The sequence below is a fragment of the Podarcis tiliguerta genome (assembly GCF_965153285.1).
Source record: "Podarcis tiliguerta genome assembly, chromosome: 16".
Taxonomy (NCBI): Eukaryota; Metazoa; Chordata; class Lepidosauria; order Squamata; family Lacertidae; genus Podarcis; species Podarcis tiliguerta.
Window position 1 is genome coordinate 14,022,516 of NC_139549.1, and position 70,235 is coordinate 14,092,750.

The 70,235-nt window shown below is 48.4% G+C and overlaps 2 protein-coding genes across 4 annotated transcripts; both read left to right on the forward strand.

The window, feature by feature from the left end:
* The first annotated feature begins 4,053 nt into the window (after positions 1–4,053).
* Positions 4,054–32,897, forward strand: TAGLN2 (transgelin 2). Of its 3 annotated transcripts, none has more exons than XM_083418829.1 (5): positions 4,054–4,200; positions 26,512–26,751; positions 27,775–27,949; positions 29,598–29,700; positions 31,483–32,897. In XM_083418829.1, exons 2-5 carry the CDS (start codon positions 26,572–26,574, stop codon positions 31,622–31,624), a joined length of 600 nt encoding a protein of 199 aa, XP_083274955.1. In that variant the 5' UTR covers positions 4,054–4,200; positions 26,512–26,571; the 3' UTR covers positions 31,625–32,897. The 3 variants fall into 3 exon arrangements, with proteins under 3 accessions (XP_083274955.1, XP_083274956.1, XP_083274957.1); XM_083418830.1 differs by lacking the exon at positions 4,054–4,200 and adding an exon at positions 8,177–8,286; XM_083418831.1 differs by lacking the exon at positions 4,054–4,200 and adding an exon at positions 9,264–9,435.
* Positions 32,898–43,844: 10,947 nt separating this feature from the next.
* Positions 43,845–59,586, forward strand: CFAP45 (cilia and flagella associated protein 45). Its single transcript, XM_083418791.1, has 12 exons — positions 43,845–43,935; positions 45,243–45,374; positions 46,646–46,779; positions 47,863–48,007; positions 49,026–49,196; positions 50,637–50,815; positions 51,896–52,025; positions 53,304–53,450; positions 53,729–53,842; positions 55,315–55,508; positions 57,169–57,393; positions 59,403–59,586. The coding sequence occupies exons 1-12, from the start codon at positions 43,933–43,935 to the stop codon at positions 59,470–59,472; spliced, it is 1,644 nt and encodes a 547-aa protein (XP_083274917.1). The 5' UTR covers positions 43,845–43,932; the 3' UTR covers positions 59,473–59,586.
* Positions 59,587–70,235: the final 10,649 nt, after the last annotated feature.

Sequence of the window (70,235 nt, forward strand, 5' to 3'; positions counted from 1 at the left end):
ATCAGTTTGCAAATTCTTTTTAAGTCCCCATGAAAATTTGACAGCATTGTGAGAATCTCTAAAATGCACATTTTGAGTGCCGTATACACATTTTAGCAAGCTATCCTTGTGCACTCATTGTGTTTCTGTGCACATTTCAACCAGTACATGCATTTTTGCACCCATTACTTGGTTGGAAAACAGCACTGCAAAATTCAGAGAAGTGTGACTTTCGAAGGACAACCGTGTTTCAGTTTGCATGTTGTTTCAGGAAGTGGATAGTAGGTAGATTTGCCTTTAAACTCAAACAGAATCAAATCTCTCTCCTGTCCCAACTTCTAGACAGCCTGCTTTGGGGGGGCATTCAGCCTGATTTGCTTGTGGGGAGGTCAGACAACAGCTGCATTAAGTCATCGCCACCCCTCACTTTGTCACTTTCCTGATTGCAAAAAGTCTGATTTCAAGAGGGAACATGGTTTGTTGTGCAAGAGCGCAAAGGGATTTTTAATTGTGCAACCTGAATTTGCTGGTATGGTTGAATTTCATGTGAAAATGGTGACAGCCTAGAAAGCCTCTAGCATTAGTGTTGCTGCCCAGTAAGGGAAACCTTAAGTTGATGAATCATATTGCAATTGATTGCTCAGATCTGCATTAGTTAGCATCACCTTAGGTGATGTGGCACCCTGCGGATGTTATTAGACTCCAACTCCCATCAGTGCCATGCAAGACAGCCAATCTTTTTATTATAAATTATAATATATATTTTTTAAATAATATATTTTTATTGATTTTTACATAAAGTTTCCAAAAAGCATACAACATATTTTCTTATCTTATACAATGTTTTGGACTTCCATCAACCACATCTGAAGATTTTTCAGTCTTTATCACTTAATCTGCATTTCATTAGTTTCACTATTACTTTTAATAGTCCTTCACTAATAATTCTCTTCATACTTTTCTCTGCAGTTTCGCATAGTCCTCCTTACAAAACTTATTGCAATCCTACTAGCGTAATCTGCTGATTACCATTGCTTTTCAAATAATTCACATACTCCAGTCCTCTGAGAATCTCTGATCCCGCAGGTTTCGAATCCTTCCTGTCATCTTATCTAATTCTGCATAGTCCATTAATTTCGTCTGCCATTCTTCTGTTGTCAGTAGTTCTTGTTTCCATTTCTGTGCCAATACATTCAGGACAGCCAATCAATTTGTTTTGTTTCCAGTCAGTTCACAGAATATTGCAGCCCTGTTGAACACCATTTATTTGTTTGTTTGTTGCATTTATATCCCAACACTTTCTCCAAGGAGCTGAAGATAGTGTACATCCTCGTTTAATCCCTGCAACAACCCCATGAGGTTGATTAAGCTGAGAGAGAAGTTCACCCAGTGAGTTTCACAGCCCAATGGGGATTTGAACCCTGGTCTCCCGGGTCCTAGCCTGACACTCTAACCACTACACCACACTGGCTCTGTTCCTCAACTGTTCTATTAACTGTTCTTTCATACTGTAATAACCAGCAGTTTAGCTGGGCCAGATGCAAACATCAAGGCGACTCTGTCCAGGCTCTGAGAGGTTCCCCAAATTATTTCAATCAAGGTCGGATTTAAAAAACACCACGAACACAGAAAGGAGCATAGCTCAGTGGCAGAATATCTGCTTTAGATGCAGAAGGTCCTAGGTTAATCCCTGGCATCTCCAGGTAGGACTGGGAAGGCGCTGCTGCCAGTCAGTGTGCATAATGGACCAATGCTCTGACTCCAGAATACGGCTCCTTTGTTCACCTTCTGTTGGAGTTTAGGCTCTAGCACAGGGATAGGGAACCTGCGGCCCTCCCGATGTTGGATTTGAACTCCCATCATCCCTCCCCACTCGCCGTGCTGGCTGAGGCTGATGGGCATTGGAGTCCAGCAACCTCTGGAGGGCATCAGGTTCCATGTGGTGGCAAGCCAACAAACCTGGGAGTCCTCAGTTCAACAGCCACAGGCAAGTCGCTTTCTTCTAGCTTCCCATTGCCATCTGTTGTATGGGCAGGGAGAGCTTGCGGGTGCATTTAACCTTTCTAATGCCCCCCCCCCTTTCATGCAAGCACCACCTTCCAGTTAAAAGCAACAACAGACTGCTTTCCCTTGAGTACAAGAACAGCTTTTGTTTTCCAGCGTGGGAATGCACAGCCCAAGATTCAGAAATTCCCTTACTGAGAAATGCTGGGTTCTAGAGCTGGCTGACCACCTATAGATATTTTGAACCTGCCTTATGCTCAGTCACATTGCTGGTCCATAAAGCCCAGACTGGTAACACCTCTCAGGAGGCCTCAGGCAGGGAAAGCGTTTTCCCAGCACCTACTAGCTACCTGATCCTTCTAACCAGGCTGGGACATTCTGCATGCCAAGCACCTGCTTTGCCACAGAGCCACGACATGCCCATTTTTGGAGGGCAAGGGAGGGGCTGTAGCCCAGTATAAGAACCCAGGGTTTTTAATTGTTTTAAATAGGTTTTTCATAGAATTGTAGTTACCCCAAGGGTCATCTAGTCCAACCCTCTTGCAATGCAGGAAATCTTTTGTCCAATGTGGGACTTGAACCCACAACCCCGAGATTAAGAGTCTCATGTTCTACCGACTAAGCTGCTATCCCGTACATCTGCTTTGGATGCCGAAAGCCCCAGGTTCACACCCCAAGGGCATCTTGAGTTATAACAGGGAAAAGAACCCTGCCTGAAACTCGGAGAGGTGCTGCCAGTCAGTGTTGGCAAAGCTCAGTTAGATGGACCAAGGGTTGGAGTCTGCATAAGGCCGCTTCCCATATTTCTACAAATATGTCCCCACTTTCCCCCTGATGTCTGAGACCTCTTGCAACCAAAGGGGGGGGGGAATAATGCCCCGAATAGACCAAGAAGCCATTCCTTCTCAGCACCCCAACCATCTCTTTGGAGACTTGCAAAGGGGGGGGTGCCTGTCTGTGCAGCCTTGAGGACTAGCAACGTGATGTTTTGTTTAAATGAGCTAGCGTGTGCATTTCAGGATGCCAAATTCTGCAAGTGCCAGGAAGGGATGGGGGGACAAGCATGTCCCTGCCCATAGCAGCAACTACACACACACAGTTTTCTCTCTCTCCTTCATCCAGCCAAGCAGTATTAAGAGTTCAAGGATCCATTCCCAGATAGGCTATTGCACAAGGTGTGAAACAAGGGCCAGTGAGGGACGCGGTCAGGGGGGAGTTCCCAGGGCCAGCTGGGGAGGCCTGGGGGGCACCCCACTTTATAAGACAGATAAAAAACCCAATCTAGCCTCGTTATCTAATTCGGGGCCCTAGTAGCTTTCACCCAAAAGTAAGTACCGACTGAGCGCAGTAGGGTTCGCTAAGTGCGCCACTGAAATTAAACTATATATAGGAGCTAGTCCTCATGGAACTGATTCTGGTTAAGTTCCAGTAGCCTGAACTTGCGCAGCCGGGAAAAGGTCCCGCTTCATGGCGTTTGCTCAGGAGTAAGCGTGCATGGGATCGCAGCCGTCCAGAGACCGGGCTGGCTGCCTCTGCAAATTTTCCTTGGATCGGAAGCAGCTCCATTGAACGCACCCGAGAACTTGTCTAGGATCGAGCCCTGCCGCTGCAAAACCCCACCCGCATTCACCGCAGCCTACGCGCGAGCAAGCACGCGTGTGCGAGGTGCAGATCTCAGGAAGTCCACGGGGTATGTATTGAGTGTGTGATTCCGTGCGTGGTGCACGTTTACTCAGGAATAAGCCCCGTTTGGACTTCTGGTTGTTATTTTCACTCCGGACTTAAGACGGGCTTGCAACGGGGAGCGGAGCACGTTGCAAGCAGAACACCACTTACTCGCGAATAAACCGGCAGCCTCCCCGGGACTGTCCCACCGCGAGCGAATTACTTGCAAGCAAGTCCTCCCAAACTGAAATCAAGTAGCGCTTCCCTCCCCAAAGCGGGGGTCCTTAGGGCGCCAGTGGATCCCCCTCGGGGCTTGCTCCCGAGTAAACCCTTTGCCCGGCTCCCAATGGCCGCCCTGCGCCTTTAAGACCTCTCCCCGTCTTCCCCCCTCCGCTTTCCCTCCGCCGGGGGTGGCACCGCCTCCCCGCCCCTCATTAGCGCTGACATCAGCCTTAAAAGTCCCAGCTTTGGGCGTGGAGGCGCAACGCAAGACGCGGCTTGATCGACCCGGTGTCTCGCTCGCAACAGCGCCTGCGACACCCCGGTGGGAAGGTAAGGAGACGCTGCAGCAGAGAGGGGCCCGGGCTCAGCCTTAATGAGCTGCGCTCGCTCCGTCGGGGAGCTGTGGTCCAAGCCGCCGCGCTCTGCACATGTGCTGGTGAACTCTTTTCTCTCTCTCAGCGTGGTCTGTTCCGTGCCTGAGTTTCCAAGAGAGGCCTCGGTCCTGATTTCAGAGGGCAGAGCCCGAGGACTGGAGGGGGATATATGCTATGTCGTGCAGATAATTGTGGTTCATAAGCCGCGAAACCCAAATGTTTCCCACCCCGGTTCAAGGAGTGGGACGGGACAGGGGTGGAAAAGAGGGACTTGGAGCCCCCTTTTTGTGTGGGGAGAAAGAGGGTTGATGTCGAGCTATTTTCCCTAATTATGTGTGGTCTTTTCAAATCGATCGCCACCCTTTCTGCTACAGGGGAGGTCTGGTCTGAAAGTAGAGAGTCCGGGTGGGTTTTCCGAAGTTTTAGGGTAAACGGCGCCCCGGTTTAAGGGGATCCTGTGTAAACGATGTATTTCCCCCCCTCCCCGCCCAGTCGCCCTGTTCTGTTTGGGGAACGGCCAAAGCTCAGTGGCGGATTATTTGCTTTGCTTTCAGAAGGTTCTGTTTCCCCCATAGGAGTGACTCCTGTCTCTAGTACTAGAGAGCTGCTGCCAGTCAGTGTAGACAATACTGGGCTAGGTGCAAGCATCTAAGGCATCTTTCAAGGCCCTTTGATTTGCCTTGCCCCGCATCTAAACGCCGGCCTGTGCGAACATGTGCGTTGCGGGATGATGTCACCTCCGCTACGCTCCTTTGATTCATCAACCGGATTATAGGTATTCACTGCCATAACACCAGAAACTAGATGGCTGTGACCCTTAGTCTACTTGCTTGAAAGTGATGTCATAGAATTGTAGAGTTGGAAGGAACCCCAGGGGTCATCTAGTCCAGCCCCCCTGCAATGCAAATATTTTGCCCAAAGCAGTACTCGAACCCAGAACCCTGAGATTGAGAGCCTCATGCTCTACTGACTGAGCTATTGCAGCTGTACGCATCTTTCGCTTACTCCTACACACGTGTTTGTGTGTGCGTGTGTGTGTACACTTGACAAAATTTAATCCAAAGGAAATATGTTTAGGACAAGCGCGTTCATCCAGACTAAGCTACACTTAAATCCTAGGCACACTTAAACTGCAGCCTTAACTCTTCTTGCCTGGGAGCAAGCCCATTTGAATTCAGTGGGACTTAACTTGTGAGTAGGCATGGCTGGGATCGGTGCCCAAACTTGGGAGCCAGCCCCACTGAAAGCAACAGGGCTTGCTACTGACTGTATGTAGGACTGCCGTGTACAATTTTATTTTGGAGTTTTTAACTGGTTGGATAAAGTTTCTCCTGAGCGTACTTTCACCCCTCTTTGGCGCTTCTTTGCAACTCCCCCCCCCCCCCCCGCCAGCCCAATTTCCTACATCTCCCTTCCAATTTTGGGTATGCTCTGGACTGGAATCTCTACTGGGTTTTTCAGTGGGGCCTGCCTCACCCGCGCCAAAATCTGTTATCAATGGGATAGAGCAGGCGGAGGGGGGATGTGGTTTCCTAACTCTGTGCAACTGCTTTTGAGTAATGAGGTCTGAATGAGTAATTGTCTCTATTTATGCAGGGGGGGAAGGGAGGAGGGGGGAGAGAGAGGAATTTGAACCGCATCACTGAGCAGACCCTCTCCTGGAAATGAGACAATTTGGCAATGTCTCCTTGCAGACTGTCTTTTGCTTCCTTCTTTCAACTGAGGCACGTCCTCGACTGATCTCTGACGGAGGTCGGAATGTAGGGATGACGAAACTGGGGGGGGGGGGGCGGCAGTGAAGTTTTCTTCGGAGCCCGCTTCCAGTCTACGCAAGAAAGGGACTGAGTTGCCCTGATGATGACTCCTTAGGGAAGGATTTCAGCCGCCCCAGGGCTGTGGTCACAAAACGGAAGAAGTCTAGTTACTTCTCTAGTAGGAGATAACAAGGTGGGCAGAAAGGCATGTGTGGGTTCCGTTGTTACCTTGTGGAACTCCTTGCCACAGGAGGGAGCGGCGGCGGTGGCTGCTCAGTTATGGCATTGGTATAATAATAATAATAATAATAATAATAATAATAATAATAATATTTTATTTATATCCCACCCTCCCCAGCCAAAGCCGGGCTCAGTATAGCACTGTGGCTGAGGATGAGCTTGAGATCAGGGGACCTTGCCTTTTCAAAACTCTCTCTCTCTTTGTCTCATGCTCACTAGGTGGTTTTAGGTGTGCCTCATGTCCACATACTGAGATGATATTTGCCTAGGTCACAAGGCACTTGTAAGGGTTTCAGTTTTATACAGGAGAGTGAAGTATCTTTCGTACGATTTAAGCCCAGCCTTGTCCATGAATATTGTTTTCATGGGTTTTGACCCATGATAGAGCCTCCATAGCAAGGCCCAGTGTATCCTGGATTTCTAGATACTGGCATAGGCCCTAACTCATGAGCTTCTCATATCATGGGGAGGCTGTGCCCCTCTGGAAGTTGTTTAATTCCAACTCTCATCAGCTCCAGCTAGCAGGACCAATGGTCAGGGCTAAGAGGAACCACAGAGTCCAGTAACGGTTACATGTTGGCTACTGTCATGGATGCTTTAGGTGAGATTCCTGCATTGCAGGGGGTTGGACTAGATGACCCTAGGGGTCCCTCCCAACTCTGTGACCCTCCCAAATACAGGGTAAGCAGGATGGGGGTTTAGCCCCAAAGTGGCTCTCCTGTTTTGCATACGGATGACCCCAGTTTTGAATTCTGACATGTCCTTTTCACAGATCAGCAGCAGATAATAAGGGAGAAGTCGTTTAACCCTGTGGCCCTGGAGAGTGACTGCTGTGTAGCCAGCAGTGAGTTAGGTGGAACCTTGATCTGATTAACAACATTTCAAAAAGTGTTCAGGGCTTGCCTCTGCCTTAAAAACTTGCAAGGCCCTTGGCACACTTTCAGATGTTGAAAGGCAAAAGTAATGTGTGGATGCAGCAGACCCGTGTAGAACTCCCCTAGTATGTTTTCAGCTCTGTGTCTCACCTGGGAAGCAAACCTGGTTTTGTGTCTGTAATGTGGATACTGCTGACAACCTGATAAGACAGGTCAGAATTGCTTTGGGTGCTGCAAGAGAGTTATAAAACTCCAGATGCATATTGAATGTTCTAGGCGCCCTGGCTTTTGTAGTCTTTGATATGCTGACATTGAGGCTGAAGTGGGCTCCTTGTTTTGTGCAGCCTGAATAAGGAACTGGAGTTGGCACACCCCTGCACCCCAAAATAAGCTCTGGGCTAAGTTATACCATAAACCTCCATGACCTGAAAGCTGCCTCCTTTCAGCCACAGCCCCATTGTCTCCCAAAGCTATGCAAGCAATTGGCACACATATGGAGCTGGTAATTGATGCTGCATTGTTTGAAATGGGTGTGGAACACCCTGATAATAAGGGATAGGACCCGTTTTAATTTTAAGCAAAAGGAAACCGCCCTATTTCTTGCCTGCCTTCTCTCCTCCAGTACACACACAGCTTCCTTTGTTAGACTTGGGTCAATTCTGCAATGGGAGCCTTGGGCCCAGGAAGTCATAAACCAGGGGTGGGGAGCCTTGGGCCAAGGGGCCAATGGTGGCCCTCAAAGCCTCTCTATCCAGCCCTTGGCATTCTCCCCAGGCCATGCCCCTCACAAGGCCCTGAATATTTTTGCTGGCTGGAATGTGCCTGATAATGCTTCTTGCTTCAAGGCTGGGTTGCGGCTTTCCTTCAGGTTCTGGAGCCTGAGCTTCATCTAAAATCACTTGTAGTCATGCAGATCAAGGCTGGCTTTGGGTCTGAAGAGGCCTTTGGCAGAGCGTCTCGGGTGGGCAGAGGGCTATTCCCTAGGTGGGCTTCCCTGTCAAGGGTCTAGGTGGTTGGCAATGAGCTTGGATACCCACAATGCCCTGCTAGGTAGTAGTGCTATTCCCAGGGCATTGTGGGGAATCTTGAAATGGCAGGTGGCACTCAGACCCAGCTGTCCAGTGATCCATACAGGTGACCATGAGGATAGAAACGGATGATTGACACAGCTGGGTACGTGTGTGATTTATTAACTCGCCTTTTAACATGGGTGCGTATGTCTGTGTCTTGCACATTGGCCTATGTTGCTGTGGTTAGCAGTTGCCTGGTTGAGGTGTGTGTTTGGGGGGGAGGTGTTGAACACAGCCTAAATAAGCACAGCCCTTGACAGGGTAAGTTGCTGCTGTTGTTGACGGCATAAATCAAGCGGTAAATCTCAGCCTGGGCTGTACCACCTGCAGTTGCATTGCAGCCTTCACAGATGGTGGCAGCACTTCCTGTGTGGTGGAGAGGCTGTGAGGCCGAACTTTATCTCTGGTGTTAGATTTCTACATAGCAGGCAACTCCCCGTTTACATGGGGGCTGATTTCTGAGGAGCTGCATGTTTTAAATGTAATTGCATATATTGGGAACACCATTGGAAAAGCCTGCAAACACCCTCTTAACCTCTGGAAACCCTCAAAAAACCATTTAAAAACAAAAAATCCACCAAACCCCAACATGGTCGCTCCCTCCAAGCCCCCTTCCTCAAACTCCCAACTCTCCACAGGACTCAAAGGTTGGTGCAAAGGCTTCTGGGATTGCGAGGTACAATTTTTGCCATTTCATGCTATTCTTAAGGCCGTTTTTGCCCCCTTTTGTGCCGTTTCTTGGTTGCAGTGATATGTGCATGGGCTTGTCTGTACAGAGACTACTTCTCCCTAACACCATCACCTGCTCAATGATGGGGCAGTGAAGCATTTAATACTACCGCCATACTGCCTGGTATACCATAGCCAGCAAATGTGGGGAGGGGGGGCGGACATGGATGTGGTGGGTGGGCAACAGGTGTGAGCTTTACTTTGCCTGCATTCCAGGGGCACGAAAATTGGAGGCTTGAGGTTTCCTTGCCTCTGCCTTGGAATGTACAACCTGAGCCTCTGCTTATCGCTTCTGGAGAGTGAGGAAGGGAATTAGCTAACTTGATTGCTACTTCCTGGAATTGGTGGAGCGGCTGAGTCCACCTCCAGAAATGGAGACGGGAGGGGTGGCTGAGAGCAGGCCTTGTGAGGCCTTGTTGTGAAATGGCAGAGGCCTGAATTCAGGAATCCCATGTTTATTAGGCACCTCTCCTTATTACCTTCAATGCAAATGGGGAAGCTCCCTTTCCCATGTCACTAGCAGGTCAGCATTTTTTTTTTTTAATTCTACTAAATTAAAATATGACTAGAGCTTGATTAAAATAATTAAAGTTGGCTGCAGCAGAGGAAGCCAGGAGCCGCAAGCTCTGCGTGTGTTATCTGTCCTCTTTCCAGGATCAGCGGTTTGGTTTGGTTTGTTTTGGAAAAAGGTGTGGCTCAGACACAAATCCTGGCTTTCTGTTCTTAAATAAACGTTTAACTGACTTTGCTGCCTTGGAGGGTGTGTAGGTCCTAGAGAATCTCAATTCCACCCCCCACCCCAGTCCACACTCTGTTATTGTTGCCAAGGTGGGGTTTTAATCTGGTGCCTTTTAGATTCTAACAGCGACCAAGCAGGTGGAAATGACCTCTGCAGAGCCCTTACTCAAGGTGTTGGCAAGTGGAACAAATTCCTTGCCTCCTAGGCACATGTGTGTGCGAAGTATGGGCAAAGTAAACTTTTCTAAACCCAGGCAGTGCTCCTGAGCATGTGCAAAGAATTGGGTTGCTTCCAGGGGGCCTGTTTGCTGAGCATTCCTTCTGATTTGTTTGTGCAAATTTTGTGGGGAGGTTAGTAAATATTGGCTATATATTAAGCATTCACTATGGTTTGTTCTCGGTGAGCTTTGACGTTGTGTCAATTTGCTCGTTCGTGTCCCATTTTCCAGTGCGTTTCCCTGTCTCCTTTATTGAAAAAAAGTCTGTTGTTTTTAAAAGTTGGGTTAAGCAGTTTTGTTGTGCCAAATCAATTACTTGCACAACCTGAATTTGCTGGTGTGTGATTTGAACCCCGCCTGAAAATAGAGACAGTCTGGAAGCACCCTGGATCTCTAGTGTGAAGAACATGCTTGCACATCTACCCAGCACATGCTCCGGACGATTTTGTGCATACTGAACTTGGGGGGCTTGCAACGACTCAAGACAGACCTGCAGATGGCTGTGCTGCTATGGGGTTTGAATTTTGAGTTACTGCTAAGAGGCGTCTGTCACAAAATAGTTGGCGATGGTGGCGGGGAGGGGGAGCATGAAATAGCGCAGATTAAAAGAGGGAGCTGATTCCGACAGCCTTGTGCTTTTACCATAGGGTGCCAGCTGTGTCCTTCTGGTCCTGACTGTGGAGATCTCACAGTATTGATTTTACAGACATGCACACACAACAGCCAGCATCCTCGTTACCAGGAAAAACATATACAAGATACCGTATTTTTTGCTCTATAGGACACACTTTTTCCCCTCCAAAAATTAAGGGGAAATGTGTGTGCGTCTTATGGAGCGAATGCTTGGTTTCAGGGAAAGCAACATGAAGCCTCCGAAGCACAGAGGGAGCGCTCCCTCCACGCTCTGGAGGCTTCGCGTTGCTTTCGCTGAAGCCTGGAGAGCGAGAGGGGTCGGTGCGCACCAGCCCCTCTCACTCTCTAGGCTTCAGGGATAGCCGCCTGAAGCCTTCGGAGTGCAGCACGAGTTCCCACTGCGCTCCGCAGGCTTCGGGTTCCTTTTGCTGAAGCCGGGAGAGCAAGACTCTCCTGCCTTCAGCAGAGAGGGAGAGCTGCGCAGCGCCCCCCTCAGCCAAACGGGAGGAGAAATGGAAGGGGCTCCGTTTCTCCTGCCGCTTTGCTGAAGGGGCGCTGAGCAGAGAGGGGGAGAATATATTTTTTCTTGTTCTCCCCTCTAAAACAAGCTGCGTCCTATAGAGCGAAAAATACGGTACTTGTACCACTCTCTCTCATTTCAGAAACCGCTTGGAAAGTACCTGAACATTTTACCCCATGACTTCCTTTCTAGGAGGGTTAAGGACTGTTTGTAAAAAAACCGAAAGCTTGAAATCTACAGCACCAGTGGAAGTCTTCCCTGTGTGGCAGATCCCCGATCAAGGGGATCGCAAGGCTGGATTTGCATGATGGATCAAACTAAGGAGCATTCTTGGTAGCTGATCTCATCAGTAGCTAATCTGTGTCCTCTCTGGATAGATGTTCCTCTGCTACAGCTCCCAGCAACCCATTTAGCAATTAGCTTACCTATCTGAATTTCTGACACTGCAACCCTGACTGCTGTCCATGACGACTAGAATTGGAGTTCAACATCTGGGGGGTGGAGGCAGGTTAAGATGCCCCTGATTAGACCTGTCGGCAGCTGAGCCTCTGTATTCAGGAGCAGTCTACCCCTGTATGCCAGGGAGCAGCTGCAGGGGAAGGCCACTGCTTTCTTGCTGCCCTGCTTGTGAACTTCCCATAGACACCTGGCTGGTTGCCTGAGGCCTGGCAGGGGTCGTTGGGGGGGGGGTGGCACGAAGATGCTGGCGGAACAGGCCTGTATGAGTCTGGCTGAGCCTGTCTGTGGCCTCTTCCACCCAAATTAGGCCTTATGGGACCAAGAGTGCAAGGAAAAGTTTGTATAAATATGAGGAAAGTGTTTGGTTTTTTTCACACACACACCCGGGACCCCATAAGCTGCAGCTCCGGCCTTTGGCCATCTTCCACTGCCCTCCCTGCTTTTGCAGAGAGAAAAAATGTGCCTTTTTTTGGCAAGGGCTACTGTGGCTTCAGAAAAAAGCTGTACTGGAAGAGGAGGCAAGAGATGGGGTGAGCCGGGGTGTTGGCTGCGGTGCTTAATCACGCTTTTGAGAACTGCCACTTCTCTGCCTCTTGCACATAAAAGGGAAAAGTAGCTGTTACTTGGAATGCGGGCGAAAAGAGATCTTCTTACTCCTCCGGCATCTGGGGCTAGGCCAGGTTCATGAAGGGGGAAAAGAAAGAGGAGGAAACACAGGCTAAAAAAATGTTCAAATACCCCTGACTCCCAAAGCTATCTCCTCTCTTCATCCTTTGGGAAGCTTGCGCTGTTAAGCGGCAGTGGAGGAATGAAGCACAATCCTGCACCTTAATAATTGCAGAATTTTATTTATCATTCTTATATGTGCTGGAAGCTGCCCAGAGTGGCTGGGGTGTAAAAATAATAATTAATGCATTTACACCCTGCCTTTTTCTACAAGGACCTCAAGGTGGCATGCATCATTCTTCCCCTTCCTCAGTGAAATTGGTCCAAGGTCACCCAGTGAGTTTCATGGCAGCTTGGGAATTCGAACCCTGGTCTCCCAGGTCCTAGCCTGGCGCTCTAACCACTACACCACCCTGGCTCTGTGATTCTCCAATGTGCCTGACGATTCCCCATGGGTTTTCTCCACCCTGCATTCCTTAGAATGCCTAGGCGCCATTTATTTTGTTCCAGTGAGATTTGCTATTATTTTAATTCTTCGTTTCATTTCAATACTGCTTTATATGTTAAAGAAATAAAATCACAAAAGTGGAGATGGAGACGTCGGTCACCAGCCTGGTATCCCGAGATCTCTACATGGTCGCAGATTAGACCTGTACCAGTAGCAAAATGCTAATTTCTGACACTGCTTCCGAGGGCCACATGACAGTCGTGAGCAGGGCCAGAGGCCAAAGCGGGTGGGATGCTGAATGCAGATTTTACATTTCCTCAGTAGGCCTGTTCTGAGCCTTTCACACACGTTTGTCTCTTTTTCCTCTGGCATTGTCAGAGTTCAGGGACAGATTTCCAACCAGGCCCAAACCTTTGAGGAATGTACGAAGGTGGGGCAGGGAGGGGTCTGCACTGGGGAAATGACATGTGAGCTGGGGAGAGCCTCAGGGGCCAGATGGAGAAGCATGGAGGGCCACATATGGCCCTCAGGCCTGAGGCTCCCCACCCCTGCCTTAGCCTCTCAGGTGGCGTAACCAGGGGCAACCATGGCCTCTACATCCTTTTAAGGGCCCGTGAAATGGGTTTTGTGTCAGTGGACCTTGCAGAATGTTTGAGAGCCTTTGAGTACATAATGAGGCGTGGGCGAGGCTGGAAGAAGAAGCTCTCTTCCTACCTCGGCGAGAAAAACCCAAACTGGCAGAGTCGGGAACGCGAGACAGTGTGCCAGGAGACATTTGTGGATGGAAAAGGAATGCTAGTGTGCAGATTAAAATTAAGGCCGTCCTTCTCAGAAGCCTGTCTGCTGCCTTGGTGTGATAAATTGTGCTGGCTTTAGGAACATGGGGATCTGCCTGGCACTGAGTCAGGCCAAGGACTGACATTGCCCACACGGACTGGCAGCGTCTCTTCAGCTCTACAGGAAGTCTTTCCCAACCCAAATTGGAGATGCCAAGGATTGAACCCAAGGCCTTCTGCAAGCAAAGGCAGATGTTCCGACGCTGAATCCTTCCTCCTGCGTAACCCAGAGGATGGGTAAAATAACTTTTTCCACTCTCTACTCTAAACGCACGCCAAAGCCAAGCTTCTTCTGGTTTTATAAGATATTTTAATTCAGAGAAAGTCTCTCCCATCAGATGTTTAACTGTCCTGGCTGGGAAGTATCCATGTTGAAAAGGAAAAGTTATGATAAGACTTCCGTCAAATCCTCTTTTTCTTTCAGAAGCCTGTTATTCAGTGTTAAAGTGCTGCTGGGACGTTTGTTTTGAAAGCACATCATGACAGGATTGGTCGGCATCACCTGCCTTAGTTAGAGTTCCTTTGCGGTGTCTCTGCTCTGTCAATTAAACTGGCCCCGGTTTTTCACCCATTTCACAGCTGAGAAAGCAGAGGCTGGCAAATGCCTTGTCAAAGGGTTCACACCTTTTGGGTACAGGCACACTCAGAAGTCAACAGTTGCCTAATAGATGGATCTGTAAGCTGGACCTGACCAGAGCACAACAGCAAATCTCCACCTTGCTGTTCACAGGCCTGTGTTTACCTTAAAAATAAGCTGCTTTTCAGTGTAACTTGAAGCTCTTAGGGTGGCTATATATTAACCAAAGGTGGTTTTTTTTTAACCCCTTGCCAGTTCATTGGTTAAAAACCTGGACTAGTGCCACCACAAAGAATCCTGCCACAGTTCTGAGTCTCAATCGGAGCCTTAAAAGACTCCTGCACTCATTTCCCTGTTGCCACAATCTCCCTTACCTGGCACATCCTCCCACAAAACCCAGCTCCTTTCCCTTCAGAGCTGGCGCTGCCAGATAATAAGCAACAATCTGAGACTAGGAGGCCCCTGGCATCATCCAGATTTAGCATGTCCAGGCTTGCTTGGTGTCTGTCGGGCTGACGGGTAAAGGACGGCTTAGTGTGGTCAGCAAATTCCAAGCAAGGCTGAAGGCCCGTAGCTTGGTGTTGCTAGCCTGTGCTTGGTGCTCAGAAGGTTCCAGGTTCAAGTCCCGGAGTCTTGGGAGTGGGCTGAGAAAGACCCCGTCCTTATTATTCAAATGGATGAATGGAATAAACAGCTGGGGCGCAGACTGGCTGTTAGCTTCAAAACCTGAAATGGAGAGGTGGTTTGCCAGGGTGTTTTCAGTGGGCTCTTTCACCTATAAGAGGCACTGCCTGCATGATGCATCCATCCCTGCCTCGCTCATGCGTCACCGTATCAGGGCATGGAAAGCTGGGGTTGCAATATTATACTGCGGTTGCAGGGGAGCAGCTTGTGGCTGCTGCAGGACACCCCATCTGGAGCCAGAGCAGGGACAAACCTTTCCTTCCTCAGCTGCTTCTGGGGCCAATATATATATTGGACTGTGCCTCTGAAATATATATCTTGGACTGTGCCTCTGAAATGCAGCAGGCTTGAACCAAACTGTAGCTTTACTGGCTTGGAACATCTATTTGAAAAGGAAGGAAGGCCTTGCAGCAACCTATTTACGAGCCATAATGACAGGCAGAGATCGGAGGCTGGGAGAGTTTTATAGGCAGCCGCAATTGAGACTGAATGGTGGATCTACATAAGTGTAACTGCCCAATAAAATGTCAGCAGCTGCAGCCTTTGTGCTTCATCCAGATGCCCCAAAGGATTTGGGGAGGAGGTTTTCTCTCTCTCTCTCGTAATAGACTCTTCTTGGCTGACTTACCCTGGATTAGACTTTTTAACATCTAAATCCATGCATTTGAACATGAACCTGGCAGGGGGTTCTGATAGCTTGCTTTATTCTACTTATATTCCATGTTTCCTCCAAGGAGCTCAAGTCGGTCCAGCACACCGTTCTCCCCTCACAACAACCCTGCGAGGCAGCTTAGGCTGAGAGACAGTGAGGGGCACAAAGTCACCCAGTGAGTTTCAGGGTTGTGTGGGGATTTGAAACCTAGACCTGCCTGGTCCTTGTCTGGCGCTCTAAGCACTAGACTGGCTCTTTAACTCTTACCAGCATACAGGTAACCCCCTGTATTTCAGAAAATGAGAGGTGTGTACCAAATGAGCCAGTGCAGGACAGTGTGGCCTGGCAGTAGAGTGGGGGGGGGGGGTAAAGAGGGGGGTAGTTGGAGAAAGTCCCAAGGGTCAGAGAGAGAGAGAGATACCTGGGGGGCTGCATTTGGCCCCTAGAATCAAGATCACCCGCCCTCTGCTCTAGAGCAAAACTCTTCCCCTTGGCTCACTGTTGTTGGTATCCATCTGTCTCAAGAGACAATGGAGTGTGCCTCTAGGGGTGAAGTCAAACCGCTGGAGAATCGCGGCGCCTGCTGTGGCTGCAGAGACTGGTAACTTGTAACGGCTGCCTCCTCCATTGTTTCTGCTGCCTTGGCAGCACCAAAGTGTCCTCTCCGGGCACAAGCCTGGGCAGTGTGTATGGAGATCGTGGGCTGGCATCTACAGAGGGGTGGAAGGCAGGAGGGAGACCAAGGACAGGAGAAGCCAGAGTCAATGACAGACAGAGGCAGCTCTTGATTGTTTGTAAGAAAGAGGGCAGACCTGTTGGTGGGTCAGCACACAGTTTGCCCTTGTGGACCAGCCTCCATGGGGCAGCTGCCTTCATGGCTTGCAGGCTGCCTGCAGAAGCAAACAGTAGCTTTATAGCAGGTTTGTGGATGAGTCCCTAAAAGTACTGGCACATGCAACATAGCTGTCAACATTTTCCTTTTTTAAGGGAAATTCCCTTATTCCGAATAGGATTCCTCACAAGAAAAGGGAAAAGTTGACAGCTATGCATGCAAATTCTTGTCTACCTTGCATAGCCTGGCTGGTCACTCAAGTGGTCCAGATATCTACAGCATTTCTCTAGCACCATCATCTCATTAACAAAGAACAGGAATAAACTAAAACCAGTGCTTTTTTTCTCTAAAAAAAATGTTTAGAGGTACTCTCATTTTGGCTGAAGAAAATCACCACTTTGTAGTTCAAACTGGGAAAAATAAATACAGTAAATGGACAAAAGGCTGTCATCAGGGGTATGCGTACCCCTGTGTCCCCTCAGAAAAAAGTACTAAAACCTTTAAAGTACTGTATAGTGATGTTAAGCCAGCAATAGAAAGTGGTAGCAATTTTTTATTTTAAGCCTGGGCAGCTAAAACATTTTCACCTTTTGCAAAAGTGCTGGAGCACAGGCCGTGAAATGTGGCCTTCCAAGGGCCAGACAGAGTGGCCTGGGGGGCTGCAATGGACCCCTGGCCTGAGTTTCCCCACCTCTGAATTAGACACGTAGGCTTTTTAAATAAAAAATCTTTACCAGTTGCGTGAGGAACCTCTGGCCCTACACATGTTGCTGAACTACAATTCCCATTGGCCATGCTCGCTAGGGCTGATGGGAGTTATAGTACAGCAGCATTTGGGAGCCACAGGTTCTGCACTCCTGAGCTATGAGCAATATAATGGCTAGAGCAGCACAGCCTGCTTGGCATACAGACCTGTCCCCAGGTGACACCCCCCCCCCTTTTCCTCCTTTCCCCTTCTTAATGGATGGGATGGGGAAAGGGTTTCCTGTTTCTTTCCTAAACCTTGTTCTTGTTCGCACACTTGATCTGCCTCCAGAGTGGTCTCTGCTGTAGGTTAACTGCAGGAAAAGCCTTGAGAGTCCCCTCTCCCTCCCCGCAAAGCCTTGCCGGTTCTAGGAATTGTCCCTATCTGAAACCTCCTTTGCTTCCTGATTGCTAACTTGGCCCGGTGCCTGCCTCTTCTAGGGTGGCTTCCGCTCTGAAATCCGGTGGGGCCTCTCTGCGCTCTCTAGATGATTGAGTCTGATCTTTGAGCATTCTGGCGCTCTTTTTCCTCCATTGCATGACCCCGCATTGCCCTCTGCTTGGCAAATGGTTGCTGCAAAAGGGCAGGCAAACCTGGCACTTAGTAAGGTAAAAGGACCCCTGACCATTAGGTCCAGTCGTGCCCGACTCTGGGGTTGCGGCGCTCATCTCGCTTTGTTGGCTGAGCGAGCCAGCATACAACTTCTGGGTCATGTGGCCAGCATGACGAAGCCGCTTCTGGCGTACCAGAGCAGCGCACGGAAACGCCGTTTACCTTCCTGCCGGAGTGGTACCTATTTATCTACTTGCACTTTGATGTGCTTTCGAACTGCTAGGTTGGCAGGAGGAGGGACCGAGCAACGGGAGCTCACCCCATCGCGGGGATTCGAACCGCCAACATTCTGATTGGCAAGTCCTAGGCTCTGTGGTTTAACCCACAGCACCACTTTTTTCCTGATTGCTTGGGGTGAAGGGAAATTGCCTGCAGGTGATTATCAGATGGGGAGCTCTCTCTCTCTCTCTCTTTTGCCCAGCTTTGTTTCCCTTGCCTTCTAGGCTGGGGCTGGGAACTTGTTCAGTGGAAAGCCTCCATGGGCTGCCTTAATAGAGGCACCAAACAGACACACATCACATGCCCTGAACACAGATGCGCACCAAGGACTGAGATGAGCTTTAGACAATGTATGCCAGGGGTAATGTAAGTTGAGCTGGGCCGCAGCGTACATGGAATTTGTCTATGAAGAGGGCCTTTGACCAATGTGCATTTCTTAGCCACCTCTTGCACACTCTCCAACCATTATGCATCTACACTTTTTGGCAATGCAAATTGCAGGCGTAGGGGGCGGTACAGGGCTGCAGTGGAGGGCAAAGGGTTAAGTCCCCTTCTAATGGGTTCGCAGGGTCCAATTGCCTATTGAAACCCCTTTAAGTAGGCAGCAAGCAGCATTTAACCTAGTGAATTTTGGTTAGAGGGTAGACTTGTTGCAACCATGCACAGAGATGCTGTTGTGTGTGGTAGGATCTGCATTAGTTGGATAGAAAAAAGGTTTCTAGTACTAGTCTGGAGAAGAACAGGGCAGCCATGCTTGTTCTCTCATAGTTAAAGATAACCTCTAATTTTGAGGTCCAGGATAGAAGTGGGAGGAGGAGGAGGTTATAAAAAAAGAAAGAAAAAAGGATGCAACCTGAGAGTATCAGTCTAAACCACGACAGATCAGCTGAAGTTAAAGATACGGGGACAGCCTGGGGGTCCTTAACTCTGTCTAACACCATGCAAAGCCCTCTTTGGCAAGCTGAGTTGCACCCCTCTATCCTCTCCATTCCAAGGACTGCATGGTGAAGGGTGGGCAACAAATCGAATAATAATCCAGACTCCGTCCACAACACCTGCAATTTGCTGCTTTCTCCCTCCCTCTTGGCTTCGACTTATAGAACTTTAAGTGTCTAAGGACCACCTCTTTCCATATGTGCCTCTTCTGAAGGATGTTCAAAGGGTGGCAACACGAGAATGGGCCTTTTCGGTGGTGGCTCCCCATTTGTGGAATGCTCTCCCCAGGGAAACTTCCCTGGCACCTTCACTACATATCCTTTAGGCACCAGGCAAAAACGTTTCTATATAACCTTTGGCTGCTGAACAGTCTATGGCAGGGGTGCCCAAACTTTTTTCAAAAAGGGCCAGATTTGATGACGTGAACAGGTGTGAGGGCCAACCAAAGTTGTTGTTGAGCTTTTTCACAATTTTACCCCAAGGTGTGGTTGAGCTTTTTTTAGGATTGAAGTTGCTGAACTTTTTTTAGTTCCACGGAGGCTGGATTAAATCGACCAGCAGGCCAAATTAGGTCCACGAAACGGACTTTGGACATGCCTGTTCTATGGCCTTTAAAATGTTGGAAAGGGGTTTATTGGTTTGTTCTTGTTTTTATTTTATTATGTGTTTTGTGTTCTCATTTTAGAATTGCCCTGTGATCTTCGGGTGAAGGGTGGTGTCTTATGACGACACACTTTGTGGGCCCAGTCACCTAATGTGGTGTTGGGCGAAATTAATTTGAACACCTGAATTCAGATTTGGTCTGAACAAAGCAGTGTGTACTTATTTAATTGGTTTGAACAGACTTCAAGGGGTTGTTGATGAGGCCCCAGTGTGCCTGCTTGTAGCACTAGTGAAAAGGCTCAAAGAATAAACGGAGAGGTTTTTTCTCTATCCCAGACACTTTTAAGTGCAGTCCACCAACACACACATCTAATAAGGGATGACAAGAATACCGGCCTACCTTTGCAAGGGTGTTGTACCTGTCCCACTTTGATCCTTCACATCATACCTAACTCTCAGTGCATTTATCCGTGGTGCAAAACCCTGATGGATTATGGGCAAATTCTAGCAGAGTTTTAATTCCAGGAATGGGGGAGCCTCAGCCTGGGGGCCAAAGGTGGCCTATGTAGCTGACCCTCAGGACTCCTCCCAAACTTCACACCTCACCAACCCTGCTTTGCACCTCTTTTGAGTGTTTTTGCCTGGCTGAAATATGTCTTTGCAAGCTGATAATGCCTCTTCCTTGTTGGAAGAAAGGATAGAGAGGACGGTGTGAATGTATGCAGAATCTGCCCTGTCGTGCAAAGGCAAATTATATATTTTTCTCTGCCCTTTACTTTTGCCTCTGAGAAAATGAGAGAATCCAGTGATTTAAGATATTGCACAGAACTTTCGTTGTGATACTACTCAACCTCTCCCTGTTTTCTTTTCCTTTTTTTACAAAAAACAACCCTCCTGTTTATATAACTGTTTTTAAAAATAGAAATCAGTTCAGGTCTCAGACATGCCCAACAAGTGTTCAAAAGTGGCGGAGTGAGGTGGGGGAGAGTTGTTTTATTTCCTAGAAGACTTGGGGGGCCATTAGAAGGTGCCAGGGAGAGAGATTCACATCAGTATGGAAAGCCTGGCTTCAGTCTTGAGTGTGTGAAGAGGAGGAATCTGTGACCTTTCGGTTTAATCCTGTTTCATAACTCCCCCCCCCCCCTTTCTGAATTGATGGGTCCCTGAACGCTGCCTCCTGGTGGAGTTTGGGGGCTCGAGGCGAATTTGCTTAGAACTTCCTTAATATTATTGTGCTTCTGGAAGCAAGTCTGGCTGAGTGTGTTGAGGCTTCCTCCTACGTATAGTACGCATAGAATTGCAGCCTGCTCTGTGTTTTTCTCGTCGTGGAACCGCAGTGTTGGAAGGGCACCCTAAAGGTCCTCTAGTCCAACCCCCTGCAGGGCAGGAGTCGCAACTAAAGAATCCCTGACAGACAGGCACCCGACCTCTATTTAAAACTCTCCACTGTCTCTTAACTCAGGCCTTAACACTTCAGGCCTTCTGTGAAATGGGTTTGGGGGAACCGTATTTCGTTGCAGTAGCCCATAGCCATTGGCTTCACCTGGCTTCACCTGCCTGCTGTTCCATGAGAGTCTTACCTCTTTGCAGAGTAGACTAGGACTGTAGACTCCGGCTCCTGTCCATTCTCCATTTATTGCATTCCTAGTGAAGAAGAAGAAGAGGAGTTTGGATTTGATATTCCGCCTTTCACTCCCTTTAAGAAGTCTCAAAGCGGCTAACGTTCTCCTTTCCCTTCCTCCCCCACAACAAACACTCTGTGAGGTGAGTGGGGCTGAGAGACTTCAAAGAAGTGTGACTGGCCCAAGGTCACCCAGCAGCTGCATGTGGAGGAGCGGAGACGCGAACCCGGTTCCCCAGATTAGGACACTACCGCTCTTAACCACTACACCACAGTGGCTGAGGTGCTGAGGTTTTAATCCCGCCTTCACACAACCGTTATCTGAAATGCCTGTGTACCCTGTGTAAAATGCTCCTGTTTAAGATACTGTTATTCAAACCATCTTCCCTCCAGTTCGAGTCCTTAAGCCATTTCTAGTTCAACTCTAGCTCAGGTGTGGACACCTCTGCATATAGGGGTAAAGGCGCCCCAGCGCTTGCTGGTGGGGACACGAGCAGAAGCGAATCTGACACTCCTGAAGCTGTGCTGATCTGAACAGCTTGGGCTGGGGAGGGGGAGCCCTGTGAAACACACTAAGAAAACAGCTTCACAGCACTCTTAAGGCAGTGATGTGAACGTGCCCATGGATCCCACCCGACAAAAATCAAGAGGATTCTGCACACACGGAACACATGCTTCTCAATTCTCCACTCCGGCAAGCAAGAGGCCCTGTCACAGCTCCAAAGACAAAGCACTCAAAGGCTGCATTACATGGGGGTTGGACTAGATGACCCTTGGTGCCCCCTTCCAACCCGACAATTCTATGAGAGGCCTGGCTTTGGGAACAGGGTCAGATAAAGAAGCCCTGGGGGGTCATGTCCCGTCCTTGGGCCTGAGGCAGACAGTGCCAAGCAAGATGGCCTAACGGTGTTAAGATTGCCTCCAATACAAAAACATTTATGCATTGTAGAGGGTTGGGCTAGATGACCCCGTCCATCTCCACAATTCTGCTTACCTCAGAACCACAGTAGCAAAGCGGTTTGAGTTGCGGGTTGGAGCTTGGTTCCTCGCTCACAGGGCTGTTGCGAGCATGAAATGCAACAGGGTGATAGTGTGGGATGAACCACATACAGCAGCGCCTCAGTTTTTGAATGTTTCAGAAGTTGAACCTTTTGGTTTTCAAGCGCCAAAAACCCAGAAGTTAATCCTTCTGTTTTTGAATGCTCCTGAGAAGTCGGACGGCTTCCGCTGAGTGTTTCTCAATTTTCTCAATTAAATTTGCAGACCGCCCTTTGCACCTCAGTTTTTGAACATTTCGGAAGTCAAACAGTCTTCTGGAACAGATTACGTTCGAAAACCAAGGTGCCACTGTATATGCTCTTATTTTGAGGGATGATTTTTTTTTTAAATAAAAAAAACCAGCACTGAGAGTGACCTTGCCGCTCCTTTTTTAAAAATGAGTGTTTGGGGGGAGGCACACTGCACATGCTCAGAGGCCTGAGGTTCCACGTGTTTAAAAACTTGGCAGCCCCTAAGATGTACTGTCAGCCCAGTGTGGTTTGAGAAGGCCCCAGGCGCTCCTCCTTGGCCAGCTTGGGGCTGGCTCCAAATTTCAGGCCTCCTGCGGAGCAGCTGGGGGGGGGGGCTTCTCTTCCTTTCTCTCCTCCCCCACCCCAGTTTCCCAGACTGTGGCGGGTGGGGGCCACGGAGTATCTGGAGAGAGCAAGAGACAATGGCTGGCAGTGTTGTCTGGAGAGGGTCGGACAATGGGCTACGGTGGGTGGTTCTGTAAGCTTTTGAGAATTGCTGGGGGATTTGAGGCAGGGAGGCCTGTGAGAATCTGCTGGAGTGTAAAACTGGCTCCTTGGCAGAACAGCCGTTCCCATTTTCAGGGCGCTGTTCCTGGAAGGAGGCTTCTGTTCTGACTACCATCTCCCCAGTCGATCTTGGGTTTTCTTGCAAAATGAAGCTTCTGGCGCAGTGTTTTTTTCAAAGTGTTCTTGCTCTTTCCTGAATCGAAACATGCAGGCTCAGTTACCGTATACTCAAAAAGGCCTGCACACGGTCTCTTATTTAAAAAAAATAATTGTTGGGATAGCTGGCTGCAGAATGAACGAGAGTCCGCCGCCTTTCAAGGGAGTCCATTCCACAGTCAAGCAGCTCTTACTGTCAGAAGGTTCTTGCTGATAGTTACCGTACAGTGATATTTACCCACATCTGTGGGTTGCGATTTGCCGCTTCCGCGCATGCGCTTGACGTCATTTTGAGCGCATGCGCGAGCGGTGAAACCTGGAAGTAACGCGCTCTGTTACTTCTGGGTCGCCGTGGAGCGCAACCCGAAAATGCTTATCCCGAAGCTACTTCAACCCGAGGTATGACTGTAATTGGAATCCCCTTTCTTGTAACCTGATTCGTTGGTTTGGGTCCTCCCCTCTGGAGCAGCTTGCTCCCATCTTCTGTGTGGCAGCACTTCAGATCACTTGAATATGGGGAAGAAGATGCTGTAGCTCAGGGACAGAGCATTTGCTTTGCATTCAGAAGGTTCTGGGTTCGATCCCCACTGCTAGTCACTGTGGACCATAATACGCTAGATGGATCAATAGCTTGACTTTTTCTCAGACCGTTTCCCTTGTTCCTAGTTTGGATAGTGCATATAAAAAAACAACGGTAAGACATGGGAATTTGTGACACAATAGGAGGCAGGGGGAGTTGCAGGTTGGGGTTTTGGTGTGTGTTTTCTTTTAACATGTTCTCTCTGATCACTTGAAAGCAACTTCTGATCACCCCAGGCGAGTTGTCTGTTTACAAGCCTGATCTAACCACTCAGGCCTTGCCCTTGCTTTGCATCTTGGCACAGATCCTGCCCTGCAGGCAAAGGCAAACTGGGGTGTGCCTGGCCTCTGAGCAAGCCGAGATTCCCCACCTACTTGTAAAACAGCATCCCTTGAAAGGGAACTCTCCAAAGCCCCAGGAGAAGGGATTTAATCGCCTCCGCCCCCATACAACTGCCATTCTCCCCCTCCTCTTGCAAAACAATATCGCCTTTGGGCTGGGTGCTGTAATGGTTTGTAAAGGGCCTGTGTGTGCTCTCCAGGGATTTATTGAGGTATGCAGTAGCTGGCATTGCTAATCCGCAATGGTGGACCATAGTGTATCTGCCATGCATACCAAAAGTCCCAGATTCAGCTGGGAGAGACTCATGTCTGAAATCCTGGAGAGCTGCTGCCAATCAGTGTGGACAATACTGAACTAGATGGACCAATGATCTGGCTTGGCATCAGTGTTCAAAATTCGCCAGGTGCATTTTGCACCAGGCTATCGACCAAGCGAAGGTGCCAGGGTGGTGCCTTACATCTCCACCAGCCGGAGGTGCATGCCTGAGGATCCTTGGATCTGGACTGTTTACACACACTAACAACACATCCTATAGAATTCTACCAGTTATACTTCTATCTGCACAATCAGAATGAATTTCAGGAACCAAAATGCTTCGGCTGTGCGGCCTGAGCAGGAGCAGTCGCCATTAAGAAAAAGAGGTCGGATTAGGCCAGTTTATATGTGGACTGGTCCTGGATCAAGAGACTTTCATTCTTTAAGTTCTCAAAATTCTTAACCTAGGCTCATGGCTGTCATCTGAACTAGCCAGATGTTTAACGGAGAAACCCATCATTTGAAAAAGAAGAGTTTAGAGTCACCTGGCTGAAAAAAGGGCAACTAGACATTCTGCTTTGGCAACCGCAACCTTTGTCCAAGGAGCCTAACACTGCTTGGTTTAAAGCAGACTCTGTGTTCCTATTTAAAGCATGCCTTTATTTAAAGCCACGAGGACTTTAATATTTATTTTTAAGGGAAGAGCCGTAGCTCAGTCATAGAGTGCCTGCTTTGCATGCATAAGGTTCCATCTTTGGCGTCCACAGGTAGGGCTAAGGACGTTCTTTGTCTGAAATCCTGGGAGGCTGCTGCAAATCTCATTTCTGAGCTCAATAGGCTCAGGGGTATAAGGCAGGTTCCTTTGCCCTTCCTATGGAAACGCTTCTCCATTCTGCAGTTACTTGGGTCATCCGCCACCTCCTTCCTTCCTGCCGGTGCCAGTTTGCTTGCTGAGCTTCCTGTTTTGAGCATGATGGCTCTGCGCTCTGCCTGCACAGTCACAATTCTTCTGAATGCTCCTTGCTGGAAACCGCAAGAGGGGGGAACGGGCTCTTGTACCCAGAGGTCCTGCTTTTGGGTTTTCCACCCCGGGCATCTGGTGGGCCACTGCAAGAACAGAATGCTGGACTCGATGGGCCACATGTCTGATCCAGCAAGCTCCTCTTTATATCATTAGGTTTTGTGGGTTGTTTTCATGGTCTGGCATACTTAAAACTTTTTCTGGCTTTTCTAGCAACCCAACGACTTGTGGGTGCCAGGGCTGTTGCAGTCTTCTATTCCATTCCTGCAAACCCTTGTCTAGGGATGCTTAAGGTTCTTGTAAAGCCACGTTCTTCTTGTGTTTTGTTTTTTTTAAAGCCAACCTACCTGATTTGCCTTACCAGAATGATAAGAGTCAACCGGGGTTGGTTGAAGACTTAGCTGGCTTGTGTCAGTGTTAAAAAAAGCTGCTGGAACAGGAGCTGCGCTGGGATGCATTTGGGAAGGGCCACCACTCTTTTGTCTCCACCTAACCATCTCTGGGCCAAGGAACACGGCCTGAGAATTCCCGTGTAGTTTGCTAAATGCTCACTACCACCTGCTCTGCTTGTTCTGCAGCAGCCCATCCTACTTGCTCCTCAGCTGGTGCAGCGTGTTCCTGGGAAGGGCAATTTCTAAAAACCACCTATAATGGGTAATTAGCACAAGCCGTACACCACGGAGTGTGTCCAGGGTTCATTGCAGGCAGGCATTTACATGCAAGCGTTCTGGAATTGAAAAGCAGCACACAGACACACACACCACTCCAATTTATTGCATGGGGCTGCAGCTCAGATACAGATATGAGATCACGGTCTTCTCCAACTGAAAGCAGGTCCTTGGCTGAGACATTAGAGGGTTAGTGCCAGTTTCATAAGAGAAAGATTCTCCCCTGACTTTTTGTCTGTTGCGTTTATATTATTTCAGAAAAGTCTCTATTTTTCTGGTTATGATAGGATTATATTGCCTTGACGTTTAATAAAATAGTTTTTCTTTTTTTTTCTTTTTAAAGAAACAATTTTTATTTCAAGCTTTCGCTTTTGTCTTTATAATTTTTTTCTAAAAACCTCTTAAAGTCTAGAGAAAAATGAGTACTATAAGTTGTACCCTGATGTTAATCTTACTCAGAATAAACCCACTGGAATTAATCAACGTGACCAACCTGGGCTCATTAATTTCAGTGGGTCTACTCTTAAGTAGAACTTAGCTGTCTGCCAAAAAAAGCACTTCAAACAAACCGAGCTGTTTGTAAGAACCTTCAGCATATGCATTTCTCTGTAACGTTAAAATTTCAACAAAAGAAGTTGGCAGCAACATGGTACCCATGGTATTTTTGGGAGTTCAAATTCAGCATGTGCTCCTGAGGTTTCCTGGAGAGCCAGGCTGATGCTCCTCCCTCATGTTCCCTTCCAGCACTACAGATCTATGATTCTATGATTCTCTTTCTTTAGGTCTGTGTGTCTTTGCTCTATCTAGCCTTCCGAGGTACACAAAACCCCCACACAGCCGCCATGGCAAACAGAGGCCCCGCTTACGGACTCAGCAGGGAGGTTCAGAACAAGATCGACAAGCAGTATGACGACGAACTGGAGCAGATTTTAATCCAGTGGATCGTTGCCCAGTGTGGGCCAGAAGTCGGGCAGCCCCAGCCAGGCAAGAAGAACTTCCAAGAGTGGCTGAAAGATGGAACGGTAAGGAGTTTGGTGTGGCTTCGTTCAGCCTAGAAGGTTTGGGGTCCCTCTTACAAAAAGGCAATCTAAGTCATGCAGCGCCTTTAAGGAGAGGGTGCAGGTATTCATTGGTGTGAGCTCCCATGGGCTAGAGCAGGCAAGCTTCAGGTTTGCCTGATCTGTTCCATTTCGTACAAGATCTACTAACTGGAGCCTAGTGCTGCCACTCAGGGCAGCGTTCGAAATTCGCCAGGCACATTTTGCATCTAACTATTGGCCACTTGCGGCCAAGCGGCGCCAGGATGGCGTCTGACGGCTCCACCATCTGGAGGTGCCTGCCTGGGGATCCTTGGATCTTGACTGCTTTCACGACACTCGCAACATGCCCGTTAGAATTCTGCCTGATATATTTTATCTGCACACAATCGGAATGAATTTCAGGAACCGAAAGGTCGTATTGAAAAATACAACTTCCGAGCTTCCTGGCCCCAAACTGACAGCTGAACATTTCGTTTTGGCAGCAGTAACCCTGGTTTAAGAAACCATTTGGTGCCTAGCTTATTTATCCGAGTTTCTAACACTGACTCAGAGTGTTAGACCTTTGAAGCCCTAAACAGCTGCGGTCCAGTATACCTGAAGGAGCAACTCCACCCCCATCGTTCAGCCCGGACACTGAGGTCCAGCAGCGAGGGCCTTCTGGTGGTTCCCTCACTGCGAGAAGTGAGGTTACAGGGAATCGGGCAGAGGGCCTTCTCAGTGGTGGCACCCGCCCTGTGGAATGCCCTCCCATCAGATGTCAAGGAAATAAACTACGATCTGACTTTTAGAAAACGTCTGAAGGGCAGCCCTGTTTAGGGAAGTTTTTAATGTTTGATGTTTTATTGTGTTTCTAATATTCTGTTGGGAACTGCCCAGAGTGGCTGGGGAAATCCAGCCAGATGGACATGGTATAAATAAATTATTATTATTATTATTATTATTATTATTATTATTATTATTATTATTATTACAACAGACTCCATTTTCTTCCTGGCCCCTGATTAGGTGTTATGCCACCTCATCAACAGCCTTTGCCCCAAGGGACAGAAGCTGGTGGCGAAGATCCAGAGTTCTAGTATGGCTTTCAAGCAGATGGAGCAGATTTCTCAGTTCCTGCGTGCAGCCGAGCAGTATGGCATCCAGGCCACAGACATATTCCAGACGGTGGACCTCTGGGAAGGTACAAAGTATTTGCGGCGGAGGGCAGGGAGAAGGAGGGAGGGCAGAGGGAGCATCTCTGAGGGGAAACCACGCGTGATCTAAGGCAGGTGTGGGGAGCCCATAGGCCACCTCACCTGGCTCCCAGCCTCCCCAAGCCTAGCCTTGCCCAACTCCTCCCTGACTGCAGTTAGGGTGGAAGGCTGTCCCTCAAAGCCGGCCTGCTATGGGGCGGCAGTCTTCCAGAAGAGTGCCTCAGGGCTCTGCAGTGTTAATGCTCCCTCCCACAGCTGCAGTCTCCAGGAATGTCTCCCCATTCCCTCTTGGCAATTAGGGATGGGAAGGAAAAGAAACCTAGATTGCTTTTTTCAGCAAGTAAAGGGCAGGCATGAAGTCGCCTCACCACTTTGACTTGGGGGGCTGGCATTCTACTTAGAAATGACATTTCTGATTTGAGCTGGTATCTGGATCATTGAATTCTCCATTTCTAAAGGGTCGAGGGCAGAAAAACAGGAGCAAGGCCAAGGAAGTGTCTCTTTTGGCACAACTTTTAAAAACAACGCAGATCTCTGCCAAATCGGTCCACTTTATAAAATAAGCTCCTGGCCATTTGGAGAAGCTAAGATCAGAGCTCCCATTTTTGCCTAACCTGCATTGCGGGATGAGGGTGGATTCTTAATGGCCTGTTTGGTGTTTGGTAGAGTGCTTTGACTTAGCAACATTTCTATCTCACCTTTCCTCCAAGGAGCTCAAGGTTGTGTAGATTGTCCCCCCCCCCTCCATTTTATCCTCACAACAACCCTGTGAGGTAGGCTGTGAGGTCTCCCAGTGAACGTCTTTGCTAAGTGGGGATTCGAACTCAGGTCTGCCTAGTCCAAAACTCTAGCCACTACATTACACTGCCTCTTGCTTTAGGTAAAGGTAAAGGGACCCCTGACCATTAGGTCCAGTCGTGACCGATTCTGGGGTTGCAGTGTTCATCTCGCTTTATTGGCCAAGGGAGCCGGCATACAGCTTCCGGTCATGTGGCCAGCAGGACTAAGCCGCTTCTGGCGAACCAGAGCAGCGCACAGAAACGCCGTTTACCTTCCCGCCAGAGCGGTACCTATTTATCTACTTGCACTTTGACATGCTTTCAAACTGCTAGGTTGGCAGGAGCAGGAACCAAGCAACAGGAGCTCATCCCATCACGGGGATTTGAACCGCCGACCTTTTGATCGGCAAGTCCTAGGCTCTGTGGTTTAACCCACAGCGCCACCCACGTCCCAGACTCTTTCTTTACCCAGGATTAATTCCCAGCCATCTCCAATCAAAAGGGCCTTGGGTAAACCACCCCCCCCCCCGCCCTAGAGAGCTGCTGCCAGTCTGTGCTGAGCAGACTGTGCTGGACTTGGTGGTTTCACCCTTCTTGCAAAGCAGCTTTTCGTGTAACTGTTGCTGCTTCCTGGTGATGGTGAGCCGAAACAGGAAAAGAAATATGGGGAAATGATGCAAGATCGCCTTGCCTAACTTGTAAAAGGGAGTGGCTTTTTGCAGTCCTTGGCTTCAGCACTTTAGGGTCTCTGCCAGACTGTAAAAGAGCACAGTGCTCCTGCTTGATCTTGAGAATGGTGTTAAGGTTGGACATGGTGCATATATTTGATCAACTTCTGAATTCTTCCAACCCACAGCTAAACACATGGCCAGCGTGCAGAGAACCCTGATGAACCTGGGAGGCTTGGCGGTCTCTAAAGGAGACGGCCTCTTCGTTGGGGACCCCAACTGGTTTCCTAAGTAAGTGCTGTGGCAAGAGGGTGTGTGTGTGTGGGTGTGGGTGTGTGTGTGTGTGTGTACTAACTCCATATTGGGTTCAAATTTGTAAGGCATGGAATAAGGGAAGAAAATCACTGTTCACCGTAGGGTTGTTCTGTAACAATCCCAGAAGTAGTTGCATTATAATGCTTCCAAAAAGCACTCTGTAACATTACAGTGGTACCTTGGTTGTTGAAGTTAATCCGTTCCAGGAGTCCATTTGACTCCCGAAAACCAAGACGTGGCTTCCGATTGGCTGCAGGAGCTTCCTGCACTCAATCAGAAGCCGCGTCGGACATTTGGCTTCCGAAAAACGTTCACAAACCGGAACACGTTTGGGAGCCGATTTGTTCGGGATCCAAGCCATTCGACAACCAAGGTACCACTGTATTCAGTCATCACTGGGACAACCTTGTTGGGTAAGCCAGTATTATTCCCATTTAGCTACTGTGAGAAGAGGAAGGTTGAGTGACAATGGCAGGAGATGAGAGGCTGCTGCTGCACATTAAAAACATTTTAAAACTTCCCAATACACGGCTGCATAACGTCATTTATCCATTGCACTTCAGCTGGCGGCTCGGAGTCTACTGCAGCACAGGTGATGACCTTGCGGTCCTCTAGACCACAGCATATCTGGCCCTATGCCTTCCAGATTTAACTCCTAGCTCCCAGCCTCTGTGGCGAATGATTGGGTATGATGGGATTTGAAGTCCCCAACATGCAGAGAGCACCACAGTGGACATCCCTGCTCTGGATATTGTTGGACTCAGCCAGCATGGCCAGTGGTAGGTGATGCTGGGAGGTACAGACCAGAAACATTGGGGGGGGGGGCGGTCTGACAGGTCAGATTTCCCCCCTCCCCAGGCACACGCTGCAATGCTGGATCACAACCGAATTTGGGCGGCGGGGGATTACAGGGGTGTGTTTTAACTATTAACAATTTTCATATGCTATTGAATAACCATAAAATACCTGGTAGCCAAGAATGAAATTGCTCCATAATGAAAGTCTCAGGCAAAACCACTATTTTACAAGAAAATTAGGTCCTATGATACAGCCTTTTGCCTTCCTTGAGGACCTAGTGAGGAGAGGAATGTAGATATTACTGCAATGTCACCTTTTCAGTTTCTGTAAGCTTGGCTTACAGAAAAATTACAAATAAACAATTCAGGGTAAAAGCAGCGTAAAAACAAAAGTCGGAATGGACTTTCCAAATGGTCATAAAACTGTGTTAAGTTTCTTGAGCGGAAAGGTCTGGAGAAAACAGTTGCATGTTTTTGAAATCTGGTGCTCAAAAAATTGTTGCTGGAAGAAAAGCCCACTGGGGTTCAGTTCTCTGGATCTGCAGGGAGGAAGACCTGAGAGAGACTCCCGTATCCAACTCCATAGAGACTAATGGTCTGATTCAGCGTAAAGCAGCTTCATATGTGATTGGATGGTGCTTTAGCTATCTAGATCCTCTAAGTCACGGTTTCCCAAACTTGGGTTTCCTGCTGTTTCTGGACTACAATTCCCATCATCCATGAACACTTGTCCTGCTAACTAGGAATGATGGGAGTTGTAGTCCCAAAGCGGCTGGAGACCCAAATTTGGGAAACCCTGTTCTAAGCTGAAAAAAGACAAGTAATACAAATGGACCGAGTTATAATTTTTTAGAATATCCCTTTTTATATATATATTAAAAAAACCTCCTAGGCTATGTCCTCTGCAATGATGTGTGTGCTTGTTTCTTTCTACCCCTCACTTCCTGCCTTCCCCCGACAGGAAGTCCCAGGAGAACCGCCGTGCCTTCCCGGAGGACAAGCTCAAGGAAGGGCAGAGCGTCATCGGTCTGCAGATGGGCACCAACCGGGGAGCCTCACAAGCAGGGATGACGGGCTACGGCATGCCACGCCAGATCCTTTGAGCTGGGCTGCCCCACCAAGCGATGGCTCCTTGCTTCCCGACACCTCATATCCCCAAGAATATCTCTCTCTCTGTCTCTCTCCAAATTGTGCTACCACGAGAAGCCTTAAAGGCAGACCAGGAGGAGAGGGGCTTTCTGGTGCCCACTTTCCCCCTGTGCCAGCCCTGGTCTGTAATCTCCTCTCTTTTTTACTGCCCTTTTTTTACCCATATTTTTCCTCTTAAGCACACACGACTGGAGTGAGTACACTTTCTTTCCTTCTCCCTGCCTACTCTTGATCTCATTTCTCAAGAGCGCTTTAACACACACACCCGGGGGGGGGGTGTCCTCCATACAACACCTCCCCTCTCCCCCCCCCCCCCAAATATAATGCTGGGGCCAACCAACCACTCATCTGAAGAATACAGGGACCAAAAAAAAAAGGTGTGTGTCTCCTTTTTCTCCCCACCACCCGTCATAATGCCAATGTGGTTTTTCTAGTGGCCAAATGCCCCTCCTACTGCAACATTTTATTATTATTTTTATTATTAAACTCACTATTCACATTCCAGAATCTGGCCCCTTAAACCCTGCTTTCCTTTTACACTTATCTGGACCAAAAAAAGTAAATAAATGCCCATTTCTTTTTTGGACACTGTTTTTGGCAGTCTTAACTCAGCAGCTTGCCAGCAAAGCAGTCCTGGATAATATCTAGAATCTCAGCACTCTGCACTGCAATGTCTTTTTTTTTCTTGGCGCGCGTGTGAAGGGAGCAGGGCAGCTAACCTCTTCCTGTGGTGTCTACCTGGCAAATAACACTCACACCCACAGGGTAGGAGGATCTCTTTGGCTGGCACAACCTCCAGAGATCACAAGGTGACCCTTCCTGGTGCTGGGTTCAGATTCTCTACAACTACATTCCTGGGTAGCTGTTTCATTTGGGGTGCTTTTAAGGGGGCAAAGGGGGGATTTTTAACTTTTCAGCCAGTCTCTCCCCACCCTGGAAATCCTCTGATTTTTGTCTTGCAGTGGAAAACCTCATTCTCTGCTGCTTATTCCTACCCATTTGGGTGCTCCTGCTTGCCTGCCAGGCTTTGTTTCTTTCTTTTTTTTACTTCGGGGGGGGGGGCTGGTCAGAGCTGTCTTGCCATTCCAAATTTGCCTCTCCTCCAGGGCAAAAAGGCACAGGGCTGAGTCTGAACTCTTAAAACTGTGTGGCATTCTTAACTGTGGAATGTACTCTGCCTCAAGATCACTGATAAGGAATAAACATTGCTCAGTCCTTTGTTTATAACCCCTGCGTATTTCTTATCTGGGTTGGGATGGGTGGAAAGGGCGGGGCGTTTTGTTTTGTTTCTTGAGGGGGTAGAGCTTTTTAGCAAGCACAACTGGATCAGGAAGACCCAGCTGCCACAAAGCCTCTCTACCTGCGCTGCAGCCCGACAGCTTTTTGCCGGGGCTTCGAAGCGCCGCACACACTTCTCTGCAAGCCCCGATGATCCCGTGATGTTCTAAGTCTTGCAAAAGAGCCGCACATGGACCTTTGCAGCTGTCCATTTCCAGGTTCTGCTGATGGGCCACTTGGCAGTGCCTGAAAACTTGTTTGTAGCCCAGCTGTGTCTCCATCTGCCCCACCCCTAAGATCTTGTACACAGGTGAGCAGGTGGCTGCTTGACCAAAGCAGTCTCATGGGTCAAAATGGGGATGCCTGACAGGACTGATTAGCCTTGCGGGGCCACAGGCTCCCCACAGCTGCTTTAGTCCATCTCTAGGGCCTTTTGTCCTGTTCCCCACCTGGTTATAAAACGGGAGCAGAACATGAAAAGCGCTGCAGGGGAGATCCTCAGGTTCAAAGACATGATGTGTTTTGGGAGGGAGTGCGGTACAAGGTTGGACAATGCCATGGATTTTTAAACTAGGCTGTGTAGAAAAGAAGTACCTCCCCACTCCTGCCCACCCCCAGCGGATCTTGAGAAATTCTGCCCGAATGGACCCAAGCAGCAGCCAGGGCATGATTCCAGCTTCTGGGCTGTTCCAAGAAACACTGTCCTCCTCAACCAGGAACCAGAGGTTAATTTCTGTTAGCATAACTCCGGCCGATGTTTCCTTGGCAACAGAGAGCTTTTGTTGTCAAGCGGGCTCTCCTCTCTGCCAAAAGTCCACAGAGAAATCGCCGCTTGTTTCATGCCAAACTTTTTGCCCACAGGGCAAACCTTTTCCGCCCAAGTGTGTCTTTATCATGGAAACTTGCCTGCCCCACCAAAGAGGGTTCTGGGTAATGTTCTGAGGTGCACACCTCTGGTTCTCGTGAAGCCCAAACTGGGACCGTTTTGCCACTCATCCAGGGAGTGTACAGCGCAAGGGCGCACAGAGGTTTCCTACATTACGTGGGAATCCTGTTTCTTCCCAAGGAAGCTTATCTGCCAGTTATTAGCCTTATCGTTGAGAAAGCGACGCCTAGGGTGCCTCGCTAAAGTTAGAAGCGGGACCTGCCGCAGCGTTGCGAGGTGTAGCCTTCCTGTTTACTGTCTGAGTCAGCCATGCCTTTCTCCATAACAGCCCACGCCGACTCCTTCCTAATTTTCCATTCTCCCCACCCAAAAGCCAGCCAGCATTTTGTTGCCTCCACGGAGCATGCTCAGCCCTCGTTAAATGCAGGTAACATTAAGTTCCGGTAACAAGTCAACAGCTTTTGTGGGAGTTCACGCAATGTAAGTCTACTTTTGAGTATAACTTGGTTGGATCCAAACTGCAGTTTTAGCAGTCAGTCTCTCTTCCCAGGGAACTCTGGGAATTGTAGTTTGGTGCAGAGAATAGGGGGGTCTCCTAACATCACTCTGCGCCTTTACAAACCACAGTTCCCAGGCTTCTTTGCGGAGAAGCCATGACAAAGTAACACAATACTGCTTTAAATGCAAGGTGCAGATCGGGCCAAAAATTTGGCTGCCACTATGCCTTCTCTGGGACGCGGGTGGCGCTGTGGGTTAAACCACAGAGCCTAGGACTTGCTGATCAGAAGGTTGGCGGTTTGAATCCCCTCGACAGGGTGAGCTCCCGTTGCTCGGTCCCTGCTCCTGCCAACCTAGCACTTCGAAAGCACATCAAAGTGCAAGTAGATAGATAGGTACCGCTCCAGCAGGAGGGTAAATGGTGTTTCCGTGCGCTGCTCTGGTTCGCCAGAAGCGGCTTAGTCATGCTGGCCACGTGGCCTGGAAGCTGTACGCAGGCTCCCTCGGCCAATAAAGTGAGATGGGCGCCGCAACCCCAGAGTCTGTCACGACTGGACCTAATGGTCAGGGGTACCTTTACCTTTATGCCTTCTCTACATGGAATGGGGGGGCCACCACTTTATCCTTTGCCAAATTGTTTAGGGCCAGTCCTGAAGGGGAGAAAAAGAAAGAGAACTGTTTTGTGGAGGGTGGAAGCAGCTCCTAGCAATTCCAAGTGGAGCATTATGCTTACGCCCGCCTGACACTTGTGCTACTTCCACGTTGTCGTGTGTGTGTGTGTGTGTGTGTGTGTCTGCCCCCAAAGGGTGTGTCGGTATTTGCTCTTAGTCTGTGTATACGTGTGTGTGTCAGCTGGGCTGGGCCTCTGTACTTGCAGCGAGACCCAGGCTCCCTATGTTTAAATGTGGGGCGTACACCCTTATTTCTGTCGTCTTCCATGCATTCCAAAGAGACTGTTGCATCCTGGGCCCTAGTCCTCAGCCCAAGTTTCAGCCGTTGAACCAATGGCACAGTCAGGTAATTTTTAGACTTAGGGACTGGAGGTGGAGGAGAAATTCAACTCTGTCTGCAATTAAAGAGCCACTGTGGTGTGGTGGTTAGTGTATCAGACGAGGACCCAGGAGACATCGGTTCAAATCCCCACTGGGCCATGAAACTCATGGGGTGACCTGGGGCCAGTGCCCTCTCAGCCTAACCTAACTCTCAGGGTTGTTTGAGGAGGGGAAGAACTATGTATGCCACCTTTAAGCTCCTCAGATAAAAAGGTGGGATATTATGCCATTAGGGACGTGGGTGGCACTGTGGGTTAAACCAACAGAGCCTAGGACTTGCCGATCAGAAGGTCAGCGGTTCGAATCCCCGCAACGGGGTGAGCTCCCGTTGCTCGGTCCCTGCTCCTGCCAACCTAGCAGTTCGAAAGCACGTCAAAGTGCAAGTAGATAAATAGGTACCGCTCCGGCGTTTCCGTGCACTGCTCTGGTTCGCCAGAAGCGGCTTAGTCATGCTGGCCACCTGACCCAAAAAACTGTCTGCAGACAAACATTGGCTCCTTCGGCCAGTAAAGCAAGATGAGTGTCACAACCCCAGAGTTGTTCCCGACTGGACTTAACTGTCAGGGGTCCCTTTAGCTGAATGCCATTAAGAAGCAATAATAATAACAGCAAACTTAATTAATTCACACGTTCCAAAACAATAAGCGAACCAAAGGACAGCTATGCTTCAAAATCTGCACTTTTCTGAATTTTGCAATGCAGTTCTCCCAAGTACTGTGTACAAAAATGTACCTGCTGTGTTAAGTTGTGCATATAAATACAAAGATCAATGAAAACAATGGGCACAATACATTCAGTAGGGCAATATTGCATACATTAAGCCTGAAACGTACGTGGGAGTTACATTCCAGGGATTGATCCTAAAGCCAAAACTGCGTATAAGTCAAAACATTTAAGGTATATATATGCCAAGCATGTGAAGCTGAATGTGCACAAGTTAAATGCACAGTAAGTTGCGGGCTTGCTGTATGTGCATATTAGGATAAATTATTATACAGTAATTCCGTTTATTACCCTTTCTTCACCAGCAGGTCCCAGGGCAGGTTATAGCAATTCAAGTATTAAAACCAGATAAAATAAAATTGCAGTCACAGGAATAGGGTGGGTCCTGGAAATCAACACCGAGGGCCATATTTCCTTCTGGGCCACATTCCAGTGGCAGGCAGAGCCAGAGGCAAAAGTGGGCAAAAGAAAACAAATGTAAATTTTACAAGCGAACTTGAAAGCCTTGTTATTGCCTCATCCGCATGCTGGAGCAAAGGCGAGGTCTGTCATTTCTCCTGCTGCCCTGGCACATGACGTCATTGCTCCTGCCCTGGGGGGGGGGGGAGTGCTGTACCCATACTCCTCTTCCGCTGCCCCAAGGTGTTGGGTAGGTGAAGAAAAACCTTTCGCATAATCTGATACTTCTAGCTCATGGTTAGAGAACATCTGGGCCTCTAGATCTGGGTTTCCCAAACTCGGGTCTCCAGCTGTTTTAGGACTACAACTCGCATCATCCCTGGCTAGCAGGACAAGTGGTCAGGGATGATGGGAATTGTAGTCCAAAAAAACAACAACAGCTGGTTTGGGAAACCCTGCTCTAGATGTTGCTGGATTTCTTCTGCCTCCTATCAGCCCCAGCCAGCATGGCAAATGGTCTCTCACTGAGCTATAGTCTCTGCCCAGCTTCTCATTCCTGCAGCGCTTGGCACCGAAGGCTGTTGTTAAGAGTTTGCGGGTGCTTTGACTCTCCTGAATTCCTGGGTCTGATGAGTGTTGAAGTTAAATCAGTGCTTGGAGTATTGGAATGGGGCTGCCAGACGCTGGATTTAGCAAAGTGCTGAAATACAGGCCAGACCAGTTCTTCTGTGATCAGGAAATCATCTGGGAGAAGACCATTAAAAGAGGAGAAAAGCCATTAAGAAGGTATAGGCTGTACCAAACAGCAAGCAGGTGGCGTCCCTCCTTCTACTGAGAGATACTTAGCAGAGAAAAATCAGTTTTGAGTTTAGGATTGCAATGGGGGTGATATGACCTGGGGGAAAAGAGGTTGCAGTTTGTTAAATGCGGCAAGCTGGTGAGGGGCGTCCAAGCACAATGTGGGCTGACAGTTGGAATCAGAGGCTGCAGGTAGAGGATAAATGGAACCCCCTTGGAGCGTAATGCTGGGAGACCATCCATCGTAGACTGAGGTTGTACTAAGTCTAAAGAAATCATATGTCATAAAGACACCACAGACTCCGCTGTGCCTCAATGCCCAAAGGTAAATACAGACCCTGGGTAAGTGCCTGGAACTTCCTGGAATCTCACAATCTGCTTTTGGGGTGTAAGCTGCCTTACACTGAGTCCGACCGCCGTTCTTCCGTCTTGCTCTGTACTACTTGTACACCAGGTTTGCTCAAACCTGTTGACCCCAGTTCCAATTCTTAGGAATGCAAATGAAATATGAATATGTCATCAACATTTGATCCATTATTAGGAAGCATAAAATAAAAAAATAAAGAAGGCTTACAAGTGAAAATAATTATGATATCATGCAGAGGTTCTGCAATGGCAAGGGAGGTGCACTCTGTACATGTCCATGCTCTTTATTTTTGAGGATCACAGTTCCAAATTAAAAATTTCACACTATATCCCATAAATCTATTTTCCACCCCTAGGCCCTTTTCGACCCCCAGGTTTTTATTCAGCCGCCCGCTCCCAGTCCCAATGATACCAGGGGGTCGATATAAACCACTTCCTCCATTCAGCCAGGGACCATCTAATTCAGTACTGTCTACACAGGCTGGCAGAGGCTTTTCTCCAGCCCTATCTAGGGACGTTGCCAGGGATTGAGCCCGGAACCGTCTGCATGCAAAGCAGATGCTTTGTTGTTGAGCCAAAGGAAGGGTGAGAGTACCACTGAGCATGTGCGGTGAGCTTTTTCCTCACCTCACCCCTCACTCCTGGCATTCGGGGGGGGGGGCAGTGTTGTCATCCTGCTAGAGGATGTTGCTTTAGCCTCTGTGTTTTCCCTCTCTCTCTGTCAAGTACATCAAAGGAAACGCTCGTTAGCTTAATGGAGAATCCAGCAGCCCAGTGGCTCGAGGCCAAGATGGCTGTCACACACCACCAGAAAAGGAGATTGGCAGGGGAGCCAGTGCAGAGCCTCTAAATGAGTCACTTCCCGCCATTTGTATAGTGGAAAATCACAAGGCAGCGGGGAGGGGGGATATGATGGGGGGCAGGATGAGAAAGAGGGGCTGGTTTGCTGAGAAAATGCTGCATTGCTGGAAAAGTGTGAGAAATTAGACATGCTGGCTAAATTTCACTTGCTTGTGGTATTCTCAGGGCAAGTGGAAGGCAGGGGGAATATGAGGTGGACTTTTTAGAAATTGCCCAGTCAGAACCTCAGAGCATTTTCCTCCCAGTTTCTCACTAGGCTAGAGCCCAGTCTGGATTTGTTAGAAGTCATGATTTAACCCAAGTTTTGTTTTGTTTTTAGAAGAGAGGTTATGAAAAGCTTTGGGTTTTTTTTGGGGGGGGACCCAAGGGCCACATTCCTTTCTGAGTGATCTTCTGGGAGCCACATGGTAGGCGGAGCCAGAGGCTAAAATGGGCAGAGCAATGGATGCAGATTTTATGCTTGTGCATAGACAAATTTCTACAGACACTCAAGCACCCCTTTCTACCATCCAACTTAGCAAGCACAAGACATGAATCAGCATTCAAGTCCACATTCAGGACAGGCAAAAGAATTAAGGTGCAAAACAGGGCTGAAGGGGCGGTCTGGGGAGAGTTTTGAGGGCCAGAAAGAGAGGACTGGAGGTCCATATTCAGCCCCCAGGCCTGAGGTTCCCTACCTCTGGTTTGTATCTCTTAACTGTACTGCAATCTCATACTTCCTCAAGTGGCAGGAGGTTCCAATGGCAAGATACGGAGCAGTTTCCTTTGAAAGGAGAGTCTGTCCACTAGTACTTTGTGATTTGGTTTCTTCTTGCAAAACCTGCCTCTTTGTTTTAGGCCTGCTGACCAGTTGAAAGGGTGTGCTTGTCCACACAGCTGATCACCTGCGTTTGGAGCATTTGACTGGCAGCTGCTTCTTATCCCTGTTGACCTGGCAACTTTCCCTTTTCTGTTCCAGTGCCAAAAGAACGCCCTTCAGCCCAGAAAGAAAACAAGAAGCTGAGCTTTCAGCCACCCTGGAAGCAGGCTATTGAGCTGGACTTGGCTTGCTGTCCCAAGCAGCTGTAAAATATCTGGCAAAACTGTGACAAGCTGACATGAAAGTTGTTTTTCCACTTTTTATTTGGGATCTCCATTGCGGATATGAAAGAGCAAATTTAACCCACCCGGTTGCTAAAGCAGCCTAAAACCTGGTGCCCTCCGGATGTTCAGGACTAAAACTCCCATCAGCTCCAACCAGCATGATGGGAGTTGTAGTCTGAAACGCTTAGTGAAGGCTGTGCCAACGAGAAAGAACTGGCACTTCACCTTTCTAGATAACTCCCTCTGATGCAATGACGTGTCCCTCTTAAGGCTAGCACTGCAAAAGAAGGCTGCAACAACTTGATGACAAAAAGCACTCTGCACATGTTCTATGGTGCTCTTTTGTCTTGTGGGTACATGCTCCCACAGACCGAGCCTTGGAACTCTGGACAAAGGTTCTAGGGTTCACGTTAATCTACACACACCTCAAAAACCCCAACCTCTGCATGACTTTTATTCTCCCTCATCCCCCACCCCCAAAGGGGAAATGGTTTCCTTGGTGGGGAGGAATTTGCCGCGGATGCTTCCTTCAGCTCCTGGGGAACGGCAGCTGTGAGCCACTGCTGTGAGAACCCAAGAGGAATGTGGCAGGCAGCTGTGCCAGACAAGGCTGCTATGGTTTCATAATCTCTCAACTATCCTTTGCGCTCAATTGTGTTGTTGCCGTAGCTAGAGAGTTGCACCCCCCCCCCTCTCACTTCTGATTACTTTCCTAACCGCTCCTTGCAGCTTCACAATGGAGAGGCCTGACCCTAGGAGAGCGGGAAGCAGGGAAGCTGGTGGTGGCATAACTGATTTGTTTGGCAGGGCTCCCAAAAACAGTGTTCAGTAGTAGCAGGCCAGGGGGGCTACCTCTGTCTAGATTTTGTGGCGGATTCGGCCGGCAGCCTCTCCCTCTCCTGGCTAGCTGGGCACTGTGCCACGCACATAGCAACGGTCAGGACTGTGGCAAGAACAAGCTGGGCCGTACGTTTTAAAAAAAAATGATGTAAAAAATAAACTTTCTGTGACCTCATTGAACTCTCAATTGAAGTCGCTTAAGAAACAAATAGCCCTGCTTTTTTTTCCCAGCTTTCAGGCCTACCCTGCAGTTTTCTAACCAGTTCAGTGTTGCTGTTCTTGTCATTCCAATTCCATTTTAGCTGCCAGGGTTTGCCAACCTGCCACCCATGGGCGCCAGGGTGCTCTCCAGGAACTCCTATGGCGCCTGCGAAAGGTTCCTGTAAATATCCCTTCAAAAATTGACAATGCAGAAGCGACTGTTTGCTCCCCCTGCTCAGTCCCTGTTCACGTTGGCTCAGCTTCATCGTGAAACGGAACCCTTTAAACATGCCCACATTTCACTGAGTGTCAGGATTGGACCCCCACCCTCCTTCCCCCCAGTCCTGAACAGAGGAACCGCACAAAGAACTTCTCTCTGTGAGCAAACACAGCAGGGACTGATGTAGGGGCCTTTTCTTCCCTTGGTGTGAGGGGGCAGGCCAGCACCATTTTGTGCCTCTTTCTCTGCTCTCTCAAACGTCATGGCCATATTGGGCTATGCCATGCCTCTGTACTTGTCATTCTGTTATGCCAAAGACGTTATGGCTGCCATTTTGTGACTGGCGCCCTCATCACTTTTTCAAATTTCCAAATGTGTCCACTGGCCCACAAAGGTTGGCTGCCCCTCAGCTATAGAATGGGTGCTGCTCCAAATATGAATTTACTATACAGGAAGTCACAGATTTGCAAGACTACTTCCGCCTCACCCCCTACTTGATATAATTGTGTGTGAACTACATAGCGCTGTCCAAAAAGCGTACAAATTTTGTTAAGATGGCTCCCAGTTGCAGAGACATATTTCCTATTATCTTGTGTCCATTTATTCAACTGATAAACTCGCATGGGCAAGAAAGAAGACCTCAAACCATAACTCAGAAGTTATGGTTGGACTCAAGGGGCCACTGAGCACCAAGACAGATTTTTTTCAATCTTCTTTTATCACAAAATTATTATCTATACAGAAGGCATCATGTAGACCTCTATGTTGTTCTGTTTGGTTTCCATTTACATGTTACAGTGGTACCTTGAGTTACAGACGCTTCAGGTTACAGACTCCGCTAACCCAGAAATAGTACCTCGGGTTAAGAACTTTGCTTCAGGATGAGAACAGAAATCGTGCTCTGGTGGCGCGGTGGCAGTAGGAGGCCCCATTAGCTAAAGTGGTACCTCAGGTTAAGAACGGACCTCCAGAACGAATTAAGTTCTTAACACGAGGTACCACTGTACTTGTCTTTATATATATATATATTGCTGGTAAAAAAATTAATAATCTTCCACGTGTTTTAGAAAGCTGTTTGTTTGCAGTGCATCTGGACCTTTCTGAAGATGTTGCTACCAAATTTTGCAGGGTGGTTCCTGAGATCAAACTTTATGTCTATGCTTGGATACAATGAGGCGCCATGATGAATCAAGAATCAAGAACTTGTCAAAACGGCACCGAATTTGACCGCTGCTTTCAAAACAGCAATGATTTTTTGCATTTCTTAGACTTCCTTATTAACTGTGGGTACAAGGCTGCTGGTATGATGATAAAAATACAAGTTAAGAGCACTCTCCAAAGTTTGGCCACACTGCTTTGGTGCCTCCTGTATCCAGCTACCCACACTGCCTTCAGAAACTGCTGAACATGTCAGGAAAGGGTCCAGACTATTGCAATGGGGATGGAGGATATTACCATTGCTTTTCAGCCCCCAGCAGCTGCTCAGTAAGCACACATCCAGCAGTTTCATGCATTCCAACTTCCTGGCACTGGATACGCTGAGGAAAACTTAGTAAGGCCACCTCAGTGATTCGACAGCCCTGGTCTACATGGTGAGCAGGGGGTTGGAATATTTTTGACAGGTAGAGGAAGAATAATATCCTTCATACAAACACCCTTTCTCCTCCCCAAAACCTTTAGGTATGTGCTCTTCATTAAAAGGTACTGTACTGCAAAGATATTTGTGTCAGGCTGTGGTGTCCATGTGCCACCTTGTGGCCACTGCATATGGGAGCAGGAGAATAATAATTGGTATAGTGTTTTTGAAAGTTCGAAAGCCCGTCACATGCATTGACTAGTTATCCTGTAAGGGAAACCTTTTTGGGGCTGGGAGCCACATTACCCTGGTGGAAAGCTGTCAGGAGCCACATTCCGTATGTGAATGAGGCCACACACACACACACACACACACTGAAAACATAGATACTTAGCCTAGGCTGCATACACACCATACATTTAAAGCACTACCACCCCAGCAAGAATAATGGGAAACGTAATTTACCCCTCAAACAGACTGTATTATTAATGGATTGCTATTTTAATTTTCTGTTATTTTCTGTTATTTATTGAATTTATAAACCACCATATACCCGGTATTATTAATTAAGCATTCGGCATTGTCAGAGTATTTTTATTATTTCATATTTATTTCCTGTATAGGTATAGACAGTGTTTTTTTCTGGGGGTACACAGGGGTACACATACCCCTAAACATTTTGTGAATCTAAGTTTGGCCTCGTTGAGGGGCAGTATTTCAATGTGATTAGGAAAATGAGAGTACCCCTAAACATTTTTTTTAGAAAAGAAAAGCACTGAGTATAGTTATAGATATCATGCCATCCCAAAGGCTCTGCACAATACAAAAGGCCATGCTTTGCTCCGATGGCATGGGCATCTCTGACTGGCCTCTAGGCGTCACTAGACTCCCATCACAAATGGCCTTGCTGGCTTGGGTATGATGGGAATTGGAGTCCCGCAATTCCCTTCCTACTCCACAGCATATTTCTGCTGACTCTTTAGGAAAAGCCGAAGCTCAAGGACACCACCGGCAGGCAGCGTCCGCAAACGCCACCTCCGCAGTGCCATAGGGCCAGGGCCCGCTTTGCAGGCAGAAGGTCCCGGGTTCAAGTCCCCGATGGGGCAACTCCGGACAGGACAGGGAATGTGACCCTGCAGAGCAGCTGCCGGTCAGTGCGGGCAATGCTGAGCTAAGTGATGGGTCTGATTCAGGGGTAAGTCGTTTTCCTGCGTTCCTCGTTAAGTAGGTATATTGCATAAGTAAAAGTAAAACGACCCCTGGAAAAAGCTCCCCCCACCCTCGCTCAGCCGGGGCTGACTTCTGAGCAGGCCTCGTGACGTCACTTCCCCGCCTCGGGGAACCCCGCGCTCCTCCCTTGACGACATTCCCGTTGCCACGGTGAGACGTGGCGGGCAGGGGGAAGGAGGAGGGTTCGGCTGTTTCCATGGCGACGGGTAAACAGGAGGCGGAGCTTCCCAGAGCCGGCAGCGGAGGGCGAGATGGTGAGCGCGGGGCTGAATCTGACCCAAAAAGGGTGCCGGGGCGCAGGGAAGCCCTTAAGCCCCCTAAGGTTATGTCAGCGTGGCCACTTCATCGGGAGGCGGAGGGGGGGAGATGCCTGTTGCTCTAGAGAGGCCTCGTTGGAGGGGTTTTAAAATACTTTTATTAAGGCTAGTTTATTCACACAGCAAATAATGCAACAGCAGTGTCCTGGCTGATTAAGGAAGTTTAACTGGGGTTTTTAAAAATAAAAAACCCAGTTGAACTGGTTTTTATGAATATAGAAATATATCTCACGTTTAAGCTAACTAATATAGTTTGCTGGATGTTTAGGTGTCTGCAGAGGGTATATCCTTTTACTGTTTTTCCAAGACTTTTGCTTTTATTTTCCATGCTGTTTTTAACTGGTTTGACTGTATTGTGTACATCACCTTGAGACGTATAGGTGGAAGGCAATACATTCATCATCATCGTCATCATCATCAAGTGATAAATAAATAAATTTTAAAATATAAGTGACTAGCCAGACGGGCTGTGCCTCTGCCCTCCACAGTTGGAGGCAATTATTATCATTATCATTAGTAGTAGTAGTATACTGCCCTTCATCCAAAGATCAGAGAGCAGTTCACAACATAAAAAATACAAAATGAGAAGACAAAATCAAGTACATGATAAAAACAAAAACGAAACAAAAAATCCCCCCTTCCACAACACATTTAAAAGGGCATTGGATGTCCATCAGCCAGAGGCCTGGTTGAAGAGGAATGCTTTTGCCTGGTGCCTAAAAGTATGTTATGAAGATGCCAGGCGAGCCTCCCTGGGGAGAGCATTTCACAAATGGGGAGCCACCACTGAAAAGGCCCGTTCTTGTGTTACTGCCCTCTGGATCTCTTGTGAAAAAGGCGCATGAAAAAGGCCCTCAGATTATGTCTGTGGGGCTGGATTGATTCATATGAGGAGAGGCGATCCTTTAGGCATTGTGGTTTAAGGTCAAAACCAGCACTTTGAATTGGGCCTGGAAACTAACTGGTAACCAGTGCAGTCAGGCCAGGCTCAGTGTAATATGCTTAAACCATCCATGAGCAACCTGGCTGCCAAATTCTGCACCAAGTGAAGTTTCCAAACCATCTACAGAGGCAGCCCTACGTTTTTGGCCAGCTAAATTCAGCTTGGGATCTCGCAGCTTGTTTCTTAAGAATGATCTTTCTGAATGGGAAAGGCCTGCAAATCATCACACACGGATCCCTTGCATCTTTCAGCTCCCCATCACGTATAACTCCAAAATTCTGCCTCTCTTTCCTTCCTGCAGCCGGGCAGTGTATGCTCCTTGGGTGCTACCTCCACCAGCTCCTCGGGCCGGTCCCGCTCGCGCTCCCACACCCGCTACAGAACCAAGGCTGCCAGCTCAGAAGTGGATGAGAGCCTCTTTGGGCTTGCCAAGGTGAGGACAGAGGGGAGCAGTGGCTGCTTTGGGCTAAGAGCATCTGCCTGGCATGCAGAAAGTCCCAGACCTTCAATCCCTGACACCTCCATTTAGGGCTGGGAATACCCCAGCCCGAAACACTGGAAAGCTGTTGCCACTATACTGAACTAATGGTCTGACTCAGTAGAAGGCAGATTCCGGTGTTCCTCTTTAAATCAGACCTGTGTTTAGAACCAGAAGGACTGAAATAACACTTTATTTTTAGAGGGAAAACAATAAAGCACCTGTTTAGCCTGCAGATGCTCTAGGTTTAATCTCCAGAATCTCTGGAGCTTTTTCCAATCTGTGTAGACCAGGGATAGCCAATGTGTTGCTCCTCAGACGTTGATGGACAACAGCTTCCATCATGCCTCACCATTGGCCATGTTGGTTGGGACTGATGAGAATTGTAGGCCAAGACATACGGAAGGCACTGTGTTGTTTACTGTAGACAATTCTGAGCTAGACAGACCAATGGTCTGACTTGTTAAAAGGCAGCTTCTTTGTTCTCTGCAAAATCTCTCTTTTTTAAAATCCTGAATGATGCTTGTCTTGCTCTGAAATCTCCCCTAACAGCTTAAGCAAAACAACCTTGTATAAAACAGTAGCAATCAGCCATAGAAAAGGGAGCAGTGCCAACAAAAAATGGGAACAGTAGCATACAAAGCATCACAATGGGTCATATCCAGTGTTGGCGCTACTCAGAGTAGCATTGAAATTAATGGACAACCCCAGCTTAGTGCCATCAATTTCAGTAGGTCTACTTTGAGTGTAACGAACAGTGAGTTGTATTCAGCTGAATCCTACTCAAAATAAACCCACTGAAATTAATGAACCTAAGTTAGATATGTCCCTTAACTCCAGTGAGTCTACTCTGAGGAGGACAAACATGGAATACCACTCAGTGTACCTGTATCCAATATTTACTGGATGATTTTGAGACATATGATCTTGTAGCTATTGGGGTTTTCTGTATTTTCATGTGTGGAATCTGCCTTGTGGTTACCCTGAAGGTGGCTTATAAATATTTTAAATAAAATCAAATAAAGGAAGACTTAATGGTTGGTTTGCTCACGATGGAAGGAACTCAGTGGCTTCTAAAAGGCTCATCCATATCTTAGCTTTTAAACTGGATTACGATTGTCCAAGCGCTGCCAGAAGAAGGAAGCCAAAGCGGGAGGGAGAGGGAGGCTGGTAGCATTCCTGCCAAGCATCCGTGAACATTTCTGATGCCACCTTCCTTCTTGCAGAATGTTAACCTGTCCCGCACTGGCAGCCCCATCGTGGTGCTTCGAGATGTGGACTCGGCCAGGAAGTCCCTAGGCTGGGGCCACAAGCCAGAGACGATCCGTCTCATCACTCGGGACCTCATCCGGGACCTCATGTAAGCTCTCTAGAACTAGGGCTAGGCACTCCCCTCCACAGTTGAAGGCAATGCCCCTCTGAATGGCGGTTTCCGGGAATTCACTAAATATCACATGGGGTGCCGTCTCTACTGTCTTTCCAGTACCTGCCGAAGACCTTCCTCTTCCAATAAGCCTTTGATGTTGAGTTCTTCCCCAGCCTGCATCTGTATTGGAATCATTTTAACAATCTTTTTTTGAAAGACATTTTATCACCTGTTCTTTGCTGCCCTGGGATCCTTTGGGAGGAAGGGTGGGATATACCTTGTATAAACAAATACACTGGAAGGGTGGAAGGCAGGGAGATCAGCAGCGGGTGGAGCCAGAGTTAATAATAGGCAGAGCCGCTCCCTGATTGGTTGTAAGTCAGACAGGTAGGGACCGGCTGAGAGCAGATAGGTTGGTAGGGCAGTGCCCTTTGGCCCTAACGGACCAGCCTTCAGTAGCATAAAGCAGGGCCCATGAGGGATGTGTCACAGAGGGTGGCTCTTCTCTGTCCCCCAGGACATGAGGTTCTTTGTTAGGAAATGTTTGGGTAGGTTTCCAGGTGTACCATCATTCAGCCAGGACACTGAGGTCCAGCTCCGAGGGCCTTCTGGCGGTTCCCTCACTGCGAGAAGTGAAGTTACAGGGAATCAGGCAGAGGGTCTTCTCGGTGGTGGCACCCTCCCTGTGGAACACCCTCCCATCAGATGTCAAGGAAATAAAGAATTATATGACCTTTGGTAGACATCTGAAGGCACTCTTGTATCAGGAAGTTTTTAACGTCTGATGTTCTGTTGTGTCTTTGTATATTCTGTTGGAATCTGCCCGGAGTGGCTGGGGCAGCCCAGTAAGATGGGCAGCGTACAAATATTGTTGTTGTTGTTGTTGACCAAAGGGTGCTTGGGGTGAGGCTAAGAGCTCCTCCCCCTTTTCCTTTTTTAAAATGAAAGATGAAATTATTCTCCCGGTATCAGATTTGGCAATTCTGTGGAATCCTGGCCTAGTCCAGCTTGCAATCACCCTTCCAAACAGAGAGATGAAATCACCATCTTCTTCCTTTCTCTCTCTCACATGCCCAGTGTGCCCAAACTCGACCCGTCTGGAGAGTCCCTGATCATAAGCCCCGAGGACTTCCAGCGCATCAAAGACTCGTCCCGTGTCTTCACCAAGGAGGAGCGCGAAGCTCAGAAAGCAGCCCTCAAGGCAGAGCGAGAAGCCACCATCGTACGTAAGGCTCTCCTTGTCATGGCAGAGAATGTTGTTGTTTTTTAATTGCATTTATCTCCTGCCTTTCTTCTAGGGAGCTCAGGGCAGTACACGTTAAGCTCCCCATTTTATTCTCACAACACTGCTTAGAGGTTTCGTCGCAATCAAGCGGTATATAAATTTTGTTAAATAAATTAATTAAAAGTCCGGTAATCCTGTGTGTGTTCGAGAGCGACTGACCCAAGTGCACTCTGTAAAGCTTCCCGGCTGAGTTAAGATTTGAACCTGGGTCTCCTCAGCGCTCTGAACCATTTTACCACACTGCTTCTGCCCCCAGAGCAAACACATCTTCCCCCTTAACGCAGCTGTTCCAGTCCTGGCCTCAGATCATCATCCGACAGTCTTCTGTAACAAATCACCAGCGACATTCTATGCTCCCTCAAGGTTCTGAACAGTCTCTGGGGGTCAGTCCCACAAAGGTTTGCTGCAGTAATCTAATTAGGAAGTCACCGGTGCATGGGGGTCACTGGCCAGGTCTCTTGGTTGTCTCCACTGTTGGTCCTACTTAGAGTAGGCCCACTGAAATTCATCAGCAGGAGTACCTTGGGTCCATCAATATCAATGGATCCACTCTTAAGTGGAATGTAGGTAGATACTGCAGATGTAACTGAGATACCAGCCAAAGTAGATTTGACTTATTTGTTAATTTAAAACATTCATCGCTTTTTACAAAAGCTGGTGATGTCAGTTGATTGACAGGTGGGCCCGGGGGTTCAGTACTTCCAGGCACTGTCTTGCTAGCACATTCCCTGTGGAACCATGATGATACCAGATGACTGGCAAGTGAGTGGCCCCGCCCACCCAGTTGGGTGGGAGGAGATATAGTCCTGGCCCACCCGGCCACCCCACCCCTGTGTTAACCTAAGTAAGTAAATAAATAAATAGAGAACCATTTACAGCCCCAGAGTGGCCTGCTCAACCCTGAGTGGCAAAATGCACCCCGTCTGCTTCTCCCTCTCATCTTCCCTTCCCCCAGGTTGCCGTGAACGAGCGGAAGAAATCCATGAAGCTAAAGGAGATCTTGCGGAAGAAGAACGAAAAGCTGAACGACCTGGAGGAGGAGGCCAAGGAGAGGGCTCAGTACCTGCTGCAGCGAGCCGCCAACATGCGGATGGAGCAGGAAGATGAGATCAAATCTCTTGGCGAGGTGAGGGGGCGAGAAGTGGCGGATCCCCTTAGGGCAGCCTCATATTTATTTTGTTTTATTTTTAAATTTTTATTTATACTTTTCAGGTTTATACGTTCCATTAATTTACAATCATTTTAACATTTCAAAGCTTGACTACCTTCCCCCTCTTTCTGCGGTTCCTTAAATTTATTTTCAAATATCTTCTGCATATCCAAATTCATTCAATTTGCTCGTTTAATTATCTACTTTAAAAATATACTCTTATCAAACTGCAGGTTGTTACAGTAATCCTGCCAATGTTTTTATCCGTTTGCAATTTATCTGTAAATATTCAATAAACCATTTCCATTCTTTTATAAAAAAGTTTGTTATCTTGATTTCTTATGCTTTTCCGGTAAGTTTTGCCATTTCTGCATATTCCATAAGTTTTTGTATCCATTCTTCCTTTGCTGGGACTTCTGCTTCTTTCCATTTTGGGGGCGAGTAGCATTCTTGCTGCTGCTGCTGTAGTAAGGTAAAGGTAAAGGGACCCCTGACCATTAGGTCCAATCATGGCTGACTCTGGGGTTGCGGCGCTCATCTCGCTTTATTGGCCGAGGGAGCCAGTGTACAGCTTCCGGGTCATGTGGCCAGCATGACTAAGCCGCTTCTGGCGAACCAGAGCAGTGCACGGAAACGCTGTTTACCTTCCCGCTGGAGCGGTACCTATTTATCCAGTTGCACTTTTGAGGTGCTTTCGAACTGCTAGGTTGGCAGGAGCAGGGACTGAGCAACGGGCGCTCACCCCGTTGCGGGGATTCGAACCGCCGACCTTCTGATCGGCAAGTCCTAGGCTCTGTGGTTTAACCCACAGCGCCACCCGCGTCCCTGCTGCTGTAGTAGCATACATAAATGAATTTCTATACAATTTAGGTAGCTTTGTCCCTATAATTCCCCAAAGAAAAGCAGCCTCCTATTTCACATCTCTCCCTGTTGGCACAGGGGGACAGGAATTCCATGTAGGGGAGTGAAGCAGAGGCATATGGGGCCTCTCTGCCCCTCCTTCATGGAGGAAAGGGCTGCCAGTGTCTACCAGCCATGATGACTATGTTCTACTTCCCACAGGAAGTAGTGCTTGTCTGCCACCGGATGCAGTGATGGCCACCAACTAGGATGGCTTCAACTTGGATGGAGGACTGGGCAAATTCATGGAGGCTGTTGATAGCTACTAGCCAGAACAGCTATATTCTGCCTCTGCTGCCTGCAGCTGCATATTGGTTGCTGATAATTGCAGGTGGAGAGAATACTGTTGCGCTCAGGTTCTCTTCCAAGAGTGGATTTATTTAACCGCTGGCTTCTGCACCTTCCAAGGTGGAACTGCTGGGATCTGGGCAAAAAGAGGTGCTGGAGCTCATCTCCAGATGAAGCCCCGCATGTGCATTTCGTCCCACGGCAGCAGCTCCCTTCCGCTCTTTGCAGATCATCCTGGAGGCCAAATGCCACGCCATCCGCGATGCCCAGATCCTGGAGAAGAGGCAGATTGAGAAGGAGATGAACGAGGAGGAGATGCGGCTGGCCAAGATGATGGAGGCGGAGAGGCAGAAGGTCGGCATGATGCAGGATGAGCTGGAACGGAAGAGGAAGGAGGAGAAGTACAGGTGAGAGCCCAGACTTCTGTGCGGCTTCTGGCCAAGGGGTTTCGTTGTAGCTCAGTGGTGGAGCATCATTGCAGCGTTGCCTTCCCTGCACCGCAGGTACAATATGCATGTGTGGAGCAGCATGAGTTAAAAGGGGCACACCCCTGGAGAATCAGAGCCTCCTTCTCAAACTGTATAAGAGGCCACTGAGCTGTGAGTCAGGAAGTCCCTGGTTTGGGTCTCACCTCTGCTGTGAAGTTGCTACGTCGCCTTAGGCACAAGCGACGCTGACACAAAACCCCACACATACATTAAGTAAAATAGAAACATCGCCACCCCCCAACTCACGATTCCCCCCTCCACCTCTTTTTCCTTCCTAATGTAACACTAATGTCTCAACAAATGAAACTGATCTGTAGAAAATGTAACTTGAAAAAAGAGACATTGCACATACTTTTGTAAACCAAGAAATCTTTAATAAAAACAGTAAGTAAGTAAATGAATAAAGGAGACCTGCTTTTCTAAAGACACTGGTCTGAAAGTTGTCTGCAATGTCACCATATATGGAAGAAGGTTCCTTTAAGCCTGCAATCCTGCTAACAATTAGAATCAGAGTCACTTGAGATGTGGGACAATCTCACTGGCATGAAATGCCACCTAAGAATAAATTTAGTGAGGTCTCTCTTATTCTGGCAGAGACAGATTTCAAAGGTTTCTTTGTGCACAAACAGTTCCATTGCACGTTGATAATGTCATATCCAAGGTCAGAGGGTCTTACCACTCAAAATATTGCCACCCTCAGCTTCTATCTGTGACCTACACAATAAGGAAACAACATTGAAGGAACGAAATAAGGAAACAATTGAAAGAACTTTAACAAAGGTTCCTTCAGTTGCGGCCAAATTTTTGCATACCTGGGAAATTGTATCTGGCTTCAACAAGAAATACGTCAACAGATTAACATGATACCACAACTACCTAAGATTGGGAACCTTGGCCACAACTGGTTCCCTGCACAGAGGAATACCATTCATTAGGCCTCTCTGTGCCATCAGAACCCATTTGCTCCAAAGGAAAATTCCTCCTTCACCTGATTCTCAGGGGGAAGCGTCACCTCCTTGAGCAGATACAGAAGAACGAGGAGATGCGTTCCGTGAAGTCCGAGCAGCGAGACCAAGAGGCGCAGGAGATGCTGGAGTATCTGGAGAGGCTGCAGTTTGAAGACGAGAGGGTAAGGGGGCAGGACCGTAGCTGAGGGGCAGAGCATCTACACCGAATGCAGAAGACTCACAGTTCAGTCCCCAGCAGCACCTCCAGTTTAACAAAAAGGATCAGTCAGCACAGAAGAGTGAGATTATTTCTGTCTGAGATCCTGGGAAGCTGCTGCGAGTCTGAACATACAACGTTGAGCTAGTTGGACAAAGAGCTTGGGACGGGGCAGCAGTCCTTCTGGTAAGAATTGGGGAGTTACACATTTGGAGGAGCCCATAGGTAGAGCACCTGCTTTGCATGCAGAAGGCCCCAGATCTTCAGGTAGGGATGGGAATGCCCTCTGCCCCAAACCCTGGAGAACAGAAGTGCCAGCTTCTCCATACGATTGAGGGGGCCCCACATGCACAATGTTTCCCAGTAGGTTTCCAAGCACAATTCAAAGTGTTGGTGCTGACCTTTAGAGCCCTAAACGGCCTCAGCTCAGTATACCTGAAGGAGCGCCTCCACCCCCATCGTTCTGCCCGGACACTGAGGCCCAGCTCCAAGGGCCTTCTGGCAGTTCCCTCCCTGTGAGAAGTGAGGTTACAGGGAACCAGACAGAGGGCCTTCACAGTAGTGGTGCCTGCCCTGTGGAATGCCCTCCCACCAGATGTCAAGGAAATAAAAACAGCTATCTGATTTTTAGAAGACATCTGAAGGCAGTCCTGTTCAGGGAAGTTTTTAATGGTTGATGTTTGATCATGTTTTTATTATTCTGTTGGGAGCCACCCAGAGCGGCTGGGGAAACCCAGCCAGATGGGTAGGATATAAATATATTATTATTATTATTATTATTATTATTATTATTATTATTATCCTGACATTGTGTGCTGGGCCCTCTGAATATTGAGGGCCTATATTGCCTCAGCCCCCAGGAGCAGGTGCCTTTGCGGAAGAGCCACATTGTAGACCAGTCTTTCTCTACCTTGGGTCCCCAGATGTTCTTGAACTACAACTCCCATCATCCCTAGCCATCTTGGCTAGGAATGATGGGAGTTGTAGTCCAACGGCATCTCGGAACCGAAGGCTGAGAAAGGCAGACCTCAGAAGCATGGGGGAACCACCAAAAGTGCCTCAGTCAGAAGATCTCTGTGACTGAGGAGAGCAGAAGGAACCGGCGGTATTTCAGGCCCACGTTTTGTCCAACATTAGTCTTGCTCCAAGTAGACCCCTCAGGAATCACAGACATGGCCTGACGTAGCTGGACCCAACCCACGGTTAACGAGGATGCTTAATGACTCTTCCGGCTCTCCTCCAGGAAATGGAGCGCAGGAGGAGGGAGCAGCTGCGTTTGCAGGCCGAGATCAGGCGCGTCAACGACGAGAACGAGAAGCGCAAACAGGAAATGTTGGAGCAGGAGAAGATGGCCGACCGGCGGGTGCTGGAGTACCAGAGGAAGAAGATGGTATGTGGTGGTGGCAGGGCATGTGGGCCAGGGAGAGGGCACCGCTGGGGAAGAAAAAGCGCCTGGGCAGATTTCGGGTACTGTGGAAAACCTTCCCAGAGCCAACTCCCTCCCGCCTCGGCCTCCTCTTGGCTAGGGATGGGCAGGTCAGTCTGGGTCAGTTTCGCGTGTGTTCATAAGTTCATAAGTCTGCTTGCACCAACCTGTGACTTTGTTTAAATATATATTTTTAAAACTTTGTGAAAATTTACATATTTTTTAAAATTGTACCCTGCCAGGAACGGGAGGCCGAGTTTGAGGCTGAGCAGGAGAAAATCCGCCGGGAAAAGGAGATGGAGACGGCCCGGCTAAGGGCGCTGCAGGAGAAAGCCCAGGATCACCAAGCAGAGCAGGTGTGGTTCAGGGGTGCATTCTTAAAGCACAGAACGGGGCCAGGAGTGCAGGTCATAGAATCGTGGAGTTAGAAGGGACCCCCAAGGGTTATCTAACCCTCTGCGATGCAGAAATCTCAGCTGAAGCATCTGTGACAGATGGCCGTCCAACCTCTGCTTAAAAACCTCCAAGGAAGGAGAGTCCACAACCTACCGAGGGAGTCTTTCCCACTGTCAAACAGCTCTTACTGTCAGAAAGGTTTTCCGTATGTTTAGTCGGAATCTCCTTTGTTGTAACTTGAAGCCATTACAGTCATACCTTGGGTTACAGCCACTTCAGGTTGCGTTTTTTTGGGTTGCGGACCGCCAAAACGCAGAAGTACCGGAACGGGTTACTTCTGGGTTTCGGTGGTCGCACATGCACAGAAGCGCTAAATCGCTCTTTGCACATGCGCCGAATCGCAACCCACGCGTGCGCAGATGCGGGTTGCGAACGCTGCGGGTTGTGAATGTGCATCCCACATGGATCACGTTCGCAACCCCAGCGTCCACTGTGGTTTGAGTCCTACCTTCCAGAGTAGGAGAAAACAAGCTTGCTCCCTCTTCCATGTGACAGCCCTTTAGAGATTTGAAGACTGCTATCGTATCTCCTTTCTGTCTCCTCCTTTCCTGGCTAAACTTCCCTAGCTCTTTCGACCAGTGAATGGATAAAGTGAACAGCCCACAGTTAGACAATGCTGTTCATTTATTCACCTGTTCATTCTGAAGTATCAGTACCAGTGGCAGCATGGTGGTTAGAGCCAGTGGCGTAGCGTGGGTTGTCAGCACCCGGGGCAAGGCAAGTAATTCGCGCCCCCTAACCTGTGGATTTGCGCCCACTAACCCTAACCCCCAAATGTTGCGCCCGGTGCGGCCGGCCCCCCCTGCACCCCCCACGCTACGCCACTGGTTAGAGCAGAGGTGGGAATTCCATTTGGCTGTTTGACAGTGGACTGCCTTGGAAGGTGGCAAACTCTCCTTCGCTGGAGCTTTTCAAACAGAGGTTGGAGGGCCAGTTGTCAGGGATTCTTTAGCTGTGATTCCTGCATTGCAGGGGGTTAGAATGGATGACCCTTGATTCTAACGATAACAATAATAAATACAGTGGTACCTTGGCTTAAGAACTTAATTTGTTTTGGAGGTCTGTTCTTAACCTGAAACTGCTCTTAACCTGAGGTACCACTTTAGCTAATGGAGCCTCCCACTGGCGCACGATTTCTGTTCTCATACTGAGGTAAAGTTCTTAACCCGGGGTACTATTTCTGGGTTAGCGGAGTCTATAACCTGAAGCGTCTGTAACCTGCGGTACCACTGTAGTAATATATTACAGGGAAGCCCAGTGCTCCTCTCCCTGTCTCTCTTCTGAAATATGATAAGAGTCTCTCCCAGGCATCGCCACACACAGCACCTCACGGCCCAGCCAACGCCCCCTGCTTCCCTTCCATCCCCTCCAGGACGCCCTGAGGGCCAAGCGTAACCAGGAGGCCACCGAGCGGGAGTGGCGCCGGAAGGAGAAGGACGCGGCACAGAAGAAGGCCCAGACGGAAGCCATGCTGAAACAGAGCCGCTTGGAGCAGGTGGCCCACAAGGAGCACACCTTGGCTGTCCAGGTGCAGCGGGACCGGGCCGAGTTCGAGAGGATCGTCAGGTAGGGAAGCGGGCTGCTTGGCAGTGCGTGGAAGGGCCGTGGCGCAGGGGTAGGGGCCCTGCTGTGATAGGAGGCATACAAAACAGACGCCTTTTGGAATAATAATTTTCCAGACCCATGAATACAATTCAAAGCTTTACTAACCAGAACTTCTTCAAAACAGGTGCAAGATAATCAATGATACATCTAGAAAGTTGTATAAGGTACCCCTGCCCGTACGGGCCAGTCTTGACAGACTCTAGGGTTGTGTGCCCATCTCACTCAAGAGGCCGGGGGCCAGCGCTGTCCGGAGACACTTCCGGGTCACGTGGCCAGTGTGACATTGCTGCTCTGGCGAGCCAGAGCCGCACTCGGAAATGCTGTTTACCTTCCCGCTAGTAAGCGGTCCCTATTTATCTACTTGCACCCGGGAGTGCTTTCAAACTGCTACGTTGGCAGGCGCTGGGACCGAACAACGGGAGCGCACCCCGCAGGGATTCGAACCGCTGACCTTTCGATCGGCAAGCCCTAGGCGCTGAGGCTTTTACCCACAGCGCCACCCGCGTCCCTAGAAAGTTGTATAAAGCACATGCATATTCAAGCATGGGTTTCTTCTTCTTAAAATAGAACATAATTGCAATCAGAACAAAAACCAAAGCTCTGTTTCCCTCATAACCTGCATCCAGCTTAAGGCTATTTGCTCCTGGAGAGGCATCATTATCACACCCTTTGTTCTCTTTGGCTTCCAGAGAATAACTAACAGGCAACAAACACCCATCAAGATGGAGATTTTCAACTAAATACGTTACTCAGATGATCTAAGGTTAAACACTCGCGTGAAAGAGCAGAGAATGCCAGCAGCTAATTATCAACCTGTTAGAGCTCAGAGAAGCTTCAGTATGCTTCAATGGAATTTTTCAATATTAAACTCTTAGCAATATACATACAAGTATTTCTCTTTTTCAGTGTGCAATTAAACAATTATACCTTACAGGGTCTTTTTCGCTATAAGGCAACTTCCTATATTCCTATTTGCAAGATTATCTTGTATAGTCAATGTGGACTCCCACAAGGCAGTGCTTGCAGCACAAGCTTCCCCATCCCTGCTCTGGCCTTCTGCAGATGGTTGCACTGCAACGCAGCCGGGGTCAGGATAGCAGCTCCCTCTTCCCGCAAGGTGCCTGAATCCTGCTGCCAGAATTCCCAGTTTTAAGACAGAGCTGGGGAATAGGATCCAACCAACAGGCAGGATCCTGACTTCCCTGCCCTCCTGAGGGCCATTTTGACAGGTGGATGCAGCCTCCCACCTGCCAGTCACCTGACATCACAATGGTGTCAGGTGAGCCAAAATTTACTGGTGGGCATGGTGCGGTACAAATAATAAAACTATCGCTATTATTATGGCTCACACTGAACCTACAAAGAAACATCCTTTGCGCTGCCTTCTTCAATTCAGATGGCAGGTATTGGACCGTAGCAATATCTGATTTTAAGATAAAATCTCACACACCCAACACACATTCTCGAAATTTGCCCACCTCTGGAAATCAATGCAATCTTTTTCTCTTTTTTTTGATGGGGCTGTTTGTCACATACTAACCCCTGCAATTGGCCGGGTTAAATGCTTCCAGACTTAGTCGCGCACACTCACTAACTCATGTTGTTGCCTCCCCCGCCCCAGAATCCAACAGGAACAGATTGAGAAGGAGCGGAAAGAGCACGAGAAGCGTGTGGCTCTTCAGCAGACCCACGCGGACGAGATCCGGCGCCAGGTGCGCGAGCACCAGCAGAAGCAGGTCCAGGAGCGCATTGCCATCTTCGAGGAGGGCAAGAGGCTCAAGGAAGAAGCCCGCCGGCGCAGCGAGCGCCTCAACGAGATCAAGCGCAAGAAGCTTGACGAGCTCCGGTGAGGCTGCGCGACGACCCCCGGCTCCTCTTGACCCTTTGTCCATGTTTGCCAGGCATCCCAGTCTCTGAATACGTAGCACTTTGCAAAGTCTGGTTCCCTCAGCTCTCACTCTCCCCCTCCCCACCCCTGCTATGATTGCATCATGCACAAGGTGCAATTTCAACCCTACGTGGTTGCAGGCAGGCTGGTTGAAATTGCTCAAGTTAAATCCTAGCAAAGGGGAGGGCTTAAAAGCTCTTTTTGCGCATGGTCTGCCTGGGGTTACCCAAATAGCTTTTAAACCATGGGTAGGCAAACTAAGGGACGCAGGTGGTGCTGTGGGTTAAACCACAGAACCTAGGACTTGCCGATCAGAAGGTCGGCGGTTCGAATCCCCGTGACAGGGTGAGCTCCCGTTGTTCAGTCCCAGCTCCTGCCAACCTAGCAATTCGAAAGCCCGTCAAAGTGCAAGTAGATAAATAGGTACCACTCTGGCGGAAAGGAAAACGGCGTTTCCATGTACTGCTCTGATTTGCCAGAAGTGGCTTAGTCATGCTGGCCACATGACCCTGCGGGCAAACGCCGGCCCCCTCAGTCTATAGAGCGAGATGAGCGCGCAACCTCAGAGTCGGTCACGACTGGACCTAATGGTCAGGGGACCCTTTACCTTTACCTAGGCAAACTAAGGCCCGGGGGCCAGATGTGGCCCAATCGCCTTCTCAATCCAGCCCGCGGACGGTCTGGGAATCAGCATGTTTTTACATGAGTAGAATGTGTCCTGTTATTTAAAATGCATCTCTGGGTTATTTGTGGGAGATAGGAATTTGTTCATTTATTTGTTTTTTTCAAAATATAGTCCGGCCTCCCACAAGGTGTGAGGGACAGTGGACCAGCCTCCTGCTGAAAAAGTTTGCTGACCCCTGTTAAACCATGTGCTTTGCTTGGTGGTCAGCACCTGGGCTCTGGGAGTACAGGGACATCTCTGTCTGTCTCTCTCTCTCTCTGTGTATCTCTGTCTCTCTATCTCTCTCCCAACCCCCCACCTGCCAAGCACATGAGCGGACCCAAGGGTTTAGGTATACACGATTTTCATGTATACATGTGTCAGGGGTTCAGGAGCAGAGTCACAGGAGAGGGAAGAAACGGAGAGCGAGGGGGAGGAGTCGGAAGGAAATGTCAGCGGCGACAGTAGTCCAAGGTCTCTGAGTCTCTCCAGTGACTCGGAGGATTCACAGAAAGGGGCCCCCATGGTCAGGGCAAGGGGAGTGCCCAGGGGGACACCTCGGGAAGAAGGGGCCAGAGGGGACTCAGAGAGTAGCAGCTGGAAATCCGGACCAGCGTCCCCCCCAGAGTGCAGTAGGGGGGAGGAGTCCAAGGCATCGGGATCAGGGAGCGCGCAGGCAGAGGGAGAACGTGAGGCAGGAGTGGCCACACCCTCGTCAGGGAGCGAGGAAACGGTCATCCGGAAAGTAAAACGCGCGCGCGCGCCAAGTTCAAATGTACAGGAGGGCGGCAAGGTGGGCAGCCCGGGTAGGGAGCCAGGTCCTAAAGCCCGCCGAAGAGAGGAGGAGGAGTCAGAGGGGTCAAGCTCTGCGTCGGAAGAGTCCAGGAGGAATGAGACCCCGGGGGGTAGTAAGACCCAGAGGAAGAGAGAGAGAAGGAAGAGGTGGAGTAAGATTAGAGTCCTAAACTGGTGCACAGGGGGTGGAGATCCAGACAGAGCTTCGCCGGTCTAAAGTCCAGACGTAGGGCTGGGACGCTGAGACTTGTAAATGGAGACTATTCTTCAATAAAGACTTTGATACTGTACTATCGGCTAGCGTTGGTCCTTGGTGAGCTGGGACCCGGAGCCAGCCCTGACAACATGGAACACTCGGAACTGAACCTTCACGTAAGATTCAAATGTGCTACACAGGCAGCGACCGATTTACACTCATCTGGTTGGCGTTCTTGCACAGCACTGACGCGAGGGTGGACTGCGTGCCCTCTAGTGACCAGCTTTTCCTTCTTCTCTTTCTTCTTTGCAGAGCTGCCGGCCTCCCCGAGAAGTACTGTGCCCAGGTGGAGCGCAAGGCCTATGTCCAGTCAGTGCACTGAGGGGGGGAAGAACCTCCATCACCCACAACACCTTGTAGACTGTCTACGTGTAGCCTAGATTTTCTATTTTCTTACTTTCCAAGAGTATTTTATGAATAGACCTATTTCTGGATACATCTGTGTGGATTTGTGTTTTGCTTTGTTTTGTTTCCTCCCTTCCCTTTCAGGGCATGACCCAGAAGTTCACAGAGCCATTGGCCCCTTAATTAGGAAGGGTTGAATCTGTCATTGTCAGTTTCTAATCCCCCCACCCCAACCACGTAAGCGTATTTCTCCACATTTCCACCCCCGTTTGTGATTTATTTATTTTGTAGGGTGTTATCCAACTGAACCTAAGTTAGAGGTGTTTATTAACTGCAATGGTTCTACTCTTAGTAGGACTAACATTGGATACATCCCAGGAAGTCCTTGTGAAAATTCATTGGCATTTTAATGCACTTTTCTCTTTCTGCATGCAGTTTTGCCAAATACAGTGGTACCTCGGGTTAAGAACTTAATTCGTTCCGGAGGTCCTTTTTTAACCTGAAACTGTTCTTAACCTGAAGCACCACTTTAGCTAATGGGGCCTCCTGCTAATGGGGCCTCCTGCTGCTGCAGCACCACCGGAGCACGATTTCTGAAGCAAAGTTCTTAACCTGAAGCACTATTTCTGGGTTAGCGGAGTCTGTAACCTGAAGCATCTGTAACTCAAGGTACCACTGTAACATGTAAATGGAAACCAAACAGAACAACATAGAGGTCTACATGATGCCTTCTGTATAGATAATAATTTTGTGATAAAAGAAGGTTGAAAAAAAATCTGTCTTGGTGCTCAGTGGCCCCTTGAGTCCAACCATAACTTTTGAGTTATGGTTTGAGGTCTTCCTTCTTGCCCATGCGAGTTTATCAGTTGAATAAATGGACACAAGATAATAGGAAATATGTCTCTGCAACTGGGAGCCTTCTTAACAAAATTTGTACACTTTTCGGACAGCGCTATGTAGTTCACACACAATTATATCAAGTAGGGGGCGAGACGGAAGTAGTCTTGCAAATCTGTGACTTCCTATATAGTAAATTCATATTTGGAGCAGCACCCATTCTATAGCTGAGGGGCAGCCAACCTTTGTGGGCCAGTGGAGACATTTGGAAATTTGAAAAAGTGATGAGGGCGCCAGTCACAAAATGGCAGCCATAACGTCTTTGGCATAACAAAATGACAAGTACAGAGGCATGGCACAGCCCAATATGGCCATGACGTTTGAGAGAGCAGAGAAAGAGAAAGGGGCACAAAATGGTGCTGGCCTGCCCCCTCACACCAAGGGAAGAAAAGGCGCCTACATCAGTCCCTGTTGTGTTTGCTCACAGAGAGAGAAGTTCTTTGTGCGGTTCCTCTGTTCAGAACTGGGGGGAAGGAGGGTGGGGGTCCAATCCTGACACTCAGTGAAATGTGGGCATGTTTAAAGGGTTCCGTTTCGGCTGGAGACCTGTGAGAAGTGTGAATTCTGAAAGTATTTCAGTTTCTGTATTGTAAATCTGGTTGGCTTTCCTTTAAATGCAAACTGCATCTGATTTCTTCCTCATTGCCATTCTTTATCCAGAGTTTGAATAAGAAACCCATAAAAGTTTATCACCCCTGCCCCAGGATTCTAGCCGCCTCCTCTGCAGCCTGGCTAAGAGCATTGTAGCAGGTTGTTTAAGAATAGGTTCTTCTAAGTAGGAAGCCTTTGTGGGATGACTTCCCTTCCTCTGTGCCAGGCACAGAAGCCAAGTGTGTTGGCTGAAGCAGAGAATGGATGGAGAGCTCCACCCTCCTCACTCACCTGTGTGAAGTCCCCTCTTTCCTTTGGCTTCCAGGCAACCATTGGAATCGGGGTTGGGGGGGGGATTTTCTCACCTGAGAACCACATTCCCTCTTAGGGAACTTTCTAGGGACCAAGAAAAAATGGGCAGAGCATCATCTGTGACTAGCAGACAGTTGCATTTTTACACAAAAGTAAACCTACAGGCACCCCCCCCTTAAAAGTTTTCTGCTTGCATGTGGCTTTGTATATGTGTTGTGCTGGGTAATTAATTCGATTCATGCCCAGAAATGGCAGGAGAGAGCTTGAGAGTTCTTGTGGCTCACAAGGAGACCCTCCCCTGAGCCCAAAAATGACGTCAGGCCAGAGGAAGCCCCGAAGAGACCAGAGGGCTTTGTTTAAGCTGCTCCGCCTCCCCGCCTAACAGCTGGTTTGCGGGGTAGCGCATTCTCCTGCCTCCTGCCAGCCCCAGAGCATCAATTCTAGTTGTGGATATTTTTGGATACAGTATTTTTGGTACGGATCAAAGAGGGCATTTAGAGGGTGCTTCCCACTTTTCACAATTTCAATTAAGTGCGCAGGGCTCCGGATCGAAACCCAAGCATAAGTAAGGAGGGCCTGTAATGCATCTCTCTATCCTGTCGAGAGGGAGAGCAAAAGGCAGCTTTTATAACCTCTAACCTACTTCTCACTGCCGTCATAACAATGGGTATTTTACTAGCTGGAGATAAATGCCAGGAAAAATATTTGCAAATATTTGACAAATAAGGCAGCTGGTTTTAAGGACTTGAGATGATGGATACGGCTGTGTTGCTGCTGACTTTCCTTCTTCTTGTTGCTTTAATTGTTTTCATATGTGGTAACATGCGCTGAGCCCTTCTAGTGAAGGGCGGGTCAGAAACACAATAAATAATAATTAGACAATAACGATGATCTCGGCTGGTGCCAAAAAGCCTTGGCTACAAACCAGGAAGTCCCCACTTAACATTCCAGCTCAGCCACGAACTCGCTGGTCAACCCAAAAGCCAAACTAGATATTATGCTGCTGATGTCTCCCAAGGCTTCCCCGCGTACAAAAATATGAAAAGCAGTCACAGAGGCCATGAGTTTCAAGGGAGGAATGGCAGAGCCAAGGGGAAATATCAGGCACCTCAATCGTCCTCTCCCTTGTCAGTGGGAAACAGTGGGAAACAGCACAGGAAGTTGCCTTATACAGAATCAGACAATTAGTCCATCTAGCTCAGTATTGTTTACACGGACAGGCAGCGACTAGCTAGGGTTTGAGGCAGCAGTGGGGAGAGAGGGGAGCCTGTGGCTATGGATGGTTTAATTTATTTACCTCTGTATAAGCTGCACTCTTATATGCAGGTGGCGCTGTGGGTTAAACCACAGAGCCTAGGACCTGCCAATCAGAAGGTCGGCGGTTCGAATCCCTGTGACGGGGTGAGCTCCCATTGCTCGGCCCCTGCTCCTGCCAACCTAGCAGTTCAAAAGCACGTCAAAGTGCAAGTAGATAAATAGGTACCGCTCCGGTGGGAAGGTAAACAGCGTTTCCGTGCGTTGCTCTGGTTCACCAGAAAAGGCTTACTCATGGTGGCCACATGACCCGGAAGCTGTATGCCGGCTCCCTCAGCCAGTAAAGCGAGATGAGCGGCCGCAACCCCAGAGTCAGTCACAACGGGACCTAATGGTCAGGGGTCCCTTTACCTTTACTTAAGCTGCACTCTCACCGGAAATATAACAAGGAATGTAGCTGGGGGAAATATGCAATATTGAAAACTCCAGTAATGCACCAGTAAAAAGCGGCAGGCAAAGCAAAATTCATATGCCAAAGGACTGCCTGAAAAATAGTTTTAAAAGATGTCTGAAAGAAGCCAGACACAGCGGCTGCCAGGTTCTGGTAGCAAGGAGTTCCACAGGGCTGGGCCTGCTACACTCTGATAAAGGCCTGCCAGATCTCTGGGAATGGAGGGGACAGCATCCGACGATCTGGATAGTAAGGAATTAGGCAACCCATAAAGTCCCCTGGTCCCAAGTTGTTTTGGGCTTTGTGAATTAGCACCCGAATTTTGTTGTTGTATCTGGTGCTAGTCCTACTCAGATGAGACCTGTTGAAGTTTACACACATGATTAATGCATGGGGTAGAGAAACTGGATAGAGAGAAATGCTTTCCCCTGTATAGTAATATTAATCCTTAGTGCTGCCCGCTGGAATGGATGGACAGTCAGTTCAGGATAGAAAAGAGAGAGGGCTTGACATGATGCACAGCTAATGTATGGAACTCACTGCCACAGGATGCCTTTGAACCAATGGATGCACATTACACGGAAGGAGATTCTGACTAAAAACTAGGAGGAGTTTTCAGATGGTAAGAGGTGTTCAGCCGTGGGATGGACTGCCTCAGAAGGCGGTGGACTCTCCTTCGTTGGAAGTTTCTAAATGGAGCTTGGATGGCTGGGATTCCTGCATTACAGGGGGGTGGACTAGATGGCCCTTGATGTCCCTTCCAGCCCTATGATTCTATGAAATCCGTAGTTTATATAGATGCATGGAAGTAGGGTTGTGAAGGAATGGGTTTCCTAAACCCCAAAACTGGCTGTGCAGTCAGTCTGAAACGGGCCCCCAAAATCCCAATTTTTCCTCCTCCAAGGGAGCATTTCTAAAATGCATTAACTTGAGCTTTTCAAGCTCAGGAAGCTTGAGCTTGAGTCAATGTATAAACAGAAAGCCAGCTGTATAAACAAGTGCTCAAAGCCCTCTCCTTTATCAGTCCGTGACGGCAATGGATGGCCTTGTCCATTCCAAAATAGAGCAGGGATGGCACGTCTGGGTCTTATCTTACGTCCTGACCACACTGACGTACAGACCTTGTCAGACACCCGGGAACGGCGCCAGGAGAGCTCTTAGAGTTGGTGACCTCTTGCTCCAAGATAAGAGTAGGAATAGGAACAGGAACAACCTTTTATGGTCAAGAGTGCCGGAACAGGAACAACTGTTTATGGTCATGGATGTCAACTTACGTGTATAAGCTGATGTGGTTAGATTCCTGGGGAAGGGGAGAGAGGGTGCCTGGAGGATATATATACTGCATGAAATTTCTGTTTTCTTTGGACTTGCTGTGGGCTGACCACGCAAGTGCCTTCTGCTATCCGGAGAGCAGAATAAACTCTTTCTCTGAACCAAACCTCAATGTCATTTGACTTCCTTTCTCCCTCCCAGGAGCAACGCAGACCCCACCAGTCGGTATAGTCTAATAAGGCTACAGTTGACATACCGTATTTACAAAAAGTAAAAACCAGGTTGTTGAGCCTTTTTTTTTTTTTTTTTTTTTGGAAGAACCCAAAATTGTTGAGAAATTGTTGAAAAATAGTGGATAAATTTGTTGCCTTTAGGTTGCATGTAGTGTGGGTAGTCCTTCTCAGAGTAATAATAATAATTTTTTATTTATACCCCGCCCTTCCCAGTTCAAAAACTGGGCTCAGGGCGGCTAACAACAAATTTAAAACACAAAATACAGTATAAAATACAGTATAAAAACAATGAAATTCAAAGTTCAGAAATCAATTTAGGGGAAATCCATCTAATAAGCATTAGATAACCACCAGGGCTAGCTGGCTGAATTAGTCCTACTTGGGCCAGCAAGGAGGCCAGGGAGAATTAGCTGTGGGGTCTCAGAGCGGGTAATCTTCAAAAAAGGGGAGGGAGAGGGAAGAGAAGGGAAATAGAAGATCAGGCTGAATTCAAATTGAAGGCCAGGTGGAATAGCTCTGTCTTACAGGCCCGACAAAAGGAGGTTAAATCCTAAAGGGCCCTGGTCTCATGGGACAGAGCATTCCACCAGGTCGGAGCCATCACTGAAAAGACCCTGGCCCTGGTGAAGGATAGTCTGACTTCCTTAGGGCCCGGGACCTCTAAACTATGGTTATTCATGGACCTTAAGGTCTTCTGTGGGGCATACCAGGAGAGGCGGTCCCATAAATACGAGTAGACCCATTGAAATAAACAGGTACATGACTTTCATTGGGTTTACTCTAAGTAGGACGTAGTTGGCTACAGCCGTTGGAATGTGATCCAAGCACAAGTCAGCCTCCAGTGCAGCTCTCCCTCTCACCCAACTGGAAGTGATTCATATGGACTCACCTGGCAAAGGTATCAATCACTCTGCTGCATGGGAATCTCTTCAAAGCTTGCCGAAAGGACTACTATTATAAGTTACCAAAATCAGCATGATGCCACAGAGGGCAAGGCATGTTTTTCTATTAAAAGAGCTGGGAGTAGCTGGACAGAGAGGAAGAGGAATACGAGGCACACGTGCAGCAGCTTGTGGTTTCTAGTTAAGACATCAGGTGAATGTTCTGAACTCCAACGAAGTTCTACACAGAGTAGACACTTTGAAATCACTGAATCCACATTAGTCATGTCTACTTTGAGAAGGACTAACACTGTGTGCAACCCTCGGTTTGGGGGAGCTTGGCAACTCTTAAATATCAGGAGATACAAACACTGAAACTGGATGGGTGTACACGAGAGGGTCAGGTTGTGACAAGACAAGGGATCTGGTGTGCAGAGGTGCTTTGGTGATAACAGAATGCTTGGCATTAACAGACATAGCAGGGGTGGGGAAGTTCTAGCCCACGGGCCAAGATGGGACAGTAGGCCCATTTTCTTCAAACCATCGGTGATGTCAGTCAATGGCTGGCATGGCAGGGTTTAACCCTGCATTGGCTGCTTGCCTTCTTCCCAGCAGGGTACGTGATTGTGCAGCCGAGGCAGCAGGGTGTAATCCCCACTCTTCGGTTGCTGAGTGGGGGTTAAAGCCCTTTGCAAAAGCACTCTCGGAAGCAGCTCTACATGCCTTCTTTAAAGGGGTAAGTTTGTGGGCAGCTCACTTAAAGAAGTTCTGGGCTGCTTCAAATATCGCTTTTGCAAAGGGCTTCAAGGCAGCCCCCATGCTCCTGTCTGAGCCTCCAGAGCCTCAAATGGGAGTGCAGAGGGTGTTTTGAAGCCCTTTGCAAAGGTGCTCTTTGATGCAGTTGTCCCCTTTCTCTTTAAACACCACAGAGAGCAGGCAGTAGGCAGTGGGGGAGAGGTGAGGTGAGCATCATCCTCCCCTTTCCGCCTTTGGCTTTGGCGACAGAAAGGAGAAGCATAGCGAAGCCCATGCAAAGGATTTTGAAATGGGCGTGACAACCCACCTATCAACCTGTGATGCCATAATAATGCCGTGTGATTGACAAGCGCCTGCCCATTTATCAAAGTTGTCCCACAGGCTGGGGCCTGATATAGATCTGCCTCCTGGAGCCATAAAAGTTCCCCACATGTTGCATGAATGATGGCTTTGGGGTCTGAAAGTGACTAAAAGGAGGAATCTGAGCTTCTCTCTCCCTTCATTGCTGACTGGGAACAGGCACTTTGACGTGACACTCAGCTGAAATCATATTCTTTGTTTATACTGTTATCCTTGAATTGCAACAGGATTACTTTTCAGCTTTCATAATGTATTGTTACAAAAGCCATGCGCCAACCCCACTCTCTGCCGAGCAGTGGCAAGAGCCCATGGGGTTCCAGGCTCTCACCCAGGGACTGTGTTCCTTGGGAGAACTGAGATACGGTGGAGACTGTCGTAGCTTTAAGAAATATGGTTTGTTCACCTATTTGCACCTTCAGTCTGCATGGAGGGAGTCCATATCTTAAAGCATGGTCATTTCCAGAGAGGCTTGTCCCCCACAGCAGTGCAGCCCTGGAGTCCAAGGATCTCTCCCAGCCGGCCTTCAGCCAGCCTGCCCAAGATGGATCCCAGTCTTTCTTCTCTCCCCTTCTTCTTCCCAGCGCACCTTGCTAAAATCTCTCCTTTCCTGTCACCTCACTTCCAGTTACTCTAGCAACCTTCCAAGCCCCCAGTCTCTGTTCACAACCTCAGCACAAGGGGTGGGGAGGATAGGGTTGCCATATTTTGAAGAGCAAAAAAAGAGGATGCTGTGACGACTCTCATTTTAAATACCTCTACTACATGTAGGCTTTAGAAGCTGTGATACATTGCTGAGGGGGGCAGGAGAAGAGGAAGGCAAGTTTTCAACCATCAGTTATGTCTATGTCTCATCCAGAAAGTATAGCCAGACATTTTGGCAAATATAAAAAATCCACCCAAATAGAAATTTTACACCTGAAAAAAAGGACATGTCCTGGAAAACAGACACATGGCAACCCTAAGGGAGGACAGTTCTCTTGTATTGCCAAAGGATCTCTATAGCCCTGTATTGTTTCTCAGTGGTCCTAGCTTGGCCAGGTCATTTGGCATAAGCTAGCCCAGGAATTTCACTGCAGCTTGTATTCTCCCTTCATATCCCAAATAAAATCCTACCATTTATTAACTTCTAGGGTTTAGGCGTTGTGTTTCCCCATCCCCCCCATCTATATCCCCACAAACCTTGTTGGCACTATTCATGCTGGAATGGTCAATTCCATCTCCCTAGCTATCTAGACTATATGCTTGGAGGGTCGAGGGAACCACCATTGTAGGATCAATCTAACCCAATCAGCCACACTGAGTAAAAATGACAGGAGGCCCTGAATTATTTTCTTCCTAAAGAGAGTAACATATGGCCAGCAACTTGCTCCTATGAGCACCTTGGCTGCTGTGTTCTGCACCAGCTGAAGTTCCCGGACCACCGACAAGGGCAGCCCCACACAACACATGTTTCCTGTAGGCTAGAGGTCCCAGCTTCAATCTTAGGGATGGGAAAGATGCCTTTGTGAAAACCCTGCTGCTGCCAGTCAGTGTAGACAATACTGAGCTGGGTGGTCCCTTTCGCTCCAAGGCACTAGCTTTGGAGAGGCCCATTTTGGCTGGGAAAACAGATGGGAATAGGTTAGGCCTCCTCCTCCTCCACATAGTGCCTTAACAGCAGGCTGTCAACAGATTCCTCTCATTAAAAACAAGATGGCGAAACTCTCTGCTGTGATGATTGCAAAATGCCATGATCAGCCCTGAGGACACCACTATCTAGCCACTTGCCATATTGGAATAATACTGCCGTGACATCCCTACAATTTATCAATTTGTCAAAAGGATTAGCTGGGATTAGTTGGGATTACGTCCAAAAAGATTTGAGTATTTAAGGCAAGGATGGGGAACCTCAGGCAAAGGGGCAAATGTGGCCCTCCAAACTGCTATAAGTGGCCCCTGGGGCTCTCTGGATGCCCCCCCCGTCCGACCCTTCTTTGCACCCTCTTTGAGGCTCCATTTCTCCCGGCTGGAGTGCCTCCTGGAGCTCTGATAACAATGCTTCTTTCTTGTCTGAGTGGGAAAATGAAGAAAGGTAACATTTGCATCTGTTGCTCTACCTGCTTTTTCCTCTGGCCTACCTTGTGGCCCCTAGAAAGTTGACTAGAAGGGAATGTGGCCCTCAGGAGGGAAAAGCTTCCCCATCTCTGAACTGAGGAATCATACCCTCTAACATTTCTCTGATGAAAATAGGGACGTCCCATTCCATAATGATAATTTTACTATGTATACCACACACATCTTATTGGGCTGCCCCCACTTCTCTCAGTGGCTTCCAACATATATAAAAACATAATACAGTCGTAAATTAGTTTTCAAATTTAATCCGTTCCAGGAGTCTGTTCAACTCCCGGAACAGTTTGAAAACCAAGGAACGGCTTCCGATTGGCTACAGGAGCATCCTGCAGCCAATCGGAAGCCACGGAAGCTGCGCCGGACGTTCGGCTTCCAAAAATCATTCAAAAACCAGAAAAATCACTTCCAATTTTCGATTGTTCAGAAGCCGAAACATTCAAGGTCAAAGGCATTCGGCTTCCGAGGTTCCACTGTAAAACATTAAACATTTTTTAAACAATACATTCTTTTTTTAAAAAAAATTCCCTACACAGAATTGCCTTCAGATGGCTCAGGGGTCGGATAACTCCATACCTTACAACATTTCTCCAATGGAAATAGGGACATCCTAAAGAAAAGCGGGACATTCCGGAATCAAATCAGAAACCGGAACAGCTTCTGTAAATGTGGGATGTCCCTGGAAAATTGGGGCACTTGGAGGGTGTGAGGGATGTGTACAGAAAATTCTGGAAGCCCAGAATGTCCCTATTGAAATCCTGGTGTTTGTCTGAGCAGCTAAGGAAAGGGGAACTGCCCAGTGACCAAAGTCGTGTGGAAAGGAGGAAGGAAAAGGGAAGTGTTGAGACTCACGGGCGATTAAGAGAGCTGTCACGGGGAGGAAGAGCCACGCCTTGAGCATGAGGCACAGACTTTCATGACTGAGGAGAAGGGTGTGAGTGATGAGGAGAGTAGGAGGGAAAGGAAGAAGCTGGAAGTGCTTGGATGAGGCACAACTGATCAAATGGTATAACTTGAAAAATCGGTTGAGCAGAGATTGTGGAGCCACTTTGAGGAGAGGCCTGGGCTGCTGTTTCTGTTTGCTCAGCATCCATCCTGATTTGCTTGCACAAAGCTTAGAGACAGAGGCAGGGATGGGAGGACCTGCCAAATTCAATCCTCTCCGTTTCTTTTTTTAATTTGATTTGTTTTTCTTTAAGTACAAAAAGTAAACAAAGAATTAAAACTGTCAGCCGTGAAGCGTCACAGCCTAGTAGGAGAAAAGTACAAAGACACGGTGCAGAGGGATAATAATATGTTAACTCGTACAAAGATTCGCTTTACAGCTAATAAAAAAGATGTGTAAAAAGAAAAGCATTCTTCACCTGCGAGTTCCATCTTTATTGAGAATAAAGGTTCTGTAGAGTCTTAGATGAGCTGGACATTTGCACAGACCGTGTGCCAATATTTGTAACAGAAATAAAATCAGGCCGTATAACCACCAAATATTGTCATTTGTACCCTTCAGGTACTTTTAGTTTATGAGAGATCTTTACAAGAAGGGCAATTTGCCAAACCCTGGAGTATCAACAATCCAAATGACAGATGCTGAAGGTTTTCAAGGATTTGGCAACATTGCCCCAGG

Coding starts and splice junctions, on each gene's coding strand:
- TAGLN2 (XM_083418829.1), top strand. CDS start 26,572: ATGGCAAACAGAGGCCCCGCTTACGGACTCAGCAGGGAGGTTCAGAAC. Junction 27,950..29,597: donor GACGGTGGACCTCTGGGAAG/GTACAAAGTATT, acceptor TCCAACCCACAG/CTAAACACATGGCCAGCGTG. Junction 29,701..31,482: donor GACCCCAACTGGTTTCCTAA/GTAAGTGCTGTG, acceptor TTCCCCCGACAG/GAAGTCCCAGGAGAACCGCC.
- CFAP45 (XM_083418791.1), top strand. Junction 52,026..53,303: donor TGCAGTTTGAAGACGAGAGG/GTAAGGGGGCAG, acceptor GCTCTCCTCCAG/GAAATGGAGCGCAGGAGGAG. Junction 57,394..59,402: donor AAGAAGCTTGACGAGCTCCG/GTGAGGCTGCGC, acceptor TCTTCTTTGCAG/AGCTGCCGGCCTCCCCGAGA.